This window comes from Lissotriton vulgaris, chromosome 2_1 (assembly GCF_964263255.1).
Source record: "Lissotriton vulgaris chromosome 2_1, aLisVul1.2, whole genome shotgun sequence".
In the NCBI taxonomy this organism is placed as follows: domain Eukaryota; kingdom Metazoa; phylum Chordata; class Amphibia; order Caudata; family Salamandridae; genus Lissotriton; species Lissotriton vulgaris.
In genome coordinates this window covers 1,472,918,152-1,472,990,240 of record NC_141687.1, presented here as the reverse complement: position 1 = coordinate 1,472,990,240, position 72,089 = coordinate 1,472,918,152, and positions in this window count along the sequence as shown.

Sequence of the window (72,089 nt, the reverse complement as noted above, 5' to 3'; positions counted from 1 at the left end):
GTTTTATTTTCGCTTCATATTTCACAGTCTTTTTTTATCTGTTCCTTCAGTTCCTCGATTTAATTTCAGCCTCCATTTTATCAATTTCAAGTAAGGCTTTGTCCCTGTCACTCCAGTCAAACTTTACCAATATAAACAACATGCCCTTACTTGATTCAGCCGTGTGTACCGCCCATTCATCAAAGAGTTTAGGATCTGGTTTCTCATAGGCAGGGATGGTGTAGATACGCAGACCTCTTGGTACCCGATCTTCGTCAATATAACTTTGCAACGAGGTTGCCTCCCACCACTTTCTTTATTCATGTTCATATAATCTTTCTAATGCTGTGAACTTTGATATCAAGTTTGTGGTTGCTGGGGACGATTTGCTTCCTCGCTGTGTAATGTCAGTTACTGTGCTTTTTTTAAACATGCCTTGAGCCGCTTCGTGGCACTCCGATACATTAAACATGCTGCTGTGTTGTGAAGTACTTCCTTAAAGTCTTATGCAGAGCCCCTCGTCCTGCCACATAAGCACATGGAATCAGTGAGTAAAACTTTGTAGTCTCGTTCATCGGTCTCTGTTGCTGCGTCACGGGCGTCCGTCGACACTCCAATGCCGCTGTTCCTTCCGACCGGACGTCTCCTTCCTTTTTGGCAGTGCTGCTGATAATTACAATCCTCGCTCCAACTGCACCTTGAAACAGCACACTCCTGGACTGGTGCTTTTAACGCAATGGTGCATTTACATTTTCACATGCGTGCTCACTCCTTCTCCGCTACGGATTTCGGAAAAGCACTCCACTGGAACTATGCAGTTTTCAAATTACTTTAATTCGTATCGACCACAGTAAACATGATAAACATGATAAACATGATAAACATGACGCCTTTTCAGCTACGCCTTAGTCGAATGTTTTCATATTACGCGCCAAGAAGCAGCAAACTTTAAATTACGTAACGTGAGTAACATGACATGTTATTACATCAAAATCAACAAGGGACCATTTCGGTATAAGACACCATGCTGGAATGTGTATTTCACTCTCCAATCCCCTTCGTTTAGACAAGTATATTATACATTAGTGTCTGAACCTCACGGCTACAATCTCTTTACAGCTCTAGAGATTGAAAAGGTAATTGGGTGGGTAGCCCCCCGGAAGGCAGCAGGCCCAGATGGCTTACCGGGGGATCTAATGCGGGCATATCCAGTGGCATGGGGAAGGGTTATTGCAGCACTCCTAAATGATATTATGAAGGGGGGGCCAGTGCCCGATTCCTGGAAAGGGGCGGTGGTGGTCCCAATTTATAAAAAAGGATGTAGAGAAATTCCGGGGAACTATCGGCCCATAAGTCTTATTGACTCCACCCAAAAGATAGCAGGCAAAGCTATACTTGGTAGGATTCTTCATTGGGTGGAGGAAAATAAAATACTATCAGACTTCCAGGCAGGGTTCCGGGCAGGAACAGGGACGATAGAGCAGGTGTTTAGGCTAGCACTCCATGGCTGGAAGGTGGTGGAGCTAGGCAAGGGCAGTCTATACTTGGCTTTTATAGATCTGAGGGCTGCCTTTGACCTAGTTCCTCGGGAGGAGTTATGGAGGGTACTTTATGGGTTGGGACTGCCTCCTTACATCTTGTCCCTCCTTATTAGCCTTCACGCCCATACCTTTGCTCAGGTTCGCTGGGGGAGAAACGGAGAGTTAACTGAGAAAATCCCAGTGTCTAGGGGTGTGAGACAGGGATGCGTCCTAGCGCCCACCCTCTTTTCACTATACGTTAATGGGGTGGTGGAATATCTCCAGCAAGAACCAGCCGACGCTCCTTGTCTCGGGGGAGTGCAGATTCCAACCCTACTTTTTGCGGACGATACGCTCTTGATTTCCAAGACTCCGCAAGGCCTGCAGAAGTTGCTAACCCGTTTCCAAAACTTTTGCGTTTCAAGGGGCTTGGTAATCAACGTGGATAAAACCAAGTTTTTAATTCTAAACCCTCCAAGGAAACTGGGCCGCCCACCTATTCTCAACTCTGTTCCCTTGGAGAAAGTATCCGAATTTGATTACCTTGGAATACGGATTACGGATAGCATGAACTGGTCACCTCACATTGACAAGATGGTCTTGAACCACAAGAGAGTAGGAGGTGCCCTGCTGAGGGAATTCCGGGCATCACCGAGGAGGTCGCTTGCCCCAGCAATTGACATTTACAAGGCTAAGGGAGTAACATCAGCCTTGTATGGGGCAGAGCTGTGGGGGCATTGCTGCCTAGATTCCCTGGCAACAGCAGAGAGCAAGCTTTTGAAATCTTTAATCGCCCTCCCTCCGAGCGCTCCAACAGTGCCTGTGCTGTTGGACACAGGCTGTAAGAATATCAAAGATCAAGCCCGGCTTTGTCCGCTCCTTCTATGGGCACGTATCTGGAGGGGTGAAGAGCTAAAATCATATGCTGAAGGGTTGGCTGAGATAATGAGCCTGGGCGGTTGGGCGGAGATTAAGTGGTTGAGAGACACCAAAAAGCTTTTGGAGGAACTTGGGCTGGGGGACTGTTGGTCATCAAGAACGGCTCCACCAAAAGATGTTCTGAAAAGATTATACTGGAACTGGGTTGCGGATCAGCTAGTTATAAATTCTAGTCATTGTAAATCTACAGTTGCCTTTTTAACAATAAAAGATGTAGTAGTTTACGAACCTTACCTGGACCTAATTACCCTTCCAGCTGATCGAGCACTGTATTTTAAATTCAGAGTGGGCTCCCTTCCAGTTGGGGCCCTGGTGTCAAAGTGGAAATCAGGTGCCCACACGTCACCCTTTTGTGCCCGTTGTACCACTAGGACAGTATCTATACCGCATATCCTGTTCGAATGTCCGGACTATGCTAAACCCAGGAGTTTTTGGCTCAAACCCCTTTGTTGCAATATGGGTACGCGTAGTTATCTGGTAGCCCTTCACATCCTAATGACGGACACTCCCCCCCCCCATTGTTTGTGGTGTAGCCAAATTTTTAAAGCATTTCTGGCTGATTCGTTGCAAGAGATTGTCAATAGCGGTTTAATTCGTTTTTTAGTTAATTTATTCTGGCACCATATGGCTTTTTATCTTTCTTAAATGTACATTCAATATTGCTTCTTAAAAATGTTTTTTCTAGTTTTGTAAATGCTGTATTCTGTGTACGCTTTCAAGATATCTTGCATATCGAATAAAAGCTTCAACCAACATTGCTATATTCATTCATTACGATGTGTCTAAATTTCACTTCCCCTTATCAAGAAAATGAAATAAAAGAAAAACATCATAAAACATTACGCCGTATATCGGCTTTCTGGTACCTGATCTGAAAACCTCTTTAACATAAACACACACACATGATAAGTGAATATGTCAGTGACAACATTAAACAGAAATTCGCCAGTTATAGTTAGCTGATTGAACTATAACTTGCACCTCTGCCATGCACTGCTTATGACCTCACATATTACATTACTCAGGATATGCTTCAGTGTTTTTTTTAGTATAAAACTTTGATGTTGTGACTGACATTCTCCTAACTATGAAGTTGCTTTAACTATTGCTTTTTCCAGTGATTTTCTATGTTTTAAAGAAAGTGGAAAGTAATAGCTTATTACCATACATAAAGCCTATCCTACCACAGCGCATAGCCTGTGGCTGTGCTCAGCGCAGTTTGGCAACAGGGCCAGGACATTGATGCAGTCAATCCCCTGCAAGCAGCCAACCCCACACTGTGCATGGCCTTTCACCAAAGAGGGAATGGGGTTGGCATCATGGCCTGACTTACAGCCAGGCCCTCTACTCAACTTCCTGCAGGACGCGACCCATAGGCAGGCAGCCCTACTTACTGAGGTTAATTAGGCCCCAGGGACACCATCGCCCAGGGCGAAAATTTAAATGAAAGGGCTACCCAACTGGAGTATTTTCTTTAATGAGTGCTACCTGGTTGAGGGAAAGTCTAGTACATATTCTACACTACAGCTGTAAAAAGGACCACAGGGTAATGTCTCCAATGACCTTGTGCATGTGTAATTTTGGCAATTCTATGGTTCCTCAAGCGTTTTCATACAGAAATCAGAGACCAAATGAATCCAGACGACAAGACTTCAGACAAAGAGCTGAATCTCCACCAAACAAGGATACTTCCTCTTATGGAGTAAGTAATTCTTTGTTTGGTGAATATGTCCTCATATTCCTCTGCATAAAGAATGCTCTATCAAAATCAGTGGGAAATGCACTCAGATCACATTCATAAGCTGAGCTGTCCATCAGCCTGGAAAATGACAGGAAAACCTCTGCATACTACTAATGTGGAAGGGGTGTGGCCAAACAGGCCTTTTCCACACTTGCTTTGCCATTTTTAAAGGAAAGAGGGCACATGGTCTTCCTCCCGAGCCTCATTAGGCCCAGGGGAACCCCATCCCCAGGGTCGTACTTTGTTTAAATGTGAGTGCCCTGGTGCCCACACAGGGTACTCACCATACAAATGTTGGGGGCAATGAGGGCAGACTAGTACCCCGCAGACCCAGCTGCCTCATCACATAGTGAATGAGTTGTCATTGCTCCCTTAGGTAGCGCAGCATACACTCTGGGCAGGAGCAATATGTTGATCTGTTTCCCTACCCGCATCAGTGTGGGCAGAGAAACAGATCTCAAGTCTGTTCCCAGCCAGCTGAAGCATTTCTGCTCTGCCCGCTGGGAGCAGACTTTGTGTATGCTTTCGTTTGATGGGAGATTCAAACATGTTTCCCTGCCTCCTGTACTGCAGTCAGGAAAACTACTGTGTCCTTGGGGAGAAATTCCCTGGGCACAGCAAGTGAGCATGCCACGGTAATAGGGTTCTTGGGGCCCTTGAAAGCTCAGGCAGTGGGGACTGCATGGCCCCCTCCCTTTTTATTAAGTAACAGCCCTGGGGGATGGGTTTCCCAGGACCTTCAGAGGCTTAGGGAGAGACGGGCTGCGTGGTGCCCTTTCCCTTATTATATTTGGTCATAGGGATGAGGTCCCTGGGGGGTAATAAGGTTTGAGGAGGGGGACAAGGGACCCCTTCCTCTTTTTTTATTTGGTTTGGTCCCCATTTAGATGAGGCCCCTGGGGCCTGAAAAGACTCAGAGAGAGGGTGTGCATTGACCCCCTCCCTTTTTTAATATATTTGTCCCTCGGGATGAGGACCCCGGGCCTAATACGGCTTGGAATGGTAGTCTATGTGCACCTCCCCTTTTTTGATTGTAATTGGCACCAGAAATGAGTCCCTGGGGCCTTATAAGGCTAGTGGGGTCTCTATGCACTCCTCTCCTGTTTAATTGTATTTCCTCAGGGGTGGTGTCACCAGGGCCTTTTAAGACTTGGTATTGGAACTGGCCCCAGGGAATGGTGTTCCCTGTGCCCAAAGGCCAACCATATGTGTTGCCTGTGCTGAGTGTGGAGTTGGCTGCCTGCGAGGAGTTGGAAGCATGGCCTGGCTGCCATACAGGCACTTCGGCTAACCCTATGCCACACATGACCAAAAGCCAAGCGCAAGGTGAGATTGACTGCCTCTGGGTGAATGCAGTATTTGTTGGATGGGTTTACAAGTTTCGCCACCTCACACGAACCGCTGTCATAAGCAGCAGGGTCATGGCGCTGCTCGGTGTCTGTCGAGTACAACAACTTGGATATATATAGTTAGGATTTTTTCTCTATGGGACTTTTGAAAATTCTATGTCTAATAACTTTGGCGTTTGTGGACGGAATCGGCTGAAATTTTCAGGAAAATGGCACATTTTGTTTCTGAGCAGCCCCTGAAAATTTGGGGGGTTTCGTCAAGGGGGGTCGAGAAAAAAGTGTGGTCCCAAAACGCGTTTTTCCCATTCATTTTTCCATAGGGCGGTTGGCCTCACTTTTAGCTCGAACGGCTGAATGGATTTGCACGAAACTTGGCAAAATTGTAGGGACCGTTAGCCCGATGTGCCTTTGCTAGGTCTCAATATATGTGCTCCAGTGGATTTTGAGAAATTAACGTTTTAAAAAACGGATATATCTGTGACAGTGTCCCGGGTAGCGCTCCGGTTCGCGTATTTTTCGCGTAACGGAACTTTGCGAAGCGAAGCTGATGGGCTCTCCGGTGTCTGTCAACATTCTAAACAGTCCGAAACAGCTGCCATCTTGTCTCTAGGTAGGATCGAGAGACAAGAGGAGGAGAAAAACGAAGGGGGAATTTAATGAAAGGGGGCAAGGTAGACCCCTCTTGACCCCCTAGGAATGATGTTGGGGTTATTAAAGGGTCCCGTGGGGCAAATAAAAAAAAATTGATTTTTCGCGGTAGAAGCGCTTCCCGGTTCGCGAACCGGGTCGCGAAACGGGAATTCGCCATTTTGTGTTTTGATTTAATTAAATTACAAGATGGAGGAAAAACAATGTGAGAAATGGGTATAAGGGGGTACGGGAGACGTATCCTGACCCCCTATGTTTTCTGAGGGTGGCTGAGGATGCTCATATATGTTGATACATGTCTTCCAGCGGCTGCGCGTGAGCGTTTTTTTTTTTTGCTGCGTGACGTCTGTTAACATTCGATTTGAAGGAAATCAGGAAGTGTTGACCGCCATTTTGTCACTGCGAGTAAATATATTGTTAAAAATAATTGTTGGGGGCGTGGCCAAGATGGCGGGGTGAGCGGACGCTTCCTCCCGTAGCTCCTCCGGCCCGGCTCAGCTCGAGCCCCGATTCCTGCGCTTCTCTCCCCCCGCGGTCGCACTGCGGGCGAGAGAACTGTGCCGGAGTTCTTGGGGCACGTTTTGATGCCACTTTGACTTCTGTTGCCCCGGGGGAAGTCCCCGAAAAGTTTGTTCACCGATCGACCCGAAGAAGGGAGCCTGGGTCGCCCAGAGGAGAAGGGCCTGGAGGCGGAGCATATTGTGGCGCTGTCCGCGCGCCTCGGCTGAGTCGAGTGCTGAACGCTAGAGATCCCGGGGGACGGACTAGACGGACCCCGCGGAGTGTGGAGGCCTCCTGTCCGGCACCCTGGTGACCAGGCCCATCGCTGGGAGACGGATCCCAGCCCTGCGACGGCGATCTACCCCCCTGCCATGGGTATCGGAGTGTGACGCCTTGCGGACCCTGAGCCTGGAAGAGTGGACCGGTGGAGTCCCTGGCGGAGCCCGGGACGGGCGTATTGGTCGATGGTGCTGAGAGACATTGGGTTCGCACTTCCCCGACCCGTTGCCATTCGAGGGTCGCCCATAGACTGGCCGGCCTGGGCTGGCATCCTGGGTTCCGCCCTCCCGCCATCTTGTCTTTGCGGTACTAATACTGGTGACCCTCGCCCGCGCCCTGGTCATGCGGGCGCCTTGGTTTCTCCTGGTGCCTACACATCTGCTGTCCTCCCTGGGGGCACACGGCTGAGAGCCTTCGACTTGGACATTGCTGGCCGCCTTGCTTGGCCCGATGGTCGTCTCGCCCTGACCCGGGCCGCCATTTTGTCCCCTGTGACGCACTACCCTTGTCCTTGGCGAGGACTTCACATCTGGTGCCCACGGGCGACGGGGCGCGTCTACTACGGCCGGCTCTAGGCTTCACCTACCGCGGAGGCCAGGATGGCCGGAAGACGAGGCGCTGCACGGGGAGATCGCACTCTGCCGGCCATGCTCGGCAGGGCCCAGCAACTACGCGACAGGGCGCAGCCGTCCCCGGGGTCCTCCCGGGCCTCAACGGACGCCACCGGAGGCGAACCACCTGTCACGAGGTCCTTCATGGAAGACCTATTCAGCTCCCTCAAGGAGGAATTTCAGACTCTCAAGACCGAGGTGGCGGGAGAGGTCCGTGAAGTGCGTAGAGAAATCGAAGGCCTGGGCGAGCGAGTTGACACTGTGGAAACGGCGGCCCAGCGTCGCGACGAGGAGATAGTTCATCTCCAGCAGGACGTCCTCCGCCTACGGGAGCAGTGTGTCGAGCTCCAGGCCCACTCGGAGGACCTCGAGAACAGATCCAGGTGGAATAACATCCGGGTGCGGGGCGTTCCGTCCGCGGATGAGGGTGCGGACCTAGTGGCCTATCTGCAGGACCTGTTCCGCGACATCTTGGGAGAAGGAACGGACTTCCCGATCCGCATAGACAGAGCACACAGGGTGGGCCGCCAACGACAATCATCAGCACCCCCGCCTGATATCCTGGCATTCCTGCCGGATTTCCCCCTAAAGGAGCGCATTATGACTGAGGCCCGCAGGAAACAGCCGCTGTCCTTTCGAGAACGGCCCGTGGCGCTCTATCAGGACCTGTCCGCCATCACACTGCAGAAGCACAGGTCTTTCCGCATCGCCACGGAATTCCTGCGAGAGCATGAGACGGCCTATTCCTGGGGTCACCCCTTCCGTCTTATTTTTCGATGGAATGGGGTGTTACATCAGCTGCGCTCCTTACAAGATGTTTGTGGGGTACTGGGACTCACAGCTACGGAGGAAGAAGGGGCCACACCCGCATGGCGGCGCCCCGAGCGGCGGGGCCGACGGAGATCGAGGAGGCGCCAATCGTCGGCGACGGCGAGTCGCCCTGACTCCCCTACCATCAGGGCGGATATGGCGGAGGCCCTGAGGACTGCGGCCAGGAACTTGCCTGACTCCAATGGCGTGGCCCAGACGGCCTAACTTTACTCCGGGGGGAGAGTCTCATAGCTTCTTCGATGCTGGGTTGGGGCTGGGGGTTGGGGGGGAGAGGTTGGAGGTGTGTGGCTGAACGTCCACTTGACGGTTTTCTGCAGACTCGCCCACTTGGGCTAGACTGAGACTATGGGGTGGTTTTTTTTGTTTTTGGTTTTGGCCGGTTGCCATGGGTTGGTTTTGGGGGGGTTTCAAAGTTGGTTTGGTGTTGGGGGGGTCCCGTCCGATACTGTCCGAACACATGCGGAGCCGATTCTGGCCTTCCCTGCGCCCCTGCCCCGCGCGCCCCTTCCACTGATCCCGCGCGGGCTGCACAGCGCTTTGCTTCCCTGGGAGTGATGCCGCCCCTGAAAGTAGTGACCCTTAATGTTAAGGGTCTGAACAACCCTGTGAAGCGTAGGGCGATCCTTTCCTTGCTAGAGGGGTCGCAGGCGGATATCTGCCTCCTGCAGGAGACCCATTTACTCTCTAAAGATTGCCATAGGCTGCGCTCTGCCAAGTTCCCCACGCAACTCTTCTCCTCGGCAGCGACTAAGACTGCAGGGGTAGCCATCCTTCTAGCTAGCTCCTTCCGAGGTGAGGTGCTGTATAAACATGCCGAGCAGAAGGGGAGGCTCCTAGTGTATCGCATGCGTCTGGGGGGTGTTGCCTTTACGGTTGGTTCCGTATACAGCCCAAATGACCACCAGGATCGCTTCCTGGAATCTGTGTTGGTAGACGTTACTGCCTCGCCCGACCGCCACGTCATCTTGGGGGGAGACCTAAACATGGTCTTCGATTCCACCTTGGATAGGTCGGCCCAGCGCTTTCCGCAGACTGGGGAGCTTTCTAGAACGGTACAGGACCAGATCGCAGAGATGGATCTGCACGACCTCTGGCGCACCATGCACCCCGCCGATAGGGACTACTCATATTTCTCCCACGCACACCGCACTTACTCGCGGTTGGATTACCTCTTGGTGAGCGGACCGCTCCGCTTAGCCGCCACGGCGGCAGACATCGGGGTTCTGTCCCTGTCCGACCATGCGCCAGTTTCCGGAGTTTTTGCTTGGCCGGCGGCCCCCCCCTCCAGAGGGATGTGGCGGCTTCGGGACACGCTTCTCCATAAGAAATCGGTGGTGAAGCGAGTGGAGGAGGTCATCCAGGAGTACCTGACCCACAATAGCGACCCCGATACGTCCCTGGCAACGCAGTGGGCGGCTTTGAAAGCGGTCGTCAGAGGGGAGTTTATCTCCATCTCCTCGGCGGAGAACAAGGAGCGTCAACGCAAGAGGGAGGAACTAACGGCGCAGGTCAGGGAACTCGAGCAGGTTCACCGCCAGACGGGGGCGCCTCGTGTTTGGAGGCAGCTGAAGGCGGCGCGGAAACTACTCTCTGCGTTGGACCTGGACAGGGCGGAGTATGCGGCGTTGCGCCTGAAACATGCCTTTTACACCGGCGGAGATAGATGCGGTAAGCTCCTGGCCCACCGGCTCAGGGCTGCGCAGCAACGCAACGTCGTTAAGGAGCTAGTGGGAGCAGATGGAGTCCCGGTTTCCGGTGACGCGGAGGTGGCGGATTCCTTCCCTGCCTTTTACGAGGCGCTGTACGCTGCAGAGCCCTCCCCACCGGGAGAGGCCGAGGCCTACCTGGAATCGGTAACCCTCCCGGCCTTGGACCCCGCCCAGGCGGACCACCTGGAGAGGGATATTCACGTGGAGGAAGTCATCTCCGCTATTGCACGGCTGAAACACGGCAAGGCCCCGGGCCCGGATGGCTATACGGCCTTGTTTTACAAGACCTTCTGTCCCACTGTCGCGCCTCTCCTGGCTCGCTTATTCAACTCCTTCTCCGAACCGGGTGCCATCCCGCCGGACCTTCTTTCGGCGACCGTGTCGGTTATCCCGAAACCGGGAAAGGACCGGACTCTATGCGGCTCGTATCGGCCCATCTCGCTTCTAAATGTGGACCTCAAGCTTTACACGGGGATCCTGGCGGCCAGACTGGGTCTACATCTACCAGGTTTGGTGGAGGCGGACCAGGCCGGCTTTGTACCCGGCAGGCAGACGGTCGACAACACCAAGAGGGTGACGCACGTGCTAGAAAAGGCCTCACGCGTCCCGGGGGAGCGGATGCTGCTATCGGTAGACGCGGAGAAGGCCTTTGATAGGGTTCATTGGCCGTACCTCGAGCTGGTGCTTGGGAAACTGGGGATCGGCGAGAAGTTCCGCACTATGATCTTTAATTGCTATAAGAGACCGTCAGCATCGGTGCGTGTCAACGGACACAGCTCCGGCAGCTTTGCCATTGAGCGTGTCACTAGACAGGGTTGCCCCCTTTCACCGCTCCTGTTTGCCCTCTATATGGAGCCGTTTGCCCAGAGGATTCGTGATAACCCGGACGCTATCGGGGTGAAGATGGGGCAGTACACGCATACTGTCAGCCTGTATGCGGACGATGTCTTGCTGACCCTGGATGACCCTAGGCGGTCGCTCCCTGCCTGCGTCCAGGAACTGAATTCCTTTGCCCGCGTGGCAGGCTTCAAAATGAATATGTCTAAGTCGGCCGCCCTGGACGTGTCCCTCTCTGTTGACACCAGGCGGGACCTCCAGCGTCTTTTTCCTCTGCAGTGGTCCTCCTCCACGGTGCCTTACCTGGGGATTTTGCTTGCGCCTTCCCTGCCTGCAATGGTCGCTGCTAACTATTCCTCTCTGGGCAAAAAGATCAAAGAGGAACTCGGACGATGGAACAAGGGCCTGCTCTCGTGGCTGGGCCGTATCGCAGCGGTGAAGATGACGATACTGCCTCAGATCCTGTATCTTTTTTGCGCTTTACCTCTCCAGCCCCCTGTAGGTTGGATACAACAGGCGCAGGCAGACATCTCTCGCTTTGTGTGGCAGGGCCATAAGCCTCGGATGAAGCGGGTCCTCTCCATGCTTGCCCCGGAGGCGGGGGGTCTCGGGGTCCCGGACCTCCGGAAGTACTTCCAGGCGGCACAACTTCGGTACCTGGTGGAGTGGAGCCGGTGGGAATCGGACAAGCACTGGCTCTTTCAAGACCAGGCAGTTGCGGGCCGTACACTCCAGGAAGTCCCGTTCCTGCGGCGCACTCACCGCCCGCCTAATCTCTACGCTTCTTTTATCACCCGGGTTCCGCTGAGAGTGTGGGACGCGGTGTGCGAGCTTCGCGAGCTCACCACTTTCCCATCGCCGTTCACTCCCATTGCTGGCAATCCAGACTTCACTCCTGGCCTGGAACCGGGAGCCTTCTCCCACTGGGTGAGCGCGGGTTGCAGGGCGCTTTTTCAGATCTACGGTCCGGAGGGCGTACTCCCCTTCCAGCAGCTCCGACAGGAGTTTGGCCTGACGGAGGGGGATAGACTGCGTTATATGCAAGTCCGCACTGGGCTCTACAACCCCCAGTGCGCGACGTCGCTGCCCGTTCGATTACGCCCTATGAGCGATGGCTGGTAACCCGGACCTCGGATGCCAAGCTTATCACCGACTTGTACAAGTTTCTCCAACCCCCGCCGTTTCATTACCATAACCCAGGGAGGGAGCACTGGCACAGGGAATTGGGCAGAACCCTGAGCCACAAGGAGTGGGACAGGATTGCGTATCGGGCGAGGCACTCTGCGTACCACACTGGGCTGACGGAGACCTTTACTAAGGTGTCCACCTATTGGTATTACACCCCGGAGCGGCTCTACAAGATGCGCAAAGTTGGCGATAAAGGTTGCTGGCGCGGCTGCGGACAGGAGGGTACCCTAACGCACATTCTCTGGGAGTGCCCGGTGCTGTCGGCCTATTGGACAGAGGTCTTGGATGAGGTGGACAGGCATTTTGAGATTGAGCTCCAGCGCTTCCCTGCGTATGTCTTGCTAGGCCTCCCCAACGACCTGATGTACCCGCTGAAGTCCCGCAGGGGTAGGCAGATCGCAATTGCGCTGGGCTCCGCGGTTCAAAACATCCTTGTGCTCTGGCGTACCCCCACTGCCCCCTCTATCACTGGTTGGTTACACAGGCTCTGGCAGGTACTGGGCATGGAGAAGATTTCGCTGACGGTGGCTGGGAATGTTGACCAGTTTGAAGAACTCTGGCACCCCTTTTTGGCACTGTTGTCCACGGAATTTCGCGAGCTCACATGCCCACGGTACCTGCGGCTTCTTAGGCTGGCGCCGCCGGCGGCTCCAGCGGAGTGAATGTGCGGGATCAGGGGTTTGGGTCTGGGGGTGGGGGGCGGGGTTATATACTTCTAATGCTGACCTTCGGACGGGGATGTTGGGGTATTGTTTTATCCTTTTCTTCCTTTGCTTCTCTTTCTCCTAATTTTCCGGGGTTGGGGGGCTGGAGGGATGGTGTGTTTTTTTTACTGTGTTGCGGGACATTATTCCAGCTCGGCCTTGCTAAGGGAATGGGGGCCTACTGGGGGGTCATTCGCGATGCCTTATTGCCTTAAGACTTATGCCTTGTTACCCTCTGGGGCTTCCTGTCTCCCTACTTTCCTTCTGAACCGCTGCAACATCTCGCTTTTTGTACTGTATGTTCGCTTGACCTCCTATTCCCTTCCCCATGTTTTTTATACCTGAATAAAATACTTTAAACCTAAAAATAATTGTTATAAATTAATCCGTATTGATAAACATTGTCTGCGCCATCTTGCCTTTTTTCCAATGCCACACTTTTGTCCTGCACGGCAGCCATTTTAGATGCCTTGACCAGACCCACTCTCTGCACGCCGCCGATCCTCAGCATGGCTCCCCACCCTCGCAAGCATCTCCCCCTCGCACTGGTCACCCCCGCTCTCTCTCTCATGCATGGGCCATAAACCTCCCCCCATCTGCGCTGCTCTTCCCTGAGAATCACACCCTGTGCCCGCCCGACACCTCCCTTTCACCCTATTCACTAATGCACCCTCTGACACTCCTCTTCCTCTGTGTCTGATTGTCCAGGCCGGTCCCAGGCTATCACCTAGCCCTGCGGATGTATTTTATGGCCCCAACTGTAAAGAATCACCCCTCCTCAAAGGAGTTACAGTAGATCAAGGCCCCCACCCCATGAGATCCGTCACACCACACGCGTTCCTACTATCTGATAACGATCCTGTATTGTTATTGGGGAAGGGGATTCTCAGTGTAAGGGTGTGTGGGACCGAGCCTGAAGCGGAAGATTCCAGGGATGCCTTTTTGTACATCAAAGTCTTCCCAATTATGTGACACATTAAAAATATATAGCACTCCAACAAAGTAGTAGGATTATAACACTTTAACAACTTATAAATATATACAACGCTCCAACAAAGTAAACACGTTAAAAAAAAAATTTTAAACAACTATTTACATGGCAGCCTGCTGCAACATCCATCTCAAAGCAACAATGGGCTGCTTTGGTCTGTCTTTTAGTCGTCAAAATCCGTCGGCCTGTGAGGTGGCGTCAGTAGCGGTCCGTTGTGCGAATAGGCTGAAGGCAGCACAACGCGCCGAGATCCGGACGGCACCCAGGTGGTGTCCAGTAAGTTGCCGCACTGGTCTGGCCCTCCTACAATGCTGCGCTGAAAAACGGCGTCGGGTGCCCCGGGGGGGGGGGGAGGTGGCGCGAACGGGCCTCCCTCGCCTCCCCAGGTGGAGGCTCCTCTGCTGCAGTGGGGCACCTTTTAGCGTTTCAGTCGCCATCCAGCTGTTTAGCGCCCGCTTTTGCGGCACTGTGCCTCATCCGCCATTCAGCTGAGTTGCGCCCGCTCTTGCGGCTACAGCGTCTCGCCCATCATCCAGTTGAATTGCCCCCACTCTTGCGGTGCAGCGATAGGCGGCTGCCACAGGTCTCTTAAAATGGCGGCCAGCTCTTCGGATTTGGGCCTGGTCCACTAAAATGGCCCTGGGACACATTTGAACTCGGACATTTGCCTGCTAGGGCTTGGGCCCCATTCCCGAAAGCGTACCCTCAGCCTTGAAGATTCTACAAAAGTCATCGGGGCCCCCGACTCCCGCAGGCTTCCGCTGGGGAGCGGCTGCCATGATTGCTTGCGAAATGGCCACGACGGAGCTACGAGATGGTGGTGCTCTCATGCTGACGCCAGCTTCAGTCTGAAACATCCAGAAACACTGTAGACTACCAATTCGATGACTTCCGGTGGAGCCCCAACGTGACCCGGTAGGGAAGAACTTGCCCTCCCCTCTTTTGACTGATGGTTCTTGTTGCCTGTCCCCTCTGTTGTCATCTAACAGAACCTTTTTGGACTGCCGAGTGAGAAGAAAAAAAGGTGGGGCTTTTATCATTTGGGAAAAAAAAATGTTTCAATCCAATGAAAAGTGTTATTTTTAGGTCATATGATCAAGCCTTCCATCATTAGGAAACCAAAAGTAAAATGAACCAATGAAAAGTTTTATAAACAAGTCACATGACCTGTTATGCGGCTTTGGGCTATAAAAAGCCTACAAAATCCGTTGGCCTGTGAGGCGGCGTCAGTAGCGGACCGATGTGCGAATAGGCCGAAAGCAGCACAACGCGCCGCGATCCGGATGGCACCGAGGTGGTGTCCAGCAAGTTGCCGCACTGGTGTGGCCATCCTACAATGCTGCGCCGAAAGACGGCGTGGGGTGCCCGGGGGGGGGAGGCGGCGCGAACGGGCCTCTCCCGCCTCCCCAGTTGGAGGCACCTCATCTGCAGTGGGGCGCCTCCTAGCGTTTCACTCGCCGTCCAGCTGAGTTGCGCCCGCACTTGCTGCTACAGTAGGCCGAAGGCAGCACAACGCGCCGAGATCCGGATGGCACCGAGGTGGTGTCCAGCAAGTTGCCGCACTGGTGTGGCCATCCTACAATGCTGCGCCAAAAGATGGCGTGGGGTGCCCGGCCGGGGGGGGGGCGCAAACAGGCCTTTCCCGCCTCCCCAGGTGGATGCACCTCATCTGCAGTGGGGCGCCTCTTAGCGTTTCACTCGCCGTCCAGCTGAGTTCCGCCCGCTCTTGCGGCACAGTGCCTCACCCGCCATCCAGCTGAGTTCCGCCCACTCTTGCGGCACAGTGCCTCACCCGCCATCCAGCTGAGTTGCGCCCGCTCTTGCGGCTACAGCGTCTCGCCCACCATCCAGCTGAATTGCGCCCACTCTTGCGGTGCAGCGATAGGCGGCTGCAACAGGACTCTCAAAATGGCGGCCGGTTCTTTGGATTTGGGCCTGGTCCACTAAAATGGCCCTGGGACACCTTGGAACTCGGACACTTGCCTGCTAGGGCATGGGCCCCATTCCCGAAAGCGTCCCCTCTTTTGACTGATTGTTCTTGTTGCCTATCTCTTCTGTTATCATTTAACGGAACCTTTTTGGACTGCCGAAAGGGGTTCTGGTCCGACCGCTGGTTGGTGGAGACATTTTGACTATATCCTGGACCTGCCCGGCCTCGCCCAAAATGGCGCCAGTATAAATGGGACTCGTAACTCCTTGTTGTGTACTGGTTGCCCACCCTTGATATCACGAGATACGTATGCAGTTTTGAAGCACATGGCGGGCGGGGACGAGTACTGATTGAACATTTGGACATCCCTATTGATATTAAGTTCTGATGTGTTATTGATTACTGTACTATTGAAAGTTCGAATTAACGTCACCCATGGTACTTGCCCGCAAATGTATATCTAGATAATTTTATTGTAACTGGCCCTGTCGTACTTTAATTATAAAATGCACGTCCACCGATTCCGCAACTGTTAGACACCTTAGTTCTTGCAACCTAATGGCCCGCCCGTTACGTTCTTCTACAGTGTAAATGTCCCCTCATCATATACGATTCCAGTTTGCTCCGTGGCCGGCCCACGTGGTTATAGGCCCGTATTTGTATACTGACATTTTCACAATAAAGGTTTTTAAAACAAAACATGGTAGTAGTACCTAGATTGGTAACGTTTTGAACAATAGCCACTGTTTTCGAAACAGTAAAAGGCAAGTGAAATAAAGCAGCCCGATTACATGACGGTTAAAAGGTATAATACGCAGGAACGCAGTAAAGATAAATGGTCAAGGGCTGTTGTGTTTTCCACTCCTGCAACATAAAGTGATCGATAAGAATCCGATATTCATGCCTATCAGCGACTAAGACAGCAGGCCGAGCCTCTTTTGTTCAACGGCTCCCTCATGGGACGAAGAAACGCCCTTTTTCCCGAAATAGGAATATTTTACTTGCAGGACAGTTGTAAATTTCCCGGGAAAATACATTAGCCTGGAACATTGTTAGTGATAAACTGTAAATGCATCTGGGTCCTTTGCTTTACAAGTCAGAGTGAGAAAAAAAAAGGTGGGGCTTTCATCATTTGGGAAAAAAAAATGTTCGAAAGCAATGAAAAGTGTTATTTTTAGGTCATATGACCAAGCCTTCCATCATTAGAAAAACAAAAGTAAAATGAACCAATGAAACAGTTTTATTAACAAGTCACATGACCTGTTATGCTTACGTTACGCTCTGCGCGGCGCCCCCTGCATCGCTTCCGGGAAGCTGCGCCTCGCGCACTGGAGCACTTCTGGGTGCGCTAACGCGGCGCGTCATATGACGCATTACGCGACAACGCAGGTCCAGAATATAGTCAAAATGTCTCCACCAACCAGCGGTCGGAACACAACCCCTTTCAGCACTCCAAAAAGTTCTGTTAAATGACAACAGAAGGGACAGGCAACAAGAACCATCAGTCAAAGAGGGGAGGGCAAGTTCTTCTCTACCGGGTCACGTTGAGGCTCCACCAGAACTGATCGAATTGGTAGTCTACTGTTTTTCTGGATGTTTCAGACTGAAGCTGGCGTCAGCATGAGAGCACCACCATCTCGTGGCTACGTCGTGGCCATTCCGCGAGCAATCATGGGAGTCGCTCCCCACCGGAAGTCTTCGGGAGTCGGGGGTCCCGGTGACTGTTGTAGAATCTTTAAGGCTGAGGGGACTCTTTTGGGAATGGGGCCCATGCCCTAGCAGTCAAGCGTCCGAGTTCCACGGTTGCCCAGAGCCATCTTTAAAACACGAAAATGTTTTTACCTACCACGTACTTGACATTTTAAAGCTTTTGATATTTGCTATTAAAAAACCATTGAAATTCACTGAAAAAACCATAGGTTATAGACCATATATAGTTAGGAATTAGAATTTACAAAACCTTGAAAATTCACTGAAAAAACCATGGGTTATAGACCATATATAGTTAGGAATTAGCATTTACAAAACCTTATTTTACTCACACAAAACCATTGAAATTTCATATATAGTTAGTTGCACTAACTATATATCGCGCACCCGCAATCCACTGCTGATCATGTCACATATTACATCATTCATGACATGATCAGTGACATCACTGATGACATCACTGATGACATCTCAAATGACATCACTGATGACATCACTGATGACATCTCATTTGACATTACTGATCCTATCACTGATGACATCATTCATGAGATAATACGGAGAACTTCTTCAGACTCTAATATAATCTTAGATATACTCCGAGTAAATAGACACTCACAGACTGTCACTCATCCATGGAGTTACTCACACACCTAGTCAGTCATGCGAAGAATCAATCACACTTCCATTTCCTCAACTATACAATTATACACACCTTACTTATTCAAACATATACTAACACATATTTACTCTCTTATACAATCCCTGATACAAGTTCACAATGATCCATACAGCCACTCACAAATTCACTGGCTCTTATGCACAGTTATTTATGTATGTCAACTCTCACATGTACTGTGTTTTACATATGTACTTACTTTGACATGTAGCACTGAGATATCCATTCACTCACCAATACACTCATGCACACAGTCAACCGCCCAGACAGCTGTTTCCACATGCACTTTTGAACCCATACATCTAGTGAATTAACTGCTCACACATCTATGCACAGAGTCATACACCTCCCAGCCACCCACACACACACTCAGTCTCCCATACAAATACTTGGGCAATCAATAACCCATATACTTAATCATAAAGCTACTGATCAACACATGCAGCAGTTTACAGAACAACAGATATAATGATGCACAAATTAAGACAGTTTAGTCACTAACCCATGCACTCAGTGAGACACATTTAATCACTCACTCATACAGTCAGTCATGCACCTACTAAATCCTTCATCCAGACACTTATACATCCACTCATTCTTCAATATGTAAGACATATTTTGACTTTTCAGAAACATACAGTCACTGGATGTTGTCATCAGTGATGTCATTTGAGATGTCATCAGTGATGTCATCAGTGATGTCATCAGTGATGTCACTGATCATGTCATGAATGATGTAATATGTGACATGATCAGCAGTGGATTGCGGGTGCGCGATATATAGTTAGTGCAACTAACTATATATGAAATTTCAATGGTTATGTGTGAGTAAAATAAGGTTTTGTAAATGCTAATTCCTAACTATATATGGTCTATAACCCATGGTTTTTTCAGTGAATTTTCAAGGTTTTGTAAATGCTAATTCCCAACTATATATGGTCTATAACCTATGGTTTTTTCAGTGAATATATATATATATATATATATATATATATAGAGAACTCGGTTTCACTCCACCCGTTCGTCGTCGGTTAGAAACAGACACGGACCCAGTCAGGTACTTTGCTGTTAGTTTATTGCGTGTACAACACAATCGCCGCCATGACGCGTTTAGGGCCCTTGAGCCCTTGATCACATGACGCGAATGAAAAACCCCAACTTGTTATATTGTGCATGTGCTAGTCACCTGACCCCGGGCCTAAGGACATGAAAAAAAGCCTAACATTTCAGTCTTTCTATGCTTTTTTTTCTTCTCCATTCCATTTGTCTTGCACTAGTGCAGATACAACATCACTTGTTAAAGATGCCTCAATTAATCCTTGCTTGACATGTTTAAATGTTTACATATACATACGTGCAAAATTCCGCTAATATTAAAATTTATAAATATTGCGGTAAAACACATAAATATAAACAGTTACTTTTATGTACAAATTGTATAAATAAGTATAAATATATTTTGTTTAAAACCATTAAAAACTCCCCTCTTTATGCAGCATCAAGATGTGTGCAAAATCGCAAGTTATTATAGTGCAATACAGAGTTTTACTTTAGTTTTACTTTAGTGCAAAGGTTGTGCATCAACAAGCTGTTTTGAAACATGTTGCATAAGCATTTATATATATATATATATCCAACAATTGCAGGAACCCTTTGAAAAAAGATACAAGAAGTTCTTTTTGCTTCACTCGTTTTAATGGCAACTTGCAAACAGGTTCGCATCGGAAGCTAACTTTGAAAGTTCAAAATGCCAAACGTGTTTCGGGAATGATCCATTCGCCAGCGGCGTGCTTGTTAAGAGAGATGAAAGCATTTTGTTCACGCACTCTTGATATTTAGTCCCTGCCCCAGTGGGCGTGGCCGACACTGTGGCCTTGTGGGGTATGTAGTGCGTTACTCAGTCATCCACAGTGGGTATGCTTTCAGATCTGTAAAAAACAAGATAAAATCCCAAGTGGTTCAAAGTAAAATTCGGGCGGACACCTGTCCCGCTTTGTTGATGCCACATAGAAGCGTCCCTGGCATTCACCTGCTGAGCGCCAGATCCTTCTTTCCAAATGCGGAGACCCGTTGGTATCTCAAGGACCCGCAGCTGCGGTGGGCAATTTTTCGCGACCGGGCTGGACGTCTTCAACATTCAACAATTGTAGGAACACTTTGAAAAAAGCCACAAGAAGTTTTTTTTGCTTCACTCATTTTAATGGCAACTTGCAAACAGGTTCGCATCCGAAGCTAACTTTGAAAGTTCAAAACGCCAAACGTGTTTCGGGAATGTTCCCTTCATCAGCGGCGTGCTTGTTAGGAGAGATGAAAGCATTTTGTTCACGCACTCTTGATATTTAGTCCCTGCCCCACTGGGCGTGGCCGACACTGTGGCCTTGTGGGGTATGTAGTGTGTTACTCAGTCATCCACAGTGGGTATGCTTTCAAATCTGCAAATAACAACATAAAATCCCAAGTGGTTCAAAGTAAAATTCGGGCGGACACCTGTCCCGCTTTGTAGATGCCACATAGAAGCGTCCCTGGCATTCCCCTGCTAAGCGCCAGATCCTTCTTTCCAAATGCTGAGACCCGTTAGTATCAGCAAGGACCCGCAGCTGCGGTGGGCAATTTTTCACGACCGGGCTGGCCGTCTTCAACATCCAACAATTGCAGGAACCCTTTGAAAAAAGCCACAAGAAGTTCTTTTTGCTTCACTCGTTTTAATGACAACTTGCAAACAGGTTCGCATCCGAAGCTAACTTTGAAAGTTCAAAACACCAAACGTGTTTCGGGAATGATCCCTTCGTCAGCGGCGTGCTTGTTAGGAGAGATGAAAGCATTTTGTTCACGCACTCTTGATTTTTAGTCCCTGCCCCAGTGGGCGTGACCGACACTGTGGCCTTGTGGGGTATGTAGCGCGTTACTCAGTCATCCACAGTGGGTATGCTTTCAAATCTGCAAATGGCAACATAAAATCCCAAGTGGTTCAAAGTAAAATTCGGGCTGATACCTGTCCCGCTTTGTAGATGCCACATAGAAGCGTCCCTGGCATTCCCCTGCTGAGCGCCAGATCCTTCTTTCCAAATGCTGAGACCCGTTGGTATCAGCAAGGACCCGCAGCTGCGGTGGGCAATTTTTCACGACCGGGCTGGCCGTCTTCAACATCCAACAATTTCAGGAACCCTTTGAAAAAGGCCACAAGAAGTTCTTTTTGCTTTGCTCGTTTTACTGGCAACTTGCAAACAGGTTCGCATCCGAAGCTAACTTTGAAATTTCAAAACGCCAAACGCGTTTTGGGAATGATCCCTTTGTCAGCAGCGTGCTTGTTAGGAGAGATGAAAGCATTTTGTTCACGAACTCTTGATATTTAGTCCCTGCCCCAGTGGGGCAGGGACTACAGGGATCATTCCCGAAACACGTTTGGCGTTTTGAACTTTCAAAGTTAGCTTCGGATGCGAACCTGTTTGCAAGTTGCCATTAAAACGAGTGAAGCAAAAAGAACTTCTTGTGCCTCTTTTCAAAGGGTTCCTGAAATTGTTGGATATATATATTACCTACTGGCGGTCACCAGTAGGTATATATAGTTAGGATTTTTTCCCTATGGGATTTTTGAAAATTCTATATCTAATAACTTTGGCGTTTGTGGACGGAATTGGCTGAAATTTTCACGAAAATGGCACATTTTGTTTCTAAGCAGCCCCTGAAAACTTGGGGGGGGTTAGTCAAGGGGGGGCCGAGAAAAAAGGGGGGTCCCAAAACGCGTTTTTCTCATGTTAATTTCCATAGGACGGTTGGCCTCACTTTTAGCCCGAACGGCTGAATGGATTTCCACCAAACTTGGCAAAATTGTAGGGACTGTTAGCCCGATGTGCCTTTGCTGGGTCTCAATATATGTGCTCCAGTGGTTTTTGAGAAATTAACATTTAAAACAAGATATATATCTGTAACAGCGCTCCAGGCAGCGCTCCGGTTCGCGAACTTTTCGCGTATCGGAACTTTGTGAAGCGAAGCTGATTGGCTCTCCGGTGTCTGTCAACATTCTAAACAGTCCGGCGCGGCCGCCATTTTGTCTCTCGGTAGGATCGAGAGACAAGAGGATGCCAAAACAAAGGGGGAAATTACCATAAGGGGGCATAGTAGATCCTCGTTGACCCCCTAGGTTTTATGTGGAGGTTTTAAAAGGGCCCAGCAGGGTCAAAAAAAAAAAAAAATTTTTTTTTGCGTGGTGAGCGCCAAGTTCGCGAACCGGGAAGCGTTCTGGGCAGCGTACTATAAGGAAAATTGAATGATAGACTTTTCAAATACTGTATGTTCATTGTTTGTTGTTTTTGTTGATTTTTTTTTGTCTTTATTTTTAAAGCATTTTTTTTTATTTTGTTTGTGTTTCATAATTTATTAAACGTTCTAACATTTCAGTGTCTGAAATGTCATTATTTTCTTGGAATATTGTTTGCAATCTGTGAGGTTGTAAAATGTCCTCATTTTCAAGGAGGTCATCTACTGCTTGGACACATTGCAGTAGTTCTTTGCCCAAAGTTTCATCCATAAATTCAATGTCAATTTGATCAATTGTATCAATCAATTCTTGGCTGCTCTCTTGCAGGTCCTTTTCAAAAGAAACTTGGTTTTCGCCTTCCATTTTGCCTGAAATTTGGATTAAAAAAATATATATTAGTAGAGATAGGGCAGTGTTGGGAATAATTTTAGATAGGCATTTTTTATCAGTGAATTTATCTTTGGGCAGTGTATAGTATCAGAGTGGAAGTAGGAATATAAAAAAGTGTATGTGATTTAATGTAAGTAAATTTATAATTATACAAGAGAAGTCTAAGTCCATCCATAACTATAACAGAGAAGTCTATCTAAATCTATAACTACTACAGAGGGATAGTATATAACTATCTGAAAAAGTTGACCATATTTACTTATAGTGCACAATATACTTCAGTTTTAAAAATAACAACTTACCTTTAGAAACAAGTTGAAGTGATTAGTGATATTCCAAATGATATATACAACAAGAAGTAGTAGTCAAAATGGCTGTGTTTCCTTCTCTTCCTTTATATATATTCAGGTATATAACCAATCAAATGTCAGGTAATAAAAGTAGAAAATGAAAGTAACATTTTCATTGGTTGTCAATTCCAACACTTCAGATGTGTTTTGTGAAGTAATTTACCTCACGGTACTTAGAGAGGTCTACAGGCTAAATGGCTAAATGGAATTTCAATCAAATTTGTGAAAATGAAAGGGATTGTTATGTAGTATGAGCTAATCTATATTTGGTGAGAGTGTCTCTAGTCGTTTTTCTGTAAATTACTTTCCCAACTTTTTTTGGACCGCTTCCCGGGAAGCGGCCCGGTTCGCGAACCTTAAGCGTCACGGGAGTCCACCATTTTGTGTTTCAGTCGCATTAAGATACAAGATGGAGGGCAAATAATGTTCAGAATGGGTAGAAGGGGTCATGGTAGACTTATCTTGACCCCCTAGGTTTTCCGAGGGTGGCTGAGGAGGCTTATATGTGCGGAAAAAAACATTGTTTAAAAAAATTCCGCGAGGTTATCTTCCGGTTCGCGAACCGGGTAGCGCCCTGGGGAGCGTATTTTGTGGAAAATTAGTGAAAAAAGTTAGAAAAAAATAATAATTGTGAGTGATCAGATGAAGGGTAGCTCTAAGAAGAGCTTTTGGGTTTATGGTACATTTAGGTACTTATAAGTAGGTACCAATGCACAGTCTTAAATTCAGAATGAAAATTCTGTTGCCCTCATCTGAGAAGTGAACTCCATCTCCTCTGTAGATATCTTGCATGTAGTAACGCAAGTTATTGTTGTACAAGGAGCCCATTCCATGGTCTCTCATGTAAGCTGAAACAGATTTGTTTACATGCTTCCTCGCTTTCTCAATTTGTGGACAAAATTGGTTGGACCACCTCCATTTCTGTCTTTGGCATATATTGGAATATACCAAGGCAGTTTGAGGAAAAAGTTCCATTAATTGCTCAAAGGTGTCCTTTAAAAGCATTTCCAGACCTACCCCAGTCAAAGTGCCCAAATCATTACCTCCACAGTGCACAATTAACAGGTCAGGTTTTGGCAAATGCATAAAGGTTTTCACCAATGGTATCAATTGGTGACATTTTAATCCTCTTTGGCCCAACCACTTAATTTCCACATCTTGTAAATTGAGGTTAGGTAAATTTCTGTTCTCAGCATACCTTTGAGCCCAGTGGATGTAACTATGTCCAACAATCCAGACATTAAACGTGGTGGGAGAAGGTTGTGCTGCAGTCAGATGAAGTGTGGTAATGAAAGGGCAGTTGAAACAGTAGGAGTTTGTAAAGAAAAAAAACTGTGGATTTCCAGTGCTAATGATTCATTAGCAGTGATTGGTGCATTTCCATTTCTGAAAACAGAAAGTTAGGGTGCATGGATGTGTTCTTTGAAAGATGTAATTTGAATGGTCAAGGAAGAAACATTTAATGAAAGATTGCACTGGATACGCAGGTGCACTGAGAGTTCAGAGTTCAATTGAAACATTGTTGTGTGAATTTGCAAACATGAGAGGTCTTTCAGGAGGTGGTTGCTAAGCAAAAAAGGCAGAGAGGGCAGAGGGGGGAAGGGTTTTGATTTGAAAAAAGTGAGGGAAGAGTTATGATTGGCTAATATGAGAGATATGTGTAATGAATATCTGTATTTGTGTGCTTTCAATAGCTGCAGCCTCTGGAGTGCTTCTTCTTTGTTCTGCTGAAGACAATTTGGAGTATTTCTGAGACTGTTTTGAAACTCAAAAAGTATTTGCTAAGGTGAGAAAAGATTTATTTAATTTAGATAGAGAATAGTATGATTTAAGGAGAAAATGATGAAGAAAGCTGTGTTTTTAAAATGTGGCTTTGTCTCAAGTGATATACAAATAGATTTTGTTTTTTGGGAGAAATTGTAATTGCATATTCGGTGTAGCATTCTGGCATGCAGTAACACAAGTTATTGTTGTACATGGAGCCCATTCCATGGTCTCTCATGTAAGCTGAAACAGATATGTTGTTTTTAAAAACGATTTTTGAAAACAATTACATTTCTGGATATGTACTGCTAGAGCTTCATAGGTTGTTTGGGTCATATTTATAAGGCATTTGAGTGTCTATGATGTTATTTTTCCCTTTTTAAATGGAAAGCGTTCTTCATGGGGCAAGTTTGTTGTAAATACGCTCCCACCTGTGCTTGGCAAATTTAGATTTTGATTATGGGAGTTACATAGCCATGTTAATAATGTCCCAAAATGGTGCAAGGGCATTCAATAAAACGCTTTCATGTGTCTCAAGGACATTTTCAGTCATTTCCTCTTGAATGCAGGTATACAATTGATTTATATGCTGTGTTTAAAAACGATTTTTTGAAATCTATTACATTTCTGGATATGTACTGCTAGAGCTTCATAGGTTGTTTTGGGTCATATTTATAAGGCATTTGAGTGTCTATGATGTTATTTTTCCCTTTTTAAATGGAAAGCGTTCCTCATGGGGCAAGTTTCTTGTAAATACGCTCCCACCTGTGGTTGGCAAATTTAGATTTTGATTTTGGGAGTTACATAGTCATGTTAAAAATGTCCCAAAAATGGTGCAAAGGCATTCAATAAAACGCTTTCATGTGTCTCAAGGACATTTTCAGTCATTTCCTCTTGAATGCAGGTATACAATTGATTTATATTCTGTGTTTAAAAACGATTTTTTGAAATCTATTACATTTCTGGATATGTACTGCTAGAGCTTCATAGGTTGTTTTGGGTCATATTTATAAGGCATTTGAGTGTCTATGATGTTATTTTTCCCTTTTTAAGTGGAGAGCGTTCCTCATGGGGCAAGTTTCTTGTAAATACGCTCCCACCTGTGGTTGGCAAATTTAGATTTTGATTTTGGGAGTTACATAGTCATGTTAAAAATGTCCCAAAAATGGTGCAAGGGCATTCAATAAAACGCTTTCATGTGTCTCAAGGACATTTTCAGTCATTTCCTCTTGAATGCAGGTATACAATTGATTTATATGCTGTGTTTAAAAACGATTTTTTGAAATCAATTACATTTCTGGATATGTACTGCTAGAGCTTCATATGTTGTTTTGGGTCATATTTATAAGGCATTTAAGTGTCTATGATGTTATTTTTCCCTTTTTAAATGGAAAGCGTTCTTCATGGGGCAAGTTTCTTGTAAATACGCTCCCACCTGTGGTTGGCAAATTTAGATTTTGATTTTGGGAGTTACATAGTCATGTTAAAAATGTCCCAAAAATTGTGCAAAGGCATTCAATAAAACGCTTTCATGTGTCTCAAGGACATTTTCAGTCATTTCCTCTTGAATGCAGGTATACAATTGATTTATATTCTGTGTTTAAAAACGATTTTTTGAAATCTATTACATTTCTGGATATGTACTGCTAGAGCTTCATAGGTTGTTTTGGGTCATATTTATAAGGCATTTGAGTGTCTATGATGTTATTTTTCCCTTTTTAAGTGGAGAGCGTTCCTCATGGGGCAAGTTTCTTGTAAATACGCTCCCACCTGTGCTTGGCAAATTTAGATTTTGATTATGGGAGTTACATAGCCATGTTAATAATGTCCCAAAAATGGTGCAAGGGCATTCCTAAAAACGCTTTCATGTGTTTCAAGGCCATTTTTAGTCATTTCCTCTTGAATGTAGTTATCCAATTGATTTATTTGCTGTGTTTAAAAACGATTTTTTGAAATCAATTACATTTCTGGATATGTACTGCCAGAGCTTCATAGGTTGTTTGGGTCATATTTATAAAGCATTTGAGTGTCTATGATGTTATTTTTCCCTTTTTAAATGGAAAGCGTTCTTCATGGGGCAAGTTTCTTGTAAATACGCTCCCACCTGTGCTTGGCAAATTTAGATTTTGATTATGGGAGTTACATAGTCATGTTAAAAATGTCCCAAAAATGGTGCCAGGGCAATCTAAAAAAACGCGTTCATGTGTCTTAAGGACATTTTAAGTCAATGAGGAAACACAGGTGATGTAATTCTGAAATGAGGAAAAGAAACTCCACATTTTTCAATTACATCACTAGTGTTTCCTAAGTTTATGAATGACATTGTGAAGATGAAGTTTAGGTGTGACCACAGATTCAAAAGAGGTCTGCCCTTTTTTCAAGAGTGAAGTGGACATGACTTACTTCATTGGTAGGCCTTCACATGTATTATCTCCTTTGTTTTCTTCAACAAGTGAAAATCTCATCTGCAACCATGTGTTGGCCTCACCTTAAAGAAACAAAACAGGTGATGGACCGAATGTGGATCAATGACACACATTCACCCCAGTCCAAAGATTTGGGCCCAAACAAATCTTTAGATAGGCCACACCTTATCGTCAACCTGAATTAATCATTTAAAATGTTAGGGAGAGATTTATGATTGTTGTATGCCTGTTTGTACCACTGTGTGTCATTTTTGTGACGCAGTGCTGATCCAAAAGATTTGCTATGTTAAATAATAAGTAGGGTGTTAAGTTTTTGATGACTGTTATTCATTTACTGTTTGGTAATAGTGGTTAATAACATTTTTTATTATATTTTTCCACAGATTCAACTGCAGATCATTTCAAAATTTGAAAAACGCCAACTAAGAATCGAATTAGAAAGGCTAGAAAACGTCAAAGACAACAAGATCATGTATTATTGCAGCAGTCCTCTTCCCAAAATATTTGTGAAATCACCAAGAAAGCTCCGGGTAAGAGCACGAAATCATTCTTAAGAAATATTTGTAGTAAAAAAAGTATTTCTACAAAAAATGTTTCAGTCCAGAAAAAGAAAAGTAATTTAAATGGAAAGGAAAGCCCAATCAAAAATGTTACTGGTAGAGCAAGAGATAACTCTGTGCATGATAGTAGAAGGAAACAACAGTTTAGGGACATTCGAAAACGAATGTTCCGCAACAGGATAATAGTTAATTTATTAAAAAATATTAAGAAAGGCCAACAGAAAGTGGCATTTTATAAGAAGAAGAAAAATGTAGAGAAAAGTATTGATCATGCTTTTGAAATTAAGCGAAAGTTGTTTATTTTGGTAATCAATAGAATTAGGAAACTAAGCAAGGTAATTTCTGATTTCAAATCAAATAGTAGGTGGAAAAGAGTAGTAAATCGTAGTAACTTTTGTGAAGTTTTTTCTGGACAATGGATGCATAGTTCAAGTTGTGAGGCATTTTTTAATGAGGAGAGTTATTTTCAGGATAATGATTTGGTGTTTGCAGTTGACACCAGTGGTCGAGCTTATGAAGTGAAGGATGGTTGTCCAGTTGAAAAAGAAAAACTTGTGACAACAGAGACAGACGAGGTGTTAGGTAATGATGTTTTAGGAAGACGTCCTAAGGGTCCTGTGTACATTTGGAAGTGTAGTTCTATTTGTAGTGTGCGACAGGTTTCCAGCAATTTGCTTTGTGATTTTATACGGACATTTAATAAGAAAAGTGTGAAGCAGAAAATGAAGTTGTTGCAAGATTTAGATCCTTGCAGAGTGAGACAAATGACAGGTTTGCGTGGTCATTCACTGGCTTGTCTTTCCAGGAGAGTATGCCAGAGTGCTTTTCATCATTTCAGGATGCTAGCAGTGCATCATAATAAAGTGAGAAAATTAGTGAGAATGTTGTATTATGCTAAGAGTCCAGCAATTATGCTTAAACAAATATGTGCTGCTCTTTTGCATGGTTCTGAAATAGATGTCAAGAATATTTGTGAAGAAATTGAGTTTTGTTACTTTGGTAGTAAAGATGAGAATGTTCAAATTGACCCAGAAGTAGAAGGTAATGTTGAAGATAATGTACAGGTTTCTAGTACAGATAAATATCAGAAGGAAATTGCCACGTTTCAGATGAAATCAAGTGAAAGGCCTAATTTCACTTGTGTGTGTTGTCGACGCACTTATTATAAGAATCAGACTAAGTTAGTGGATTTATATGCAAAAAGTGAAAGGGAAAATAATAGTGAATGGAAGGATTTCGCCACATACTTGATGGTAGAAAATTGTTTTGATTTGGGATCAGATCAACGTGTGTGTACTTATTGTTGTAACAAATTAAACCAAAACCAGATGCCTGCTAGGGCGGTTCATAATAATCTTGAATTGGTTGAGGTTCCTTCTGAATTGAAGGATTTAAATACTTATGAATCTATTTTGATTCAAAGTATCCATCCCTTTCAGGCTATTGTAAGAATGGAGCCAAAGACAGGGAAGTTGCCTCCAGCAGATTTACAGAGAGGATTGAAGGGAAGAGTTGTTTATTTGCCTCTAGATTTGAACAAAAACATTAACACAATTGGAGTAGAAAAAGTTGAAGAGGAACCTCTGGTTATCTTGGTTAATGGGGTTCCGACAAAGAATAAGAAAATATGGCAAGATTTAGTGGATGTTAGGAAAGTCAAAAAGGCAACATTGTATTTGAAGAAAAATAATAAGTACTATATAAATGTATATGTTGCAGAAGAGGAAGAAAGTGATGAAGAGGATAGCGATTTGTGTGCTGGCCAAATTGAGAAAGTAGAGGCCTCTAAAAGTGAAGAAATATATGAACATTATAGTGTTCATCCTTTGCATTCCAAGGAAGTCATGGGGAATGCAATTGAGTTGTTTCAAATGAAACAAGCCAAAGGGAGTCCCATTAGTGTTTGGGAGGAAAGTTTGGAAGCTCGGTGTTTCCCACAGCTATTTCCCACAGGTCGAGGAGGAAGATATGATGAGCGACCTCATCAAATTCCTGCGTCTGAATACCGGACTTTACGATTGTATGCAGAAGATCCTAGGTTTCGTCAATGTATTCCCTATTTGTTTCATCTCCTGTTTGAAAGCGATCTGTCTGGACTGTCATATGCAGTGAACCACATCTTAAAAAGTGGTATACAGATGCGAAACATCTCGGCAAGTGACTTTATGCATAAAGTCAAAGTCCAAGACAGTATTTTGGATTCTCACCTAATTAATCTCATGGCGTGTCAGCGTGGTACTAATGAGTACTGGTACCGTTGTCATGGTGATTTAAAATGTATGCTCAGGAACTTAGGAACTCCAACATGGTTCCTTACTCTGAGCTGTGCCGAGTATGGCTGGGAAGACTTACTTGAATTTCTACGAGAGGCAAATGGAAATATTGAAAACATTGAATTCAAGACACCTGGAGAACTGTGTTCTTTGGATCCAGTGAATGTATGCAGGTACTTCAATCATAGATTTGAAGTTATGATGTCTTTCATCACAAATAAGAAGAATCCACCTCTTGGAGAGGTGTTGGATTTCTTCTGGAGAAAGGAGTACCAAGCAAGAGGTGCTCCTCATATACATATGTTGTTGTGGATCAAGGATGCACCTAAATTTGGAACAGATCCGGATGACTTAGTGATGAATTTCATAGAACAGTATTCTACGTGTGCTGTTCCAAACGCAACGGAGAAGAAAAGCCTAAGAGAACAAGTTCTACATTTCCAAAGCCATCGTTGTGGAAAGTACTGTCGTCGTAAATTCAGAAACAAGGACAAGTTCTACACCAAATGTCGTTTCAACTTTCCACGACCGGTGATTTCTAAAGGAAGAGTGAACAGTTTGATGTCTTCGCTGCGACATAATGTGACAAGGAAATCACCCAAAAATACATACAATTTAAAAAGGAACGAAGAGTCCAAGTACATCAACGACTACAACCCAGTGATTTTGTCCATGTGGAATGCTAACATGGATATACAGTTTGTGGCTGACAACTGTATGGCTGTGGCTCGGTATGTGACATCTTACATCACCAAAAAAGAAAAGACGGAATTGAAGGATATGTGGGAGGACATTTCCCATGAAAAGAGCCTCAGCAAGAAGTTGTACAGTTTCAGTCTGAAGATGTTGTCGCATCGAGAAATCAGAGCTTACGAATGTTGTGACCGGTTGTCTTCAGCAAGTCTCTATGCCAAATCCAGGAGTATCGTTTGGGCGAGTCTTGGTCTTGCTGCAACGCGAAATCGAGTTCTAAAACCTGTCCGGGAAATTGAGTATTTGGCAGAAAAGGAACCAAACAGTACCGACATTTTGAAGACCAACATGTTGGATACATATTATCCAAATCGAAGCAGTCACCTTGAGAATGTTTGTCTATATGAGGTTCTACAAAATTATATATTCAAGAGGAACATCAAAGAAGATATAGAGAAAGGAGTGTATGCTGTAATTGGAAGTGAGGGATGTCTGGTCAAGCAAAGAAAATGCCAATTAGTAAACCATCGAAAATTGAGTGGCGAATCTCCAGAAAAAAAGGAGTTTTTCTATTTAGCACTTTTGCAACTTTTCAAGCCTTGGCGTGCAGAAGAGGAACTGCTTGGAGATTTCCTCTGTTACGAAGACTCTTTCACTGCTGCTAAGGAGACCATAGAATGTCCTGCTTTTCCCAAATATCAAGAAATGTTGACTTTGGAAATTGAGCAGGAAGCAACGATTGCAGCCGAGATTACCAGAGACAGTTCTCAGGACAGTCAGAGTTCTGTTTCATTGAGTCAGGATCCACTAGGAGGACCTATTATCGAAAATGAAGCTGCCACTGCTATGAATGAAGTGGAAAGAGCCATGGCACATGCTCAGGAGGATGCAGTTAACTTAGAAGACTTGGAAAAACAACTCAACGTTGAGCAGAGGAAAATATATGATGAAGTTACCAAGCAAATTGAGCATGGATTAAGTCATGAGAAGAAAGAGTGCTCATGTACATCGTTGAAGCCTGTCCGACTGTACGTGAGTGGAGAAGCGGGAACTGGAAAAAGTTTCCTCATTAAAGCAATTTCATGTTATTTGCAGGAAAGGACTGAGTCATCGCTGTCTTGTGTTGTGACCGCTCCAACTGGACTGGCAGCTCATAACATTAAAGGGATTACTTTGCATCGTCTACTGATGCTGCCGGTGGAGCATGACAACAAATTACAATACCACAAGTTATCTGGGGATGCTTGTTGTGAAGTTTCAAGAGTCTTGAGGAAAATGAAACTTCTCATCATTGACGAAGTAAGCATGGTTTCCAATGTCATGCTTGCCTTTGTGCATTTGAGAATGCAAGAAGTTCTTAAAACTGAGTATGATGTGTTATTTGGTGACAAACACATCATTGTTTTCGGAGATCTTCTGCAGCTGACACCAGTAAAAGGACAACCTGCCTGCTGCTTCTGCTGAGAGGAGATTGGGACCGCTGTATTGTTGCCTGTGATATTGAAGGAGAAGGTTTGTCAAGAGCTCCGTGTTCCGCTTAGCAGCCTCCCCAGGGACTCGCTGGTGTGAGCGAGAGCTGCCGCCTGCTGCTCTGACCGTCGCTCCCAGCTTGAGTCTCCAGGGTTGAGGCAAGGGCGTAAAAAAAAACTACAGCTAGCCCGGGGGACTGCGAGGACCAGCTGCCCCTGCCTGGATCAGCTGCTGCCTCTTCCCCCAGGCGACACGCCCACGGACACGCCCACCACCGAAATTCACTATTTTAATTCGTGACCCCCGCTTCGCGGGCGCCACTCACCTGCCTGCTGCTTCTGCTGAGAGGAGATTGGGACCGCTGTATTGTTGCCTGTGATATTGAAGGAGAAGGTTTGTCAAGAGCTCCGTGTTCCGCTTAGCAGCCTCCCCAGGGACTCGCTGGTGTGAGCGAGAGCTGCCGCCTGCTGCTCTGACCGTCGCTCCCAGCTTGAGTCTCCAGGGTTGAGGCAAGGGCGTAAACAAAAACTACAGCTAGCCCGGGGGACTGCGAGGACCAGCTGCCCCTGCCTGGATCAGCTGCTGCCTCTTCCCCCAGGCGACACGCCCACGGACACGCCCACCACCGAAATTCACTATTTTAATTCGTGACCCCCGCTTCGCGGGCGCCACTCACCTGCCTGCTGCTTCTGCTGAGAGGAGATTGGGACCGCTGTATTGTTGCCTGTGATATTGAAGGAGAAGGTTTGTCAAGAGCTCCGTGTTCCGCTTAGCAGCCTCCCCAGGGACTCGCTGGTGTGAGCGAGAGCTGCCGCCTGCTGCTCTGACCGTCGCTCCCAGCTTGAGTCTCCAGGGTTGAGGCAAGGGCGTAAACAAAAACTACAGCTAGCCCGGGGGACTGCGAGGACCAGCTGCCCCTGCCTGGATCAGCTGCTGCCTCTTCCCCCAGGCGACACGCCCACGGACACGCCCACCACCGAAATTCACTATTTTAATTCGTGACCCCCGCTTCGCGGGCGCCACTCACCTGCCTGCTGCTTCTGCTGAGAGGAGATTGGGACCGCTGTATTGTTGCCTGTGATATTGAAGGAGAAGGTTTGTCAAGAGCTCCGTGTTCCGCTTAGCAGCCTCCCCAGGGACTCGCTGGTGTGAGCGAGAGCTGCCGCCTGCTGCTCTGACCGTCGCTCCCAGCTTGAGTCTCCAGGGTTGAGGCAAGGGCGTAAACAAAAACTACAGCTAGCCCGGGGGACTGCGAGGACCAGCTGCCCCTGCCTGGATCAGCTGCTGCCTCTTCCCCCAGGCGACACGCCCACGGACACGCCCACCACCGAAATTCACTATTTTAATTCGTGACCCCCGCTTCGCGGGCGCCACTCACCTGCCTGCTGCTTCTGCTGAGAGGAGATTGGGACCGCTGTATTGTTGCCTGTGATATTGAAGGAGAAGGTTTGTCAAGAGCTCCGTGTTCCGCTTAGCAGCCTCCCCAGGGACTCGCTGGTGTGAGCGAGAGCTGCCGCCTGCTGCTCTGACCGTCGCTCCCAGCTTGAGTCTCCAGGGTTGAGGCAAGGGCGTAAACAAAAACTACAGCTAGCCCGGGGGACTGCGAGGACCAGCTGCCCCTGCCTGGATCAGCTGCTGCCTCTTCCCCCAGGCGACACGCCCACGGACACGCCCACCACCGAAATTCACTATTTTAATTCGTGACCCCCGCTTCGCGGGCGCCACTCACCTGCCTGCTGCTTCTGCTGAGAGGAGATTGGGACCGCTGTATTGTTGCCTGTGATATTGAAGGAGAAGGTTTGTCAAGAGCTCCGTGTTCCGCTTAGCAGCCTCCCCAGGGACTCGCTGGTGTGAGCGAGAGCTGCCGCCTGCTGCTCTGACCGTCGCTCCCAGCTTGAGTCTCCAGGGTTGAGGCAAGGGCGTAAACAAAAACTACAGCTAGCCCGGGGGACTGCGAGGACCAGCTGCCCCTGCCTGGATCAGCTGCTGCCTCTTCCCCCAGGCGACACGCCCACGGACACGCCCACCGGCTCCACGCATAAAGTATAGTGTGGACTCACGCGACGCGGGACGCGCGCGGGACCAAGCGCGGGACGAAGCCCGGACAAAGGGCGGGCCGTCTGTGGCCGTCCGTGGACGATCGAGGACGGGACGGGCCACCCTACTAAGTACCATCAATATAAGTGTCTGGTATGTACTTAGGTTTGCCCATTCATAAATAGTTACATTTGTTAATTGTGAGTTCATCTGGGATCTAAGCCCCCCGAAAACTCTTCTCAAATATAACAAACCCCAACAGTACTAGAGCCGATAAAAGGGATCCATTACCCCTGTCAACTATCGGTGCTCAAATGGGCTTCAAGAAGTTAAGATCTCGGACAGTTTATATGAAAAGAATGGGTACTGAAAATGCAGTACGAATCACCACGGATAAGGCTGTTAAACAAGGTCGCTTAACCCATACACCAGCTATTACAGCTTATTTTTCCACACTCATACCTAAAGAGATCCATGATACTCAACTATTAAGCAACGACACTAACCACGAAGTAAAAGTCTCCGTTGGGGAGTCAAAACAACTCATAGCTAAATCTACCCAAATGAAAAATAGCTCACAAACAAAGGAGGGATGTTTGGACTTAGACCTAAGTAACAAACTCTCAAGCACTCCGAAAGACTTTCTTCAGTCATTTCTTGAAACGAGCGACCTGAAAACTGTAACCCCTATAAAAAACAGTGGGGGTGCAAATTTATTTAACGATCTAAACCTTAGCAAACAATCTTTTACAATAGAGAAAAAGGATCTAGGAACAACTAATAATACCTCTTCACCTAATGTTTTGCTTGCTCCCTCTCTTGGTCCCTTCGATCTCAGAAATAAGAATAATACTACTGATAACGTCCCTCCAATATCTAGAGCTTTATTCTCTCTACAAGAGATATTGGAATCTGTTCTTTCATTTCTCAGTAACATTCTTGCAAACTCTGATCAAACATTGGATGTCCAAATAGGTATTTTAAAGCACTTGGTAGAAGAAAAAAAGAACAAAGATTCCCACGTAGCACAGAAAATCAATACGCCACACAAAATTCACCTCGAACCGCAGAGAATCCAGAAAGACTGCGAAAAACCTCAAAAGAAAAAAACGTGTGACCAAAATACTCAAACTGTAGGCATCCAAAAGCAAGAAATACAAAAAATCGACAGCTCAAATGATTCAGTGATATAGTCTTTAAAAAAATTATTCAAAGAAAAACACCAGCAGAAATCAAAACACTTTCCAATATTTTCCAAGACTGTGGCAGAGAATAAATCAACAAACACTATTGCTCCTGATATTCAGGAATCCAGAACAAGTATCACTAATGAAAGGAGTGAAAGAAATGAAGAAAAACAAAACAACAAGAACCAAGAAAAGAATATGGTATCAGGGACAAAAAATATAAGAAAGCCTCTGAGAAGGATCCAAAAACGGAATAATCGTAAACTAAAGTTTCAAAAACATGTAATCTCAAATGAAACCAAGGAAAATCAATGCGATAATAACAGAGAGTCGCAAGACGATAAAAAACCAGTTGCAACCAGTAACAACTGTGAAGAGGAGATGCTTCAACTAGACCCGACAGCAAAGGAATACATCCCTACCAAATGTTTCAAGCAATTAGATCGAAGCAAAAATATTTACACAGAAGAAAACAACAGCTACTTTAGAAAGGGGGAAGGACCATCTACTAAAACTCTACAAATTGAGGAACTCTTCCCCATTGACGCGGCACCACTTAACAGAGGAAGGATTTTAAAGCTACTACGACATATAAGGGCGCTAGATTCAATGACTAGCAATGAAATCCATCTTGTGTCCTTTCCAAAAAAACAAAACAACAAATTGACACTGGTTACCTTTTGGTCAACAGTTCTCCCAGGCATAATATTAAAGGAAAAAGAAATATTACACAAACACGGTTACGATGTAGTGGAAGCAAAAGAACCAACGGACTTTAATACCCCAAACGGGTATAATGCTCAAATACAGGCTATCACCAGCTCTGTAGTTAATAATTACCAGCGAACAAATAACACGACTGAAGATCGAGATATTTCAAATCTCAAAATTCTGGTGAATAAAGGCCATAGGGCAGTATGGTGCAAAACTGATAAGAAGTCTGAAGAGCATACAACTACTGAGTCCTGGGCTTGGGTTTCCGAGATTCTAAATAGCAATAAAATTTCTAACCCTGGTCAACATTCTGTTTAGCACGGGACTAAGGATAATATCGTGGAATATTGCTGGCAGAACCGCAAACAAATTGTCCTTGGTTATGAGAAACCCCCCAGACATATTGCTTCTACAAGAAACATGGGACACTGTATCTTTCACGCCTAAAGGGTACTTTTTATATGAAAATTTAGCACTGTCAATCAACCGAGGTCATGCAAAAGGAGGTTTAGCTATACTGCTAAGAGAAGACTATTTGTGGGATCAAGAAATAATAGACACAAAATCTAACAACTTGCAGTGCATTCAGATATCTGTAAAAAAACACAACACTGCTCTATTACAGGCAATCTTAATATTTAATGTCTATGCTCCTCCCGGGAATGAAAATGACATCATCTTTCTGGATATTATTGAAACGATCTCGCACATCATGGAGAACCATACTGATGCATCCTTTTTAATAGCGGGGGATTTTAACAGTAAAATCTCCGATTCAGAAATTAATAGGTGGGCAAGTTTGTATGCAGAAGTAGGTCAAGACATCATAATCCCACTATTCCCTGAAGGTCTAGTAACCAACAAAAGAGGTAGATTGTTATTATCGGCAATAATAAATCTTAATGGATCACTACTGAATGGAGCAATTGAGGGAGATACTCCTGCAAAGTTTACCAGGCAAGGCAATGGGTCTTCATCCATCATAGACTACATCATAAGCAGCAAGGACTTGTTCGATACTGTTTTGTTATTATCCAACCAATTTTGTATGGAGAGTGATCACGCAATTATGCAATTGACAACTAATTGGATACCTAAAAACTCCGAACCTAGCCATATGATTTACATCAAAAGCTCTGTATTAATGGAAAGTGTACGGAGACGTATCTATTGGAATTCTTCGACCATGGAAAAAATCATGATAAAAATTGATCACTCTAAACTTTTGGAACAAAGATTCTCTAAAAATCCTATTGAAAATTTTGAAACAATAATTAAGGATTTTAAGAAACTTATCCAAAGTATGATTTCACCAGGTGCTAAAAGCAAAATTAAAAAGAAGGAGGGAAAAAATGGATATTCCCACAAGAACTCCGAGATCAAAAAACAGTTAAACAAACTCATCCGTGCCCAATATGTGAAATCTTCAGTAAACGTTAAGAAAGAAATAAACAGATTAAAGAACCAACTGAGGCGGGAGAACCAAAAGGAAAGAAGGGCTATTGAGGATCATAATTGGGTGGAAATTCAGACCGCTGCAAAAACTTATAATCAACGTAAATACTGGTCCTTAATCGCGAAAATAACAGGCACAAAGAAAAATCTACAATCGATCCCGGTTCCCCCGAATGATTGGGAACTATATCTCTCAGGTCTCTATAAAGCAAACCCAATAAAACTCGAAGTAAGCAGCAAAGATTTGAAATATGAAAATGCCGAGAGTTTTTTAATACAAACTACAATCATTTCGGTGGAATACAATATACGTAAAGCAAGATCTACAGGCGCATCTGGTCCAGATGAGATCCCGATAAAGGCGCTACAAGTTGCACCGAAAGAATGGAGCAAATTATTATGCCCTCTCTTTAATTACATCTTTGAGACTGGACAAATTCCAAAATCCTGGCAGGGGAGCATAATTATCCCAATTCATAAAAAGGGAAGCAGAACCCAAGCTGGAAACTATAGACAGATCGCGCTCATGGACGCAGTCGGCAAAGTGTTCGCGGCAGAGGTGTTAGATCGCTTGAAAGAATGGGCCTTTACGTCAGGATTGATACCCATGTGTCAAGCGGGCTTTAGGCCTAAGCATTCGGTTACGGATAATATAGCAGTAATTCAGGTAATCTTTGATAAATATATTACCCTGAAATCCCAGGTAGTCTATGCCGCATTTATAGATTATTCAACGGCATTCGATCGGGTCGATCGACCTACCCTATGGAAAAAACTTAGGGGGCTTGGAATACAAGAACAACTGTTGCAAGCAATAATAAACCTTCATACTACTACCTGGTGCCAAGTCCAGATGGGGGGAGAAAAAGGACTTACAAAAAGAATTCCAACGGAGAACGGTTTAAAACAAGGGTGCCTTCTAGCCCCGCTCCTTTTTTCCCTCTACTTAAGTGATCTGCCTAACCGATTGCAAACTGGTTCTAATTTACCGCCAAAGATCGCCCAACAAAGTGTAATTTCATTACTATACGCTGACGATATAGTATTATTAGATCTAACTCCTTTCGGACTGCAGACATCATTGGACATTTTGTTTCAATATTCAAAAGAAAATTACCTCATACCTAATATAAAAAAAACCAAAGTGATAGCTTTCTCAGGAAGAAAACGTAGCGCCAAGTACACCTGGAAGATCGGGGAAGAAAAGTTAGAAGAAGTAGTTAATTATCCTTATCTCGGGAGGATTCTTTCCAAAAATCTAACGAATACAACCCAGGTTACTAACCTGCAAAGGAAAGCTGATATTCATGTCTCTGCTCTTTTGAAACTATACAGTGCAACAGGGAATAGACATCTTTCTGCACTGTTGGGGACATATAGAGTAAAAATACCTCCTGTGTTAACCTATGCGACAGAATACATTCCCATTAAGCAATGGGCTTTCATGGATCTAAAAGAGGGGAAAATTCTTCGAAGGATCATGAAAGTTTCCGATGCTGTTCCTGTGCAGGCACTGAGACTAGAATTATCAGTCGTAAGCTCTTACGCAATAGCTATCGCCAACGTAATAAGATGGGCCTACAATTTGATACATGCAAAAGAGAATACTTTAAGGTCCGCCTTAAAAAAAGAGACTTTTTGTGTAGAGCCGAAAAAACAAGTGTTCCTGGAAAATTTGGCTGTGGCATTTCGGCTGGCACACATTGATATTGAAATGTTGAGCTTTTGGACTCCGGCGCAACTAAAATTGTTCTTAAAAACTTTCACCCCTAAACTGAGCTACGAACTGGACTGCTCACACTGCAACAAATTGTCTATTTATAAGCCATTTGTGGAAAAGCTCGAATATAAGCAGACCCAAACTTATATTGGGTTTACTCTGCCACATGGAGTAAGAAGAGCAATCACAATGTATCGGTTGGGCATTCTACCTGTCCTTGTATTTACTTCCAGATGGCTCCCAGGAGGATCTCCCATGTGTACCTTGTGCACTGGTGGTGATCAAAGTATAGAACATTTGCTGCTTGTGTGTCCCAACTACAAAGTAACCCTAGCTCGTACCAGATATCTTAATCCAATATTTCGCTCTTGCAGAATTACTAGGGGGAGAGAACTTTTGGACTTATGTGGACAACCTTTGAATGAATTTGTTTGTTACAACTTGTATAAATTTTTAAAAGAATTTTTATCTTTGTACTAATTGTGCAGCATTTTTTGTATATGAAATGTAAAATTTTATTGTGGTCCTCTGTTGAGTACCAACACAAATAAATTTTTGACTTTGACTTTGACAACCTGTGTTCAAAATACTCACGCATGAAGATACCAGGAAGTGCCTAGGGAGCATTGGCAACGTCAATATATGGTTAAATTTCAATTATGCTGAACTGCATGAAAATATGCGTCAGGCGAAGGATGAAGATTACAAGAATATTCTACAAGATATTAGAATTGGAAAAGTGACTGAGCATGGTAAAGAAGCTTTAAATGCACGATTACTGTCAAATTTATATCCCGAACAAGACATTGTGCCTGAGAATATTTTTCAGAAAATTACTGAGAAGAAATCCGGAATATGTTTGATGCCAACTCTTGCAGAATGTGCCATCTTCAACAACAAAATGTTGAATTTAGAAAAGCAAGAGATTGTGAAACTTGAAGCTATTGACAGAATAGAGCATATGGGATCAACAATTATTTTGTCTGAGAATTTGAAATCAAAATTGGATTCATTAGAGAAGACTATATCTAAAACAGCGGGTTTTGAAAAGACTTTGAATGTGTGTTTAAATTGCCGAATCATTTTGAGAAGGAATTTACATGTTGAAAGAGGTCTGGTAAATGGATCAATGGGTAATGTTGTTGATTTTGAGAAATACAGAAGTAGAGATGGAATTGAATTTTTAAAAATTAAATTTGATGGTATTGAGGAAGTACAGCTAATTGGTCGTTGTTCTGCTAGGTTTTTGCTTGTTAAAGACTTATATGTTCGCCGTAAACAGTTTCCTGTTTGCTTGGCATATGCGGTGACAATCCATAAATCGCACGGTTTAAGTGTAGATAGTGCATTGGTGAATATTGGCAGTTCTGTGTTCAAGGAGGGTATGGCATATGTGGCATTGTCACGAGTTAGAACTTTATCGGGATTGTACTTGATTGACTGTGATGTCACAAACATTTGTGCGGATCTAGATTGTGTTAAGGAATACAACAGGTTAAGAAAAGAGTATGCGCCACATTTGCCTCAATATCCTTTGTTTGAGAAACGTGTGGTAGGCCGGAAACGAAGAAATATCAGTAATAGTAGGGAGGTTGTAGCAAAAAGCCCAAAAGTCGATGAACCGAAAATTGTAAGCAGAAAGAAAGTGGATTCTGTTGAAGATGTTGTCGGTTTTCAATTTGAAAACAGTTCTGGTGTCAACTGCTATGCAAATGTAGTGGTTAATGTTCTCTTTTCACTAGAGACTTTAAAAGAACAGATTGTGTTCAATTCGGAACAAAGTTTATGCTGTTTGTTGAATTCTGTGTTAGAGAAATGTAGCACTGATCGAACAAAAGTAGAAAGTGTGTCTGAAGTTCGTTATCTGTTAGATGAATGTTCAGGTCAAACAGACTTCTCTGAAAATAATCAGCAGGATTGTCAGGAGTTTTTAATGTATATGCTTGATGTATTGCAAGATGAGGGTGTAGATGTAGATCACCTGTTTGGGCTTTCTTATCAATGGCAGCATGACTGCGAGAACTGTATGGTATCAAGTACTACTAGTGTAGACTCAGAAAGATTTATATATTTAACTTTGCCAGACAGTAAATCAGTCTCCTTTAATAAGCTAGTAAATGCAGCTGATCACAACATGGAGTGTAGCCAATGTAAATCTGAAATGATGTCAACATTATTTATAAGAAGATATGGCCAGTATGTCATTTTAATGATCCAACGATGTAGGCCTGATGGATCAAAATTGTCAACTTTAATAAAAAATGTTGTTGCTTCTCAGCTGTCAATATCAGGAAGGACTTTTGTAACTGTAGCAATTATCTATCACGATGGTCCTTCAACAACATCAGGACATTACACAGCTTATTTAAAGTCTCGAAACGGCTGGTCATTCTGCAACGATTCTGTTGTAACTTTAAAAAAAAAATTGCCGTTTGACCTTAAAAATTCTTACCTGGTGTTTTTAAAACCAAAATTTTAAGGAAAGAATCTCGCGATTGCCTCTGAGGAAGGTTCATGAAGTAGAGGGAATGTAAGTCTGCAATGCTGTCTAGATTATTGGTCTAAAACTTTTATTTATAATGTCAATTTAAAAATCCAACTATATAAACCTGATGCAAGTAAGTCTGCTTCATAGTAAGCAGTATCAGTGTCATAGGAAAAGGAGAACATGAGTGAGAAAGAAGGGTAAGATATTAGTAGTCCAGGATTGTGAAAGTAATCTTAAATGTTTTCTTTTTGAAAGTTGCGAAAATAGAAAATGACGGGATTTCATTATAAGAATTACAAGAGTTGAAAAACGCTGCAACATGATTTGGCCAAGTGGAAACATGTGGTAGAATGTGAGAAGTCTTTTCTTGTATGTAACATATTTTTCAAAACGATGGAGGTTTTCTTTCAGAAAGTGGCGGGCTGAAAATATTTATAGCACAACAGAGTGTACGCTGTTCATAGGACATCCTTCGACGTTATGGAAAGTAAGTTAATTTTAAGGAGTTTTGAATTCAGATTTCTTAGGTTGTATGGGTTTTTTAAACACAATCATTTTTCCCCGCTGTTACATGATGAATACCTTCAAGTCACTGATTTAAGTGAAATTTGATACATTCTGAGAACAGCAAAAATAAACCATTTAACATGTATAATTAATGTTCTACTTTTTGTACTTATGATATACATTTAGAAATGTGAGGTAGATATGGAGAAACTGAGGCTTCTGTAAGTGTCAAAGTTAATGCTTACAGTGCTGCACTTCTGGGTACTGTTTTTTTTTTTTAAACTGAATAGGCCTCACCTTAAAGAAACCTCTTGAAAGCACACATCTTATTAGCATCCTGAAACAATCATTTAAAATGTTAGACACAATTTTATGATGGCTTTACATCTTTTTAGCGCTGCTATTGCATCATTATTGTGAGACATCAGCAGTGTAAAAGATGCACCATGTTCCAAAATAGGCCTCACTTCATCAGCATCAAGATACTGTTTATTTAATATATATGTTTAGGATTGTGTAGGGGACGTAGGGAAGCAGAGGCTTCTGTAAATGTTAAAGTTGTTGAAAAACTGTTTGTTCTTGAACCTTTTCCCTTGTCTTTTCTAATTTTTAAATACATGTTTTAATATTTTTGAAATGTTTGTTGTCTCTTTCTCAGATTGAAAGTATGAAAAAAGAATTGAAAAAGATAACAAGAATTATAAGGTAAATGTTTTCTACTCTTTCTACCCGCAATCCACTGCTGATGATGTCACTGACCATGTCATGAATGATGTAATAAGTGGACATGACTTACTTCATTGGTAGGCCTTCACATGTATTATCTCCTCTGTATTCTTCAACAAGCGTAAAATTGATCTGCAACCCTGAGTAGGCCTCACCTTAAACAAACCTCTGGAGAGACCACACCTTATCGTCATCCTGAATTAATTATTTAAAATGTTAGGGACAGATTTATGATATATGTATGCCTCTTTTGCGCCACTGTGCGTCAGTTTTGTGACGCAGTGGCGGTGCAAAAGATATGTTATGAGGTGTCAAAATTACAAATTGATGCATCTAGGCAAATGTGTCATGCTGTTTTAAAACCGTGCCACATGAAACCGATGCAGCAGTGATGAAAAAGATGCACCATGTTGCAAGACAGGCCTCACTTGGGGTCATATGTATCAAGCTAATTAGAATGCTTTGGCGACATATTTCTGCTGATAAAAAATGCAAAACTTTTATTGCCTATGTTGATGATATGGCTCTATGTTATTTACATTTCTTTGCTGTTTCAATTAATCTTTTTCTGTTATTTTTTCTTTTCTGTTTTCTATTTTTTCTCTCTGTTATTTCACATGTTTTAAAATTAATTTTGAACATTCACTCACATTCTCCAAGAAACTCTTCTTTGTTATTGTTCTACTCTTTTTTTTTCTTTCACTTCCTTATCCATTTTGTTTTTCGCAATTATACCCTCTTCCATCTTTTCTTCGGTAAATAGATCTATTAAACAGTATCTCTGGTTTACTCCCTATAGCTGTCTTTCTTTTAACATTACTCTCTGTTTACTTCCCTTATACTTACTCTTCTTTTTTTTTAAAAAAAATTTTTGGTTCGCTCCTAGTTAGCGAACCGGGCAGCTAACGGGAAAGCGAACCAAAAGAAATAGAGCTTGCCAGAGTGCTAAACATTCTAGCAATTTTATTTGAAAGGGGAGGTAGTTCTGAAAAGAACTTTTTTTTTAATGTTTTTGTTGTTTTATTTTATTTTATTTTTTTTATTTTTTTTTGTTTTTTTTGTATTTTTTGAACAGTTTTATGGTTTTTTCTGTTTTTGATGAAGGGGAAACAACAAAAAACTGGCATTGAAAAGGGCTCAACAGGAGCAAAAAAAATTACTGTCTGGGTTGGTTAGGGCAATTGTGATTTTCATAAGCAATGTTCATTAACTTTATGCTCATGTTACCACATGAAAGCAATGCACCGCAATACAAACAGGTTACTTTCATATGTAAAAAGTTCTTCTGAATGTTTGGCACGGTTTCCTGTGCCTCTCCTCCTGTCAACGATATTTGCGAAGTTGACCTGGCCACAGGAGTTGCTGGTGGATTATCCTGCAGGTCACGCAACTCTGCACGGCTGTAGTTCAGTGGATGCCACCTGCTCATATGGCGATGCATGGTATAGTTTCCCATGCTATATTTTTTTTCAGTGCCTCTTGATAACCTGTGTTTACAAATGAGGCAGGTGGCATACTTTGCATTCACTTTCTTCTCCCCTCGAGGGATTGAAAAAAACTGCCAGATGAAACTGGTTTTCCGACGGGAAACACGGGGCAACTCCTGTAAGAACTGTGGTTCTTCTGTCTCCTCTTCCTCTAGTTCATCCTCTTCCTCCTCTGTGTTGGTGATGAACTGAGATGGTGGTCCTCTCTTCCCCTGAGGAGGTGGAGGTGGTGGTGGGGGTGCAGCAGCTGAAGCAACTACAGAAGCCATTGCTCAACTATAGGAAAATGGTCTTTCTCTCACCAAGATGAAAGTCAGAGTGAGGAAAGAAGGAGGGGTTTTCATCATTTGGGAAAAGCAAAAGTTCTAAACCAATGAAAAGTGTTATTTTTAGGTCAGATGACCTAGTCTTACATCATTTGGAAACCAAAAGTGAAATGAACCAATGAAAAGTTTTATAAACAAGTCACATGACTTGTTCCGCTCACGTTACGCGGTGCGCGCCGCGTCCCGGATCGCTTCCGGTTCGCTGTCCGGAGCACTTCCGGGAGCGCTAACGCGGCGCGTCATAAGACGCATTACGAGACAAAGTGATACGTCGCGCTTCCGCGACGCGTCACAGTTGCGCAAACGAAACGTTTGCCGGTTCGCGGACTAGGTCGCGGCATCAAGATGAGCTAACAGAAAGCTTCCCGGTTCGCAAACCGGAAGCGAAGAAAAAAAATATTTAAAAAAAAATTATTAATAAACATCTAAAATATATTTTTGGATTTAAAGAAGAATACATTTTACAGCTACAGATGTTAGCTTTTAAAAAACCAATGAAATTCACTGAAAAAACCATAGGTTATAGACCATATATAGTTAGGAATTAGCATTTACAAAACCTTGAAAATTCACTGAAAAAACCATAGGTTATAGACCATATATAGTTAGGAATAAGCATTTACAAAACCATATTTTACTCACACAAAACCATTGAAATTTCAAATATAGTTAGTTGCACTAACTATATATCGCGCACCCGCAATCCACTGCTGATGATGTCACACATTACATCATTCATGACATGGTCAGTGACATCACTGATGACATCACTGATGACATCTCAAATGACATCACTGATGACATCTCAAATGACATCACTGATGACATCTCATTTGACATTACTGATCACATCACTGATGATATCATTCATGTGATAATACGATGAACCTCTTCAGACTCTAATATAACCTTAGATACAATCAGTGTAAACAGACACTCACAGACTGCCACTCATCCATGGAGTTACTCACACACCTAGTCAGTCATGCAAAGAATCAATCACACCTCCATTTCCTCAACTATACAGTTATACAAACTTTACTTATTCAAACATATACTAACACATATTTACTCTCTTATATAATCCCTGATACAAGTTCACAATGATCCATACAGCCACTCACACATTCACTGGCTCTTATGCACAGTTATTTATATATGTCAAATCTCAAATGTACTGTGTTTTACATATGTACTTACTTTGACATGTAGCACTGAGATATCCATTCACTCACCAATACACTCATGCACACAGTCAACCGCCCATACAGCTGTTTCCACATGCACTTTTGAAACCATACATCTACTGAATCAACTGCTCACACATCTATGCACAGAGTCATACACCTCCCAGCCACCCACACACACACTCAGTCTCCCATACAAATACTTGGGCAACCAATCAATAACCCATATATTTACTCATATAGCTACTTATCAACACATGCAACAATTTACAGAACAACAGACATAATGATGCACAAATTAAGACAGTTTAGTCACTAACCCATGAACTCAGTGAGACACATTTAATCACTCACTCATACAGTCAGTCATGCACCTACTAAATCCTTCATCCAGACACTTATACATCCACTCATTCTTCAATATGTAAGACATATTTTAACTTTACAGAAACATACAGTCACTGGATGTTGTCATCAGTGATGTCATCAGTGATGTCATTTGAGATGTCATCAGTGATGTCATCAGTGATGTCACTGACCATGTCATGAATGATGTAATGTGTTACATCATCAGCAGTGGATTGCGGGTGCGCGATATATAGTTAGTGCAACTAACTATATATGAAATTTCAATGGTTTTGTTTGAGTAAAATATGGTTTTATAAATGCTTATTCCTAACTATGTATGGTCTATAACCTATGTTTTTTTCAGTGAGTATATATATATATATATATATATATATATATATTCACTGAAAAAAACATGGGTTATAGACCATATATATTTAGGAATTAGCATTTACAAAACCTTATTTTATTCACATAAAACCATTGAAATTTCATATATAGTTAGTTGCACTAACTATATATCGCGCACCCGCAATCCACTGCTGATCATGTCACATATTACATCATTCATGACATGATCAGTGACATCACTGATGACATCACTGATGACATCACTGATGACATCTCAAATGACATCACTGATGACATCACTGATGACATCTCATTTGACATTACTGATCACATCACTGATGACATCATTAATGTGATAATACGGTGAACCTCTTCAGACTCTAATATAATCTTAGATACACTCAGAGTAAATAGACACTCACAGACTGTCACTCATCCATGGAGTTACTCACACACCTAGTCAATCATGCAAAGAATCAATCACACTTCCATTTCTTCAACTATACAGTTATACACACCTTACTTATTCAAACATATACTAACACATATTTACTCTCTTATACAATCCCTGATACAAGTTCACAATGATCCATACAGCCACTCACAAATTCACTGGCTCTTATGCACAGTTATTGATATATGTCAACTCTCACATGTACTGTGTTTTACATATGTACTTACTTTGACATGTAGCACTGAGATATCCATTCACTCACCAATACACTCATGCACACAGTCAACCGCCCATACAGCTGTTTCCACATGCACTTTTGAACCCATACATCTAGTGAATCAACTGCTCACACATCTATGCACAGAGTCATACACCTCCCAGCCACCCACACACACACTCAGTCTCCCATACAAATACTTGGGCAACCAATCAATAACCCATATACTTAATCATAAAGCTACTGATCAACACATGCAGCAGTTTACAGTACAACAGACATAATGATGCACAAATTAAGACAGTTTAGTCACTAACCCATGCACTCAGTGAGACACATTTAATCACTCACTCATACAGTCAGTCATGCACCTACTAAATCCTTCAACCAGACACTTATACATCCACTCATTCTTCAATATGTAAGACATATTTTGACTTTACAGAAACAAACAGTCACTGGATGTTGTCATCAGTGATGTCATCAGTGATGTCATTTGAGATGTCATCAGTCATGTCATCAGTGATGTCATCAGTGATGTCACTGATCATGTCATGAATGATGTAATATGTGACATGATCAGCAGTGGATTGCGGGTGCGCGATATATAGTTAGTGCAACTAACTATATATGAAATTTCAATGGTTTTGTGTGAATATAATAAGGTTTTGTAAATGCTAATTCCTAACTATATATGGTCTATAACCCATGGTTTTTTCAGTGAATTTTCAAGGTTTTGTAAATGCTAATTCCTAACTATATATGGTCTATAACCTATGGTTTTTTCAGTGAATATATATATATATATATATATATCAAGTCACAAAAAGGTTGCCCCCTAGGAAGAGCCCACACAGGTAGGTATCTTTGTTGTTTTTTAATGGAAGTTGCAGCGCAGTTAATCATGGCATCCCACATCCTGTTTCTGAAGGCTGACGCATTTCGTGCTGCTCGCTCTTTGTCAAAGGCACTGTCTCTAGCAAAGCAAGGCAATTTGAGCACCTCTTTTTCACCTGATACCCGCCCCCAGTGGGCGTTGCTAATGCTAAGCCTTCCGGTATCTGTGGTGCTTGTTCGTATTACTCAAGTGAATTTGTCATGCTGTGCACAATTCAAGTCAATAAAACCCCAGTGGGTGAGGTGAGATCCTGGTTTGGCTGCACTGTATCTTGTAACATCCACCACGACCTCCTGTCCCAATTCGTAACTGCTGGTTGCCATTTACAAAGGACCGCTGCTGAGCGGCGGGGCTACTTCCACGGCTGGGTCAGCTGCAAAACATCAAGTCACAAAAAGGTTGCCCCCTAGGAAGAGCCCAAACACATGACAAACTCACTTGAGTAATACGAACGAGCACCACAGATACCAGAAGGCTTAGCAGTAGCAGAATAACGATTTATTCTGTATTATTGCAGTGCCACATAGCCCCCTTCACCAACGCGTTTCACCCTGCTGGGCTTGATCACGGTACAGAGAATTGTTAGTCCCTTCAATGTTTCTTGGTTATATACTTGATCACCATTTTGCACATTATGATGCATTATGGGTCAGGTAGTTTACACAGAATAAATTATAGCCAAATGTGATGTAATTTAAAAAATTTACTTTTTTTTCCTTTCCTTTTCAAACAAGTTCTTTATCTTTTGTTCTACCATTCTTTCAACACAATGGCGCCATTTCATCATATTCCTTCTAGTGAGATATCCAGATTTTTTGTTGTTTGTTAAAGACCTTTCCCTGATGCTCTAAAACACTTCTTGTGTTTTTGCCAATTTTACAGGCCTTACATTGGCTGCATTTTGTAAAGCCTTTTTGAAGTTCTTGGAGCCATTTCTTTGGTTGTTTGTTCACAAAGTGGCTATTTATCAACTTATCTTATAATGATGGGGCTTTCCTGTATGAGATTTGCGGCCAATTTCCTAGTTGTTGGCCAATGTCCGGGTCCTTTGTTAAGATGTTCCAGTATTTTTTCAATGAGTTGGGGGATTAAAGAGCTTTCCTTGCTGTATGTCATCACCATTCATATTGGCTCCTTGGTTTGACTTTCTGTCAATTTATCCATCCTTCTTATGAGGGTGTCAGATCTTTGAATGGTTCTTGCTTTCATTTCTCCACGTCTGACATCATTATATTGATACCCTCTTTTCAAAAAGCGTTTCTTTGTTTCATTGAACTTGAGGTTCGTTTCTTTTTCATTAGAGGACTCCTGGGCACCCCCAAGGTGGAGGCAAGGCAACCTTAGCGTTGTGGGGGCCGTTGTGGAGATTAAGCAAGCTATTGCCCAGAGTTGCAGAGTGGGACTCCATGATTGGAATAGGCGAGAATGATCAGGTCCATGGAATTTTGAGCCCAAGACCCGCTGAGGCAGGGAATTGAACCCTGGTCCCGGGCTAGACCTCTGCATCAGGGTCTGCCGCTCTAATCATTGAGCCACACTTCTCCACCCCATTACCACCACCCCATTACCAGATTCGCATAGCTTGGAGAGAAGGAAGCTCCCATGGCTGTCCCACATGGAAGGAAACTCCCATGGCTGTCCCACATCTTTGAGAGAATATGTCCTTGTTAAACAAAATAGCATTGTTTCTTAGGCACATGTCTATCATGTCCAGGACCATGACACAATGTTTTAATTGTTCCACTGGCTTTTGTTTAAAAAATAGGTAATAGCTTGACGTCCCACGTCATGGTTGATCGAAGCGTATAAGGATACCACGTCAATGGTTACTAACATGTATTCCTTCTGCCATTGGGTGTTCATCAAGACTCTCAAAAAGTCCCCTGTATCCTTTATATAGGATGTTAGAGTGGGTACCAAGGGTGCCAGGATATTATCTACATAGATGGAAATATTTTGATACAAGGATTCACAGCTGGATATAATGGATCTCACAGGTGATTTTATTAAGGTCTTGTGCATCTTTGGAAGGAAGTATATTGTTGGCATTACAGGTGCATCATTCCGTAAAAATTGTACCTCTTGTTCCGTTAGTAGACCATCATCTTTCCACATTTTCAATTTTCTATTCAAATCCAATACCATGCTGTTTAGTAGGTTGGTTTTCAGCTTCACATAGTTGTTCACATCATTTAATTGTCTCATCGCTTCAGTCACATATGCTGATTTATCTTGAACAACTATGTTTCCCTCCTTATCAGCAGGTTTAATCTCTATTGTCGTATTTATCATGAGAGAATCCAGGGCTCTTCTTTCCTGTTTACTGAGATTTTGTTTAATGGATCCTTGTTTATTCATGATTTTCTCTAGGTCTGCTGAAACCAATTCATAGAATGTATCCACTCGATTTCCTGGATATTATATCGGGAACATTTTTGATTTTTCTTTAAATTTTGTGGTGGGATGTTTATTGGTTCTAGCTTCCATTTCCAGCAATATTTGTGAATACGGTATGTTTTCCTCCTCCAACTCGTTCGCCAAACCATAAGCTGTTCTTAGGCTTTCAATTTCGTTGATGGTGATCCCTTGCACTGTGTTATTTTGAATATTTTGTCCCTCATATGGTGCTGTTTGTCTCTCCTTTTTGCTAAAGAATTTTGCTAGCTTTAATTTCTGAACATACTTGTACAGATCTATTTTAATCTCTACCAAGTCGAATGCCTTTCTGGGTAAAATGTCGGTCCTTTATTAAGCAGGCTTTATTCCGCTCTTGTTAACACATGTTTCGACAGGTTTATCATCAAGAAGGGTTCTTTGTCATCTTCTTCATTTCATTCTTGGTCAATCGATTTCGAAGGGGGTAGCTTATTTTTTCTGTTGTTACTCCGTCTTGTTTTTCTTCTCTTCCTAGTGGCTGTCTTTGTTCTCTGCCCCTTCCTCGGGTCATGCCCCTTCCTCTCCCCTTCCTCTTGGGATTTGTTGGTCTAGGTACAGCAATTGCATCTCTTCTAAAAAAAGATGGGCGTTGTACATTACTTTGTTGTCCTTCACCCTCGCTGAAGTCTGTATCCAATTCACTTTCCATGACATTTGGCGATACCAATGGTTGTTTTTTACTTCCTTTTATTTGTGACTTTAAGAAAACAAAGGGTTTGGCAAAAGTTAATATGGTGCCACTCTTGTAATCATGTTCGTCTCAACGAAATTTGCGCTCTTTACGTTCTGCCACTTCATTTTCATGTTTCTCCTAATTGCTTTCCATTTCCTTTCTGTACTTTTTTGCATCTTCATCTTGACCATCCATGAGGATTTTGGCTTCTAGATCTGAAATTTCTTTATGGAGCTCAACAACATCAATTTTGGCATATTTTACTATTATTCGAATCATATTTTGTGAGCACTGCATGTTATTTTGGCCCCATTCAAACAACATTTCAGGGCACGTATCAGGATGGTTGGGCAAAGTAAAGATTCGGAATCCCCTTGGTACTCTGTCACACTCGATATATTTCTCCAGCGTTAAAATTTCCCAGCTTTTGGTTATCTCCCTTTTTAATTTCCTTTCCAACTGCACTAATATTTGTTTGAGGGTTACTGCTCCTACCTAGTTTGCTTTTTCTTTTTCTTTGCAGCTTTTTTCTATGGGTTTCCCTTTCTGGAACATGAGTTCAGCTCTTTGTGAGCGTTTCATCGCTCTTTCTTCCATTACGGCGTCAATACAAGACTGTGGCGCACTGATGTATACATTAAATTTCTCTTGTTATTCTCGGGACTGCTTTTTTATCCTTAAGAAGGGGGCTAGAGGCTCACTGCAAATTGACCTCGTCAGCTGAGACTGTGAAGTCTTGTATATTTGTTAGAAGTTGTGGCGGTAATTAACTTTGTGTTCCGCTATGTTCAAATCAATTCCTGGCTCACTGCGACCTCCAGCGCTAAACTCATATTTTAATTGTCATAAAACACTCACCTCTCTTCTTCACAAAGTTTATGCTTTGATTCAACCTCCTTGCCTTGTGGTATGAGTTAGCTTCTGGGTGTGTCTGCCTTTCGCTGCCATTTTTTTTCCTCCCTCTTCCTTTGTCCAGCTTGGTTTCGAAGGCTCCTCGCGCCTCGTTCAACAACAGGAACCGTCTTCGTCCTCCAAGTCCCTGGATCAACAATTACACAGCTTCTTGGTATACACTTCAGTCGGGCGCTGCTTCGTTTTTTCAATATTATCACCAAATTGCCCAAATACAAAGCACGCACTTTGCACAGCTGGTGCGCCTGGCAAGGCTGGACAAGCCTCACATCCAATATCTCACCCTTTTGAAATAATCCGCAGCACTCCCACAGTCTTTCTTGCAGAATAACGATTTATTCCATATTATTGCAGTGCCATATAGCCCCCTTCACCAATGCGTTTCACCCTGCTGGGCTTGATCACGGTACAGAGAATTGTTAGTCCCTTCACTGTTTCTTGGTTATATACTTGATCACCATTTTGCACATTATGATGGATCATGGGTCAGGTAGTTTACACAGAATAAATTATACCCAAATGTGATGTAATTTAAAAAATGTACTTTTTTTTCCTTTCCTTTTCAAACAAGTTCTTTATCTTTTGTTCTACCATTCTTTCAACACAATGGCACCATTTCATCATATTCCTTCTAGTGAGATATCCAGATGTTTTGTTGTTTGTTTGGGGCTATTCACGGTTCGGCTTTTATGGTGATCATGCGTTCCGCCTAGTTTTCGTAAATGTTCATGATTTTGTTCATTTCTCACGATTTAGTGGTAGTCTCAGTGACTATACCGCCTTTTTTCAATTCATCGTTTTTAATGTGTTGTGCGTGTTTCAAGATGACATGATCGAACTTAGGTGTATTTTATAGGCTTAGTGCCAGATCATTGCCTTAGTCTCCGCAATTTCTAGCCTCATTTCCTACTCTCTCATTCCTTCTTTATATTGTTCAGACTTGGTTTTGCCGTTCAATGTTTTATTATTTGGATGATGTTAATACCAGCACTTTCTTTTATATCTTGTGTTTCATAGTTGATTTTGTTATGATTTTTAGAGGTGAACGTACATTTCTTCATCCCCGTTCAATCCTGAAGGAAACTTTGTCCTGAATCGGATTATTAGCTTTGATTCCAATCTCCTTAGTTTCAATATTCGATTTCATTAATCGGTATCATTGCCAGACCAAAGTAACTCATGTCTTTCCAAGTTTTACCTTCATGATTTAACATGTGTTTCGACATGGCATAAGTCAGATCTTTGTTCTGTATCGCCCTTGTGTGCTCCAATATTCTTTTCTTTAAATGGCATGTCGTGCTGCCAATGTAGCGTTTGCCACAGAGGCATTCCAGACAATAGACCACATGTGTGGTGTTACATGTTATAGTGTCTTCGATGTAAAAGACCTTTCCCTGTGGGTCTAAAACACTTCTTGTGTTTTTGCCAATTTTACAGGCCTTACATTGTCTGCATTTTGTAAAGCCTTTTTGAAGTTCTTGGAGCCATTTCTTGGGTTGTTTGTTCCCAAAGTGGCTATTTATCAACTTATCCTATAATGATGGGGCTTTCCTGTATGAGATTTGCGGCCAATTTCCTAGTTGTTGGCCAATGTCCGGGTCCTTTGTTAAGATGTTCCAGTATTTTTTCAATGAGTTGGGGGATTAAAGAGCTTTCCTTGCTGTATGTCATCACCATTCATATTGGCTCCTTGGTTTGACTTTCTGTCAATTTCTCCATCCTTCTTATGAGGGTGTCAGATCTTTGAATGGTTTTTGCTTTAATTTCTCCACGTCTGACATCATTATATTGATACCCTCTTTTCAAAATGCGTTTCTTTGTTTAATTGAACTTGAGGTTCGTTTCTTTTTCATTAGAGCAATTTCTCTTCATTCTAATGAATTCTCCGTAGGGTATATTTTTCTTCACACTCTCTGGATGAAAGCTCTTACCATGTAGTACACTGTTGGTAGCTGTACTTTTACTATGTACTGTGGTTTCGATCTTATCTGACTCCACATATACTTTTGTATCTAGGAAAACAATTTCCTTTGCACTTATATTGTGAGTGAATTTCAATCCAACGTTTTTGTTATTCAATATGTTCAAATACACCAGAAATTCTTCCTCAGTTCCATTCCATAGAAGAAAAAGATCATCTATGAAACATAACCAAAGGACTACTTTGGCTATATGATGATCGTTTTCTTCTCTCCAAGCTATGGTCTTCTCCCAAAATTGTAAATGAAAAATTGATACTTGTATAGCGCACTACTCACCCATAAGGGTCTCAAGGCACTTGTATGAATACCACTGTGGAACCCATCCTGGCTTTCCCTGTGAGGCGTCCACTCCTGGGTACCCCCAAGGTGGAGGCCAGGCAACCTTAGCGTTGTGGGGGCCGTTGTGGAGATTAAGCAAGCTATTGCCCAGAGTTGCAGAGTGGGACTCCATGATTGGAATAGGCACCGAGGCGAGAATTATCAGATCCATGGAATTTTGAGCCCAAGACCCGCTGAGGCAGGGAATTGAACCCTGGTCCCGGGCTAGACCTCTGCATCAGGGTCTGCCGCTCTAATCATTGAGCCACACTTCTCCACCCCATTCCCACCACCCCATTACCAGATTCGCATAGCTTGGAGAGAAGGAAACTCCCATGGCTGTTCCACATGGAAGGGAACTCCCATGGCTGTCCCACATCTTTGAGAGAATATGTCCTTGTTAAACAAAATAACATTGTTTCTTAGGCACATGTCTATCATGTCCAGGACCATGACAAAATGTTTTAATTGTTCCACTGGCTTTTGTTTTAAAAAATAGGTAATAGCTTGAAGTCCCACGTCATAATTGATCGAAGCATATAAGGATATCACGTCAATGGTTACTAACATGTATTCCTTCTGCCATTGGATGTTCATCAAGACTCTCAAAAAGTCCCCTGTATCCTTTATATAGGATGTTAAAGTAGGTACCAAGGGTGCCAGGATATTATCTACATAGATGGAAATATTTTGATACAAGGATTCACAGCTGGATATAATGGGTCTCACAGGTGATTTTATTAAGGTCTTGTGCATCTTTGGAAGGAAGTATATTGTTGGCATTACAGGTGCATCATTCCGTAAAAATTGTACCTCTTGTTCCGTTAGTAGACCATCATATTTCCACATTTTCAATTTTCTATTCAAATCCAATACCATGCTGTTTAGTATATTGGTTTTCAGCTTCACATAGTTGTTCACATCATTTAATTGTCTCATCGCTTCAGTCACATATGCTGATTTATCTTGAACAACTATGTTTCCCTCGTTATCAGCAGGTTTAATCTCTATTGTCGTATTTATCATGAGAGAATCCAGGGCTCTACTTTCCTGTTTACTGAGATTTTCTTTAATGGATCCTTGTTTATTCGTGATTTTCTCTAAGTCTGCTGAAACCAATTCATAGAATGTATCCACTTGATTTCCTGGATATAATATCGGGAAAAATTTGGATTTTTCTTTAAATTTTGTGGTGGGATGTTTATTGGTTCTAACTTCCATTTCCAGCGATATTTGTGAATCCGGTATGTTTTCCTCCTCCAACTCGTTCGCCAAACCATTAGCTGTTCTTAGGCTTTCAATTTCGTTGATGGTGATCCCTTGCACTGTGTTACTTTGAATGTTTTGTCCCTCATATGGTGCTGTTTGTCTCTCCTTTTTGCTAAAGAATTTTGCTAGCTTTAATTTCTGAACATACTTGTACAGATCTATTTTAATCTCTACCAAGTCGAAATGCCTTTCTGGGCAAAATGTCGGTCCTTTATTAAGCAGGCTTTATTCCGCTCTTGTTAACACGTGTTTTGACAGGTTTATCATCAAGAATGGTTCTTTGTCATCTTCTTCATTTCATTCTTGGTCAATCGATTTCGAAGGGGGTAGCTTCTTTTTTCTGTTGTTACTCCGTCTTGTTTTTCTTCTCTTCCTAGTGGCTGTCTTTGTTCTCTGCCCCTTCCTCGGGTCATGCCCCTTCCTCTCCCCTTCCTCTTGGGATTTGTTGGTCTAGGTACACCAATTGCATCTCTTCTAAAAAAAGATGGGCGTTGGCCATTACTTTGTTGTCCTTCACCCTCGCTGAAGTCTGTATCCAATTCACTTTCAATGACATTTGGAGATACCAATGGTTGTTTTTTACTTCCTTTTATTTGTGACTTTAAGAACTCAAAGGGTTTGGCAAAAGTTAATATGGTGCCACTCTTGTAATTATGTTCGTCTCTACGATATTTGCGCTCTTTACGTTCTGCCACTTCATTTTCATGTTTCTCCAAATTGCTTTCCATTTCCTTTCTGTACTTTTTTGCATCTTCATCTTGACCAGCTATGAGGATTTTGGCTTCTAGATCTGAGATATCTTTATGTAGCTCAACAACATCAATTTTGGCATATTTTACTATTATTCGAATCATATTTTGTGAGCACTGCATGTTCTTTTGGCCCCATTCAACCAACATTTCAGGGCGCGTATCAGGATGGTTCGGCAAAGTAAAGATTCTGAATCCCCTTGGTACTCTGTCACACTCGATATATTTCTCCAGCATTAAAATTTCCCAGCTTTTGGTTATCTCCCTTTTTAATTTCCTTTCCAACTGCACAAATAATTGTTTGAGGGTTACTGCTCCTACCTCGTTTGCTTTTTCTTTTTCTTTGCAGCTTTTTTCTATGGGTTTCCCTTTCTGGAACATGCGTTCAGCTCTTTGTGAGCGTTTCATCGCTCTTTCTTCCATTACGGTGTCAATACAAGCCTGTGGCGCACTGATGTATAAATTAAATTTCTCTTGTTATTCTCGGGACTGCTTTTTTATCCTTAAGAAGGGGGCTAGAGGCTCACTGCAAATTGACCTCGTCAGCTGAGACTGTGAAGTCTTGTACATTTGTAAGAAGTTGTGGCGGTAATTAACTTTGTGTTCCGCTATGTTCAAATCACTTCCTGGCTCGCTGTGACCCCCAGCACTAAACTCATATTTTAATTGTCATAAAACACTCACCTCTCTTCTTCGCAAAGTTTATGCTTTGATTCAACCTCCTTGCCTTGTGGTATGAGTTCGCTTCTGGGTGTGTCTGCCTTTCGCTGCCGTTTTTTTTCCTCCCTCTCCCTTTGTCCAGCTTGGTTTCGAAGGCTCCTCGCTCATTGTTCAGCAACAGGAACCGTGTTCGTCCTCCAAGTCCCTGGATCAACAATTACACAGCTTCTTGGTATACACTTCAGTCGGGCGTTGCTTCGTTTTTTCAATATTATCACCAAATTGCCCAAATACAAAGCGCGCACTTTGCACAGCTGGCGCACCTGGCAAGGCAGGACAAGCCTCACATCCAATCTCTCACCAATTTGAAATAACACGCAGCACTCCCACAGTCTTTCGTGCAGAATAACGATTTATTCCATATTATTGCAGTGCCATATAGCCCCCTTCACCAACGCGTTTTACCCTGCTGGGTTTGATCACGGTACAGAGAATTGTTAGTCCCTTCACTGTTTCTTGGTTATATACTTGATCACCATTTTGCACATTATGATGCATCATGGGTCAGGTAGTTTACACAGAATAAATTATACCCAAATATGATGTAATTTAAAAAATTTACTTTTTTTTCCTTTCCTTTTCAAACAAGTTCTTTATCTTTTGTTCTACCATTCTTTCAACACAATGGCACCATTTCATCATATTCCTTCTAGTGAGATATCCAGATTTTTTGCTGTTTGTTTGGGGCTATTCACGGTTCGGCTTTGAAAGTGATCATGTGTCCACCTAGTTTTCGTAAATGTTCATGATTTTGTTCATTTCTCATGATTTCGTGGTAGGCTCAGTGACTACATTGGCTTGTGGTGCTGTCATTCATGACTTGGCTCTGCAAAGGGATGTATTTCCTTCTCACTGAATGCTACTGTCTTTTCCACTGTGTCTCTTTCCAACTACAAAGGACCACTTGAACTGAACTGATGGAGGGCCTGTTTCATCACCACAGCTTTTCAATTTGTTTACCTCATGTGTATGTTCTAAATGAGTCTTGCTTTAATTTTCTACTGTTGCATTTCCATGAAATGGAGAAAGATCATGTGTATGGCCCTGGGCAGCATGCACCCCTGCCTCAAATACAACATAGCAAGCTGTAGCTTTTTCACACCTGGCTCAGCACACATGTGATGGATGTACTTTTGCGACCCAGATTGAGTCCCAGAGGCAGGCTCTGTTGTCTATAGAGCCACCACTTGTGTGCCCTCTTTGTCACGTTTGACTACTGCTAGTTTGACAGTGATGACAGCTATACCATTAGTAATGGCACTGTAGGTCTTTTATCTCTCCCTGCCAATCATAGTCATCTACTGGCCACTGACACCTTTTTTAAAATACACAGTAAATCCCCTCCAACTGGGTCCTTTAGCCATCTATGTGGGACATGGATGTTGCATGTCACATAAGTGCACCATTTGCTATGTTTTGAGAATTCATATATGGAGTATGCATGACACAGGTGGCCATAGCCACAATTACATTTTTTGGGGGTAAATGTTTTATTCAAGTGGTAACTGAGATGGAGGATTGGACAGACAGCCCAGACTGCAGATGTGAATCGCAGGGCTTCCCAAAAGAAATTTTGCATCCCCGGTAACTGTGCGACCCCTCCGGGTTGCACCCACACTTGCGACACTCCACTACCTGGCTGCGCCACTACCGGCGGTAACGTACCCTGTGAACAGGGCACCCCCACATGAGTGACAGGGACCCCTCCTATTTGTGTAGGCTTAACAGTAACATTCTGTCCCTCCATGCCGTCTTTGTCCTTATCTGCGACTGGATTCAAAACAATTGTCTCTAGCACCTCCTCCTCACCTGGTGATGCTGGTTGGGGCTCAATCGCCCTGGGCCGCTTGCCTTTTGTTGCCTCTTTAAACCTCTCTGGCGTACGCCTCACTCTCTTGCCTCTCCCTCTTTCCTCCTGAGGGTTCGCGTCTGCTCTAGCCCCCTCTCGCATGTTCTTTAGCACCCACTCCATGCCCTTTTCTCTCGTGAACTCCAGCAGCTCCGTAAAGCCGAGGTACTCATCATTTTTTGCTGCGGGCTCTTTGCCCTTCCGTGACCTTTTTGGCGGCATCCTGCACTTAAAGAGAACAAGCGTTAATTTCTTTAACCAACAATACAGGCATCTGTATAAACCGTGCTCACTTTTACCAGAACCCTATACACTCAGGCGTAGGCCACCGTGGCTTGAGCTGGCTCCAAAGAACTAAGGTTATTGTACATGCGCATGCGCTTGCCCCCTGGGTATGCTGACCAAAACCTGACTGATCCTTTATTGCCCTTCTCTCCATACCCCCATCTGCTACATGCTTCCAGCCTTACCATCGATAGAATGGGTTTGCGCATAATATTGTTAACATACCTTGAATAAATATAATGACGTTATCCCCTACGGAAAAGCCCCCCGAGCATTAATTACCGCACATTAATATGACATGACCTTAGTGTCCTTAAATATATTGCAAGCCCCCTTGCGATCCTCATCCCTGAAATTCCCTAAAGGTGGAGGTGGAGAAGCATCTCGTCCAAATCCTGCAGAAAGAAGGCTTTACACAGGGTCCTCCGCTGCCCGCATAACAGTGATTAGTAAAGGCGGGTAAAACCGGAATCCTCATTATACTTAACATTCGCCGCGCCGGGCCCCAGACCACAACGCTCCATTCTTATTCATTAAATTCAGCAATAACGCTTTTTAGTAGCGAATCACCGCGCCTCCGCCATTACCGCGCCGGGGATTAAAGCGCGCTAAAGAAATCTTAGTCGCCGCGTCAGCCACACACCCGTTTCGCGTGTGCCGCTACTCACCACGCTTGAAACCCGCTCCCTCGACAGATCTCAACGCGCCCCCGCTCTCACAAATAAATTCACTTGCACGCTTTACAGATAGGCATGCGAGCCACTGCCGCTACTCACCACGCTAGAAACCCGCTCCCTCGGCAGATCTCAACGCGCCCCCGCTCTCACAAACAAATTCACTCGCACGCTTTACAGAAACGCATGCGAGCCACTTCCCACAAACACGCAACACACTGCACGGCCCGCTAACCTGAACCACAAGTCGGATTGACCCTCGCTTGCTCGCTTCCGCGCGATGGTCCCGCAATGTCTTCTACACGCTACGTCCGACTCCTGGGGTGGCCAGCGGACAAAAGAGGGAGCCCTAAGATGGACGCAGGCTTTTAAGCCTCGCGCCCTATTATTACTTCCGGGGCGTCAATAAGCCCCAATTCTATTGGCCTTCGCCTACTTGCACTTCCGGGTCGGCTGACCCGGAAGTGAACCTTTGCTGTGGTCGGACCTTTGGCTGCCACTAACGACGCCACTCCCCGAAGGGGGGTGGCGCCTTGCAGTCCCTTCACTGTTTCTTGGTTATATACTTGATCACCATTTTGCACATTATGATGCATCATGGGTCAGGTAGTTTACACAGAATAAATTATACCCAAATATGATGTAATTTAAAAAATGTACTTTTTTTTCCTTTCCTTTTCAAACAAGTTCTTTATCTTTTGTTCTACCATTCTTTCAACACAATGGCACCATTTCATCATATTCCTTCTAGTGAGATATCCAGATTTTTTGCTGTTTGTTTGGGGCTATTCACGGTTCGGCTTTGATGGTGATCATGCGTCCACCTAGTTTTCGTAAATGTTCATGATTTTGTTCATTTCTCACGATTTAGTGGTAGGCTCAGTGACTACATTGGCTTGTGGTGCTGTCATTCATGACTTGGCTCTGCAAAGGGATGTATTTCCTTCTCACTGAATGCTACTGTCTTTTCCACTGTGTCTCTTTCCAACTACAAAGGACCACTTGAACTGAACTGATGGAGGGCCTGTTTCATCACCACAGCTTTTCAATTTGTTTACCTCATGTGTATGTTCTAAATGAGTCTTGCTTTAATTTTCTACTGTTGCATTTCCATGAAATGGAGAAAGATCATGTGTATGGCCCTGGGCAGCATACACCCCTGCCTCAAATACAACATAGCAAGCTGTAGCTTTTTCACACCTGGCTCAGCACACATGTGATGGATGTACTTTTGTGACCCAGATTGAGTCCCAGAGGCAGGCTCTGTTGTCTATAGAGCCACCACTTGTGTGCCCTCTTTGTCACGTTTGACTACTGCTAGTTTGACAGTGATGACAGCTATACCATTAGTAATGGCACTGTAGGTCTTTTATCTCTCCCTGCCAATCATAGTCATCTACTGGCCACTGACACCTTTTTTAAAATACACAGCAAATCCCCTCCAACTGGGTCCTTTAGCCATCTATGTGGGACATGGATGTTGCATGTCACATAAGTGCACCATTTGGTATGTTTTGAGAATTCATATATGGAGTATGCATGACACAGGTGGCCATAGCCACAATTACATTTTTTGGGGGTAAATGTTTTATTCAAGTGGTAACTGAGATGAAGGATTGGACAGACAGCCCAGACTGCAGATGTGAATCGCAGGGCTTCCCAAAAGAAATTTGTGGTGATGTCAATTCTTCCACATTCCACATTCCAGAAGTGCCCCTGTGGAATGTGGTGTGGGGTTTGAGTTTGCGTTATGTTTTCCTTTTGTCAGTTTCTGCTGAACTGTGGATGCAGTGGCCAATAAACTCAATACTTGAACACAGTATGTCTCCTTTCTCATCATTGTGATCGTGTCACAACAATTTGGTGACGATTTGGCCACAGTGAGGAAGCCACACACTTCTGAGGCAGTGCAGCTCATATTCCTGACAGAACACATTCCTTTTGCAAACTGACCTCGTCTGCTGAGACTGTGAAGTCTTGTACATTTGTAAGAAGTTGTGGCGGTAATTAACTTTGTGTTCCGCTATGTTCAAATCACTTCCTGGCTCGCTGTGACCCCCAGCACTAAACTCATATTTTAATTGTCATAAAACACTCACCTCTCTTCTTCGCAAAGTTTATGCTTTGATTCAACCTCCTTGCCTTGTGGTATGAGTTCGCTTCTGGGTGTGTCTGCCTTTCGCTGCCGTTTTTTTTCCTCCCTCTCCCTTTGTCCAGCTTGGTTTCGAAGGCTCCTCGCTCATTGTTCAGCAACAGGAACCGTGTTCGTCCTCCAAGTCCCTGGATCAACAATTACACAGCTTCTTGGTATACACTTCAGTCGGGCGTTGCTTCGTTTTTTCAATATTATCACCAAATTGCCCAAATACAAAGCGCGCACTTTGCACAGCTGGCGCACCTGGCAAGGCAGGACAAGCCTCACATCCAATCTCTCACCAATTTGAAATAACACGCAGCACTCCCACAGTCTTTCGTGCAGAATAACGATTTATTCCATATTATTGCAGTGCCATATAGCCCCCTTCACCAACGCGTTTTACCCTGCTGGGTTTGATCACGGTACAGAGAATTGTTAGTCCCTTCACTGTTTCTTGGTTATATACTTGATCACCATTTTGCACATTATGATGCATCATGGGTCAGGTAGTTTACACAGAATAAATTATACCCAAATATGATGTAATTTAAAAAATTTACTTTTTTTTCCTTTCCTTTTCAAACAAGTTCTTTATCTTTTGTTCTACCATTCTTTCAACACAATGGCACCATTTCATCATATTCCTTCTAGTGAGATATCCAGATTTTTTGCTGTTTGTTTGGGGCTATTCACGGTTCGGCTTTGATGGTGATCATGTGTCCACCTAGTTTTCGTAAATGTTCATGATTTTGTTCATTTCTCACGATTTAGTGGTAGGCTCAGTGACTACATTGGCTTGTGGTGCTGTCATTCATGACTTGGCTCTGCAAAGGGATGTATTTCCTTCTCACTGAATGCTACTGTCTTTTCCACTGTGTCTCTTTCCAACTACAAAGGACCACTTGAACTGAACTGATGGAGGGCCTGTTTCATCACCACAGCTTTTCAATTTGTTTACCTCATGTGTATGTTCTAAATGAGTCTTGCTTTAATTTTCTACTGTTGCATTTCCATGAAATGGAGAAAGATCATGTGTATGGCCCTGGGCAGCATGCACCCCTGCCTCAAATACAACATAGCAAGCTGTAGCTTTTTCACACCTGGCTCAGCACACATGTGATGGATGTACTTTTGCGACCCAGATTGAGTCCCAGAGGCAGGCTCTGTTGTCTATAGAGCCACCACTTGTGTGCCCTCTTTGTCACGTTTGACTACTGCTAGTTTGACAGTGATGACAGCTATACCATTAGTAATGGCACTGTAGGTCTTTTATCTCTCCCTGCCAATCATAGTCATCTACTGGCCACTGACACCTTTTTTAAAATACACAGTAAATCCCCTCCAACATTCCTTTTGCAAACTTCATGGAGAAAGAAGCCGAATGTAGAAGACAGGAAGTCTTATTGAATCTAAAAGAATACATTCTCTGCATGCGCTAACGCATGTGATACCAATACAAACCCAGCACGAGATGACAACACTTTTCAAATACATTACACTACACCGAAAGGTACAGGCCAGTGTTTGCTTGCTTGTTGTGCCCTTTTTGATACTTCCCCGTAAGTTTGAAATCAAGGATTTAGGTGTGAGTACTCGACGGTGAGTGGAACGTATCCAAATTGTAATCTGGAGGCACGACATTTATGCTCATCTGCTTCACGCACCATAGACTATAACCATTTCAGAAAGCGCGGGTCCCAACATCCACGTGCCTCCTTATCGCATGAACGCTCACTCGGTCAGTCGAGCCACTCATGCACCTAGCTGCTCATGCAGCATTCCAGCATGTCATCTTCAGTCTGTTCCTTTATTGGTTGTCGTCACAAAGGGAGAGGAGCACAGGCGCATGGAGAACTCAGCGTTATTACGTTCTCCCTCTACTAACATCAGCGGCCATATTAAATTGGGTTTGGCAGTGTCTTCACATTTTCCTCTTCAGCGGCCATACTGGTTTGGGTTCACCAATGTCTTCACGTCCTCACTCGTCTTACAAAAGGTTGGCGGCCATTCTGAATTGTTTCGGGTTTGGCAGTCTCTCTCTGGAATACATGATGACTCACCGACGAGTTCCACTTCCAAACCCAGCTCGCCAGTGGTCCAGCTTTTATGATAGGCACACACTGAGGTGTGTAACAGCCTAAGGGTTTTTCAACACACAGGATCAGGATAAGAAGTGTCTGTGGTGCGCACACATTTGCTGTGTTTCAATGTGTGCGTGAAGGGCATCCGTGACATGCACACACAAGCAAATTACCTTTATTATTATTATTATTATTTATTTTTATAGAGCGCGATAGTCACCCGGAGGTATCCCAGCGCTAAAGAACCCTAATTAACCAGATCTGAGGAGCGGGAGAAGCAGGAGCGGGGAAGGATGAAAGGATAAAAGATCAAAAATAACACAGGTTATGGGAAGAGATGTGTTTTTAGCAGCTTCCTGAAGCGCAGGTATTGTGGCTCAAGTCGCAGGTCATGAGGGAGTGAATTCCAAAGGCGAGCGGCTTGTACCGAGAAGCGTCTTCCTCCTGATCGGGTTTTCCTGAATCTGGGGGTATTGACAAGGTTTTCTGCATTGGACCGAAGGGATCTAGAAGATATGTAGGGGGTAATAAATTTGCTGAGGACTTGGGGGCCTTGGTTATGCAGTGTTTTGTGAACAAGACACAGGGCCTTAAATTTGACTCTCTCTCTGATGGGGAGCCAATGAAGGAGTTTGAGGGCTGGTTTAGCGGACGATCTGGCCGGGGTGTTTGTGATGATCCGGGCGGCGGTGTTCTGGATTCTCTGCAGTTTAGTAAGGGTCGCTTCGGGAGCACCCAGATATATCACATTACTATAATCCAGTCTCGATATTATGAGACCTTGGATTAATAGTTTTTGGGATTTGGGGGGGAGAAGGGGCAGGACTTTCCTCAGAGATTTTAAGAGACCAAAGCAAGTCCCTGCCACCTTCTTTGCCTGTGAAGCGAAAGTGAGATCAGAATCGATCCACACACCCAGACTTTTCACTTCTGGCTTAGGGTCAGGGGGAGGGCCCAGACAAGTTGGCCAGCTGTCCGTGGGGAGTGAGGTTCCTTTCGGACCAAGTATAAGGACCTCGGTTTTTGTCCCATTCAGTTTTAGGGCCGATCTGTTCATCCAACAATGGACCTGCGTAAGGCAGTTGAAGAGATCGGCTTTCTGTTGTTTAGGATGGGACAGGGATACCACTAATTGTGTGTCGTCAGCATAGCTGACGACGCTCACTCCGAATGGGGTGATGACCTCCTCCAATGTGGACATGTAGATATTAAATAATGTAGGGCTCAAGGAGGAGCCCTGAGGCACGCCACATTGGAGGGGTATTTCGGAGGAGCGAGCGTTCTTCTCCCAGATCTGGTAAGACCGTTGGGCCAAGAAGGATGAAAGCCATGATAAGGCTGTACCTTCCACTCCAACTCTAGCCAGTCTTTCAATAAGGAGTTGGTGGTCTACGGTATCGAACGCCGCACTAAGGTCGAGGAGGATCACTGCCACTGATCCTCCCCCATCCAATAGTGCTCTGGCATCCTCGACCGCAGCCAGGAGGGCGATGTCCGTGCCCTGTCCTGGTCGGAAGCCCGTCTGGGAACTTTTTAATTTGTCATTGGCCTCTAGAAACTGCGAGAGTTTCCTATTGACTAACTTTTCTGCGATCTTACTAACTCCTGGGAGTAAGGAAATGGGCCTGTAGTTTGCCAGGTTCTCGGGATCGAGCGCAGGTTTCTTCAGAAGGGCTTTTACCACAGCCTTCTTCCAGCTCGCGGGTACAACTCCTTGTTGCAGTGAAGTGTTAATCAGATGGGTAAGGGGGGGAGTGATGATGGGGGCTACGTCCTTGAGGATCCGAAGAGGAGCAGGGTCCCTAGGGGAGCCGCTCTTCATAGAGTTGAACGTGTTTCTCACCTCGTCTATCGTGACCTGGCCCCATGTGGACAGACAGGTGGAGGGGTGTGGGAGAGCGATTTCTTCCTCCGAGCTAGAGGGGGGGATTGATTCCAGGATTAATCGAATTTTGTCATGGAAGAAATTAGCCAGTTGTTGGCATTTCTCCTGGTCGAGTTTCGGATCGGAGGGAGGTCCTAGTCCTTGTTCTGGGGGTTTTGAGAGCTCTTTGAGGATGGAATATGCTTCCTTACTGGAGCCTCCCGCTTTTTCTATTCTCTCCTGAAAGAACACGCTTTTGGTTTTAAAAATGGCGGTTTTGTAGGTCAGAAGAGAAGTAGAGTAGATGTTTTTTTTGGTTTCTGTTTTGTCGCGTCTCCAGGAGCGTTCGGTTTTTTTACACTCTTGACCTTTGGAAGCTGAGACTTGCTCGTCCGTGATACGCACACACATTCCAGTGTTTTCTTCTTCAAGGTACTTGCGAATTTGTGCCGCATATGTGATTCACACACAAATGGCGTATGAATTGTCCAGACTAGTAATTTTGGTTTATTATGTTTTTTGTATAACTTTGCTCAAATGCAAACTCATTATTCCATTTTGTTTTTTCTGGTGTTCTATCTCTCATGGTCACCTTGCAGAATGTCAATGCTCCTACCCCTGTTCTCCAATCACTTGGTGATCCACCCGTCCCTTGGAGGAATTTGTACAGGGCTTTCACCAAGTACCTGGGAGCCATTGGGGGCAATAGGTAATTCCCAGAACATAAAAGATTCTTATTGGAAAACAATCAGGGTTTGAGGGTCAGTCCATTTATGAGCGTTTGCCACCGTTCCAATTACAGCAGGATGATGATGAGTTGGATGACTATGAGTTGACTGTAAAAAAGCTAGAAAAACTATTTGATGTTCAACCTAGTTTGAGTGTAAACAGGCACAAATTCTTCACTAGGGAGCAATTGCAGAATGATTCCATTGACACGTTGTAGCAGCTTTATGTATGATAGCTGCAGAGTGTGAGTTTGATTGATTGATTGCTTTATTTCGATATGCACATATCATAAAAGCAGTACAAAAGATAAAAACAGCATGTCGAAAAAAGTAAGACTGTACATTTAGTAAAAAGATAAAACGCATTAAGTCAGCATAAATTAGATAAAAAGAGAATTAAATTGATATGGACAGTCTTCTAGTTCTAATCAACCTAGCCCATTTTAAAAACTTAGCAACAGCGCAAACAATGGGAGGGGCTGTGTTAGTTAAGAGAATCCGGAGTGCAACGGAGTGCTGACGAGTACCCAGTTCTCTGCAGATGGGACCGAGCCAACGTGATCTGGGGCGACCGTAGTCCGGGCATTCAAAAAGAAAATGTGGCACCGTCTCTGGCTTGTCTTGACAGAGAGCACAGAAGCATGATGTAGGCTGGGATTTATTCCACCTCGAGCAGAAGTCGGCCAAGGGTAGGGTTCCTAACCGAAACTTAATGTACAAGGACCTATCCATAGCCACTGATATAATGTCCATGTACGGCTCATACATGACAGCGTCTTTAATCAGCAGAAAAGCTGCGGTGGTTTTGCAGTGCTGCTGGCTTCTCAAGCGCTTCATACAGACCCACTCCCAGAAAAGTTTTTTTAAGATCTCCTTCGGAGGAGCGGAGTGGTTTCGCCAGCATGAGTCCAGGCCTAGGTCCCCTAAAAGTTGTTTTATATCCTTCAGCCATTTGATGCGATGCCAACCGTCAGAATTCATCACCTCTGCCAGACCATTGGCATAGGATTTTAGCTCCGGGACCCTCCACAGACGTGCCCAAAGCAAAAGGGGTCGAAGCCGAGCCTGGTCCCTTATGGCTTTGCAGCCAGTGTCCATGAGCACTGGGATGGTCGGGCTACTCGATGGAATGGCAAGGAGATCCTTGATGAATTTATTTTCAGCCTTGCTCAGTGAGTCGACTTTGCCCGAGCCCCACAGTTCCGCTCCATAGAGTGACGCAGGGACCGCACGTGCTTTGTATATCTCAAGTAGAGGGGCAACACAATGTTTTGAAGAGTTGTTAAACTCCTTAAGAATAGCGCCCCCCACCCTTTTGTGGGCCAATGTCATTTTGTCAATGTGGGCGGTCCAGCTCATCACATCGTTCAGTCGGATTCCCAGATAATCAAATTCTGCCACTCTTTCTAGGGGTATGGAGTTCAGGATGGGAGGGCGGCCAAGTTTGCGAGGTGGATGTATAACTAAGTACTTGGTCTTATCTACATTGATAACTAGGCCCTTAGTGGTACAGAAGTCCTGAAAGCGGTTCAGCAGTATCTGGAGGCCTTGGGGGGTTTTAGAGATGAGGAGGGTGTCGTCCGCGAACAGCAAGGTTGGAATTTTTACTCCTCCCAGGGTGGGAGCGTCTGCTGGTTCGCCCAATAGGTGATCTACCACCCCGTTAATGTAGAGGGAGAATAAGGTAGGGGCCAGAACGCAGCCCTGCCTTACTCCCCTCTCGACCCTGATCTTGTCGGTCTTTTCCCCATTCAACCCCCATCTAACCTGGGCATAGGTGTTGGTGTGCAGGTTGATAAGGAGGTTTAATATGTACGGGGGCATCCCTAAACCGTGAAGGGCCCTCCAGAGTTCCTCCCTGGGTACCAGGTCAAAGGCAGTCTTGAGGTCAATAAAGGCCAAGTAAAGACTGCCTTTGCCCAGCACCACCACCTTCCAGTATACTAACAAGAGCCTGAAGACCTGTTCGATGGTTCCTGTACCTGAGCGGAACCCGGCTTGCATATCGGACAGGATGTGATTATCGTCCACCCATTGGGAGATCCTCCCCAAGATGACTTTCCCCGCCAATTTCTGGCTTGAATCTATTAGGCTTATAGGCCTATAATTCCCGGGTAAATCCCGACTGCCCTTTTTGTAGATGGGGACCACCTCCGCACCTCTCCAGGAGTCTGGCACAGGGCCTCCCCCAATGATTGCGTTGAGGAGTGCAGAAATTAGTACCCCCCATTCTTCCGGATAGGCGCGGAGGATATCGCCTGGTAATCCATCCGGACCAGCTGCTTTCAATGGGACCAGGGTTTTAATCTGCTTTGTTACATCCAAGACAGAAAAAAGTTCCAGGTCACGAGCTAGGATAAAGGGTGGGAGGTTAAAAGTATCGTTAAGTGGGCCTTCAACAGCAGAGTAAAGTTTTTGGAAGTGAGAAAACCAAGTCTGGGCATTGATGGTACAGGTCCTCCGGGTATCGTCAGGACGGTTCCTTTTGCCCACCAAGTCCCAAAAACCTTTGGCATCTTTCCCACGACTGGCAGCCAGGAGGTCCTGCCAGAAATTAACCTCCCACTCCCTCCTTGCATTTTTTTGGCAGAGTGCATAGTATCTTCTTGCCTCCCTAGCCTTGGATGGTAATTTGGACTTGACTGCCTCGATAAGAAGTGACTTCGCCTCCCTACACTTCTGATTGTACCAGCCCTGTCCCGATCGTGAACCTGGTTTCCTTCTGCTCGAATTAGCTGGAATTACAAAGAGGTCACTAATAGCCTTAGTTATGACGCAGTACCTAGGTTCCACCTCCATCAGCCCTTCCTCTTGGGGGTCGAGATTGACTAGGGCTGAAGCAAGGAGCTGCCTAATGGCAGAAGTTTTCTCCTCTGAAAGTGCCAACTTCGCCCACTTTAGACGTCGTCCACAGTTTGTAACCACTGACAGGTCCGGGGCGGGGTTGCTAGAAAATCTACTCGCGGTGATACTAAGACACCTGTAGGACAAGGTGAGGGACAGGAGATTGTGGTCACTCTCTACCGATGGTACAATCACCATGTCCTCCACCATGCTCCACAGGTGTATGTCAAGGAGAAAATAGTCGATCCGTGACATGTGCCCTGGCCTGTTGTAGGTGTGGGCCCCTGCTTTGTCGGACCTTGTCCTGCCATTGGCAGCCCTGAGACCAAACTCCAAAGCTAGTGAGTTGATCTGGAGGGCCACTTCTGTCCACTTTTTAATAGGACTAAGCTCGAGGGTCGGAATCCCCCACCCACTATCATGCTCCTCTTGGTCTGATAGGATTTCTAGATCCAGAGGCTCGAAGGTGCAGTTCAGGTCACCCGCCAACAGGGTACATGACCTATGTGAAGATAAGCGGAGCTGAGCTTCCAGACAAGCTATTACTGGGGATTCTCTACCCCCCTTTGTGCCTCGGGCGTAGATGTTAAAAATGTTTAAGATGACTCGGCCCTGGGAATTTCTCAACAGTATATTAAGGAGATCCGGGCAATTAGTGTCCCGCTCCACCACCCTGCAATTAAGATTTGAGGCCACCCAAATAAGTAGGCCACCCGAAGGGCGGCCCCTACCAGTTGCACTATGTACTGCCGGCAAAAAGTGGGTGGAATATCCCGCCTTGTGTAGGGGCACCCGGCTCCAGGTTTCCTGGAACAGGCATATGGAGTATTGCTCCACAAGCTCGTTCCAGTCCGGCAGTGCTAGCTTCCTCTCGAGGCCCGCCACATTCCAGCTGAAAACCCTAATCGGGGGGTCCGTCACAGCCGTAATGCGACAATCCTCGACAGGGAGCGGTATGTCCAAAACACCCGCACCAGGGAGGCCAGCCAGCAGGTTAAAAGGTGCCTCGGTCACCCCTTGCTCTTCTACAAGCTCGGCTATAGCCTGAATTTGCGATGAGGACGAGTGGCTATTTGTTTTAAGGTAAGGTATTGGGACAACAGCAGGGCTCGGAGCCACAGGGACCTCCCCGGAAACATCCCAGAGTCAGCAACCCCAGGATTCCCAGTTCGGTATCACTGGAGCCTGGAATGGCCGCTGTGGGAAAACTCCCAGGGGAGAGTGGCCGTGAATGGTATTCTCCACAGGAATTTGGCCCCCAGAACTGCTGATGTGGGTGGGTTGCCCGGGGTGAATGGGGGAAGAGTTCGTAATGGACCGGGGGTAAAAGAATGTTAAGTCGACGACTTCGATACCCGTTCCAACCGTGGATTGTCCTTGGGAGCATATCAGATGGGCAACCCTGACATCTTGGAAATTTATCACCACGCAATCCCCTTCGAGAGATTTTTTCCCGTTTCCAATCCATCCCACCCTGCGTACACCAAGAATAATTCCATCCACTCCTGAAGGCAAGGGCCTGTAGGCTCTCAGCCAGTGGATGACCTTATTCTTAAGTGACTGATGGTTTTCCTGCTGGGTACTCCCGATAGGGGGGACTTTGGTAAGGATAACAACGTACGGGTGGCACTCAGGGGGGAGGTTAACTGGGGGACACTTTCGTCTTATATTCTCAGGAGAGCCTGAGGGAGGAGGGTTTGTAGGTGGGACAGGAATGGGTATAGCCTTAGGGGTTGATGCCAAGCCACCAGTTGTAACAAGGGAATCGGCCCCAGTTTGTAAAGTTGGGGCCGTTCCTCCCTTCTGATGTTGCCTTAGGCCTTGAGTAGGCGCCAGGGTTGTTACTACTGGGGGAGGGATAGCATGCACTTGGGCTGTATGGGTGGAGACATTCGACCTTTTCTGCCTAGGGCCATCCTGAGGGGCAACCGAGACAGTCTTCCCAGAGGCTGGTCGCTTAGGCGGCGGCGGCAGCTGCTCTCCTGAAGGGGGTGTCTCTGTAACCTCTATCCTAGTGTTCTTATCTATCCTGTCTGTCTTATCCTCACTGAGCTTTGGCTGAAGTTTGAACAGGGTTTTGAGGGAAAAGAAATTATCCCTGGTTGCCTGTTCAAAACCGTCAAGCCTATCCCCCAA